Below are 72089 nucleotides of genomic sequence, written 5' to 3' on the forward strand. Positions count from 1 at the left end.
ACCTCTAGGAATATGAATGGGAAAATGTTGAGACGATGTTTCATGAAAGCAATAAAAATAATACATGTAGATAAAAATTAATGAAGTCTGTCTTGTACCATATAGATGAATCAGGATAATTTCAATGTTTATATATCTTTAAAGGTGAATATTAAAAAGGAGATAATTATATCTAACGCTCATTCTCAATAAAACACAGCATTTGATGTTCCACTGGGTAGCTCTTATAGGAAGGTTTTTCTTGAGGTCAAAATGTCGTTAGAAAGGTGGCTGCCACTTTGTCTAATAGGGACTCTCTCAGTTTTACATTTTTATCTGGTATTTTTCTTTTACAAGTACCATTAATGCCCTGAAATGTAACATACCTTACTGTCGCCACCCAGAATTTTTAACTTTGAAATTGTGTTTCAGAAAAATAAGTTCCAGAATACACGAAACATGTACAATTAGTCATTGCTGTGTGTATATGCACTTTGGTTATTAGTAAAAATTATATTTGACTGTTAAAACTTCATTGATATATTGGATGATCAAATGTTATACGCTGTCCTTAAAAAAGATGCAATTAAACATATAGCATATTAAAATATGTGAGTTTAATGGTTCAGAAAGGAACACATGAAGTTGGGGGAATGTAAGAGTAGAGAGCCAAGTTGGCCTGCACTCACTTTCTGTTCAAACATAACGTTTATAACATAGATAAAGAAAATGAGCCATATCTTGCATTTCATGTAAATTCTATATAACAATTACGACGGGCATATTTTAATTAGTGGCAGCGCGTTTTTATAAATAAGTCATACATGTGAAAAATCATGGAATAATTTGATCCTGGCACCCCGTACTTGAGTTCTTGGTAGTGTAGTGATTAACTACAGCAGTGAGAACATGGCCATGGTAAAATGAGCCCCGTCATGACAAAACCAACATAATGGGTTTGCGACCAGCATGGATCCAGATCCAAGCAGTCTGATCAGGATCCATGCTGTTTGCTATCAGTTTCTCTACTTGTTATAGGGTTTGTAAGCGAACAGCAAGGATCCTGATCAGACTGCGCGGATGCGCAGACTGGTCTGGATCCATGCTGGTTGCAAACGTATTATGTTGGTTTTGTCGTGACACGGCTCAAATGTTCGGACAGAGACACCAACTAACCCTCTCAGGCACTGTCAGAAAATAGAGCGTACACAACTCTTTTGACACTCATGCCACGTCCAGCAACAACTGCCCGTTCGCTGCTTTTCAGCTACTCCGATTTTTTTATTGAGTTTATTGTCGGGCTCAGTGCTGATGTCTTTTTCAGAGGTAGTGAAAATTTGACTACATGATTTCTGACTCAGCGGTGAGAGACAAATGACCATTACTAGACTTAAAGTCTGAAATGATCAAATGAGCCGCGTTATCACAAAACCAAAACCCTACTACAAGTAGAGAAACTGATAGCGAACAGCATCGATCCTGATACAAGTAGAGAAACTGATAGCGAACAGCATGGATCCTGATCTGCGCAGACTGGTCTGGATCCATGCTGGTCGCAAACCCGCTATGTTGGTTTTGTCGTGACGCGGCTCAAATCAATTGTCACAGAGAAAGTTTGACTTGCCTGAAGATCGCACCAGCAACCCATGGGCTACTAATCTTAACTTGTCCCTATAGACATGATAGAGCTAAGCCGGCAGATGTTTCATTTAAGGAGGCAATTCTAAAAGTAAAAACTCAAAAATATGATTTGCATACATTTTATTATAATAATCTCTAGAAATGAAAGAGTCTTTGGAAACATTTTATATAACATATACACGAATAATGTACAAACAAACTTCACATAAATCTTGCAATGTAAACACGTGAAAAACGCAGAACTGACCGGAAATGACTATGCAAAAATATGATGTAATAATATCAGAAGAACAACAACAGACATCAAATTGCAACAAGCAACAAGTAGTGTTAATGTATAACATGATAAATATGAAAATTCTATGATTAAACAACAGTATATACATATAATTACATAGATAATTAACAAACAGCACATGTGTTTAATTAAGAATGACGGTTCTGCAATGATACAAGACTGCCAAATAAGCCAGAAAAAAAATAAAGACATAACTCTATATCATTTTCTTTCCTTTTTGTAAAATATGCTGAAATAAGCTTGCCAAATATGACAGAAAAAAAATAAAGACATAACTCTATATCATTTTCTTTTCCCATTTTTTTAAATATGCTGAAATACATGCCTATTGCAATAATCCTATCTTACATAAGATTTATTGATTAACAATAAGTTTAGTTATACTTTTTTAATATGCTAATTTTCTTTCTTTTTTTTACATTTTGCAGGAGTACAATAAATAAGAAGATATATAAAGTATTTGCACAACTCTTGATTCTGGGTTCAAAATATTGAACCAAAATCTATTAAAATAAACAAAACAAGGCTGGTCCAAACTTAAAAACTTTAAACATTTATGCAATCTGGATTGTTATTTTGTTCTTTCAGTTGTTCACATGTGATACCACTTTGTTCAACTCTTATCAGGTCTTATACATCTTCTATAGCACAGACCTTAAATAGACCTCTTCCGTTTAGAACATAACTTAGCAAAAATGTCTTTATAAATTGTAAAAATTTCTTCAATATTTAGTTAGCAAAGGCATCAACCCAGTCCTCTCAAATCACAACAGAAGGCAATTGGTCCTGTTTTTATATCAATGAACAAAAGAACACTTACAGTTAGAAGATAAATTTTTAGTTATGTAATCATTTTGTGACGTTTAAAGTTGATCTAACAATGGCAACTTAAGACTAAGAGCACAATTCAGGCTCTGCCACTTGTTGCAACACTTATTATAACTGGCAGTGCTGTTTGTACTTTTTTTCTTTAAAAAAAGAAACGAACAAAAAAAAAACTCCAACAACATTGCATAGGCCAAATATAACAAACAAAACATTTATGAATCTAGGCACTTAAAACTATGGCTATTAGTCATATCATGATCTAATCTTTTAAATGAGTTAAGCTTTTTAAATCATACTTTATCAAAATCACGAAATAGCAACTGTCATATACATGTATATCAATAATTGTAGAATTAATTATTATAATTATATATCAACATACATTCAATGAAATTTGGGGGAATTATTCTGGTACTTTCTAAGAGATTTGGGAAAAAAATCACACCAATACTTGTATGAGATTTGGGTAAACCCTACCGAACCTTTATGAAATTTGGGAAATGCATGTGATACCTGTATGAAATTTGGGAAAATCATGTGATACCTGTATGATATTTGGGAAAATCATGTGATACCTGTATGATATTTGGGAAAATCACACTGATACCTGTACAAGATTTGGGATTATCACATGGATACATGTATATTAAGCAGATCAAAATATTACACAAATATTCCCTTCCACATGTTTGTGTCTGTGAACTTATTTTGTGTCTTTCTGTAACATTGTAAAGTAAATCAATCAGTGGCAGGTACATGTATATGGCAAAGTTGTAAAATTTCAAATTCGCAAAAGTGGAATTTCAGAAATCCAAAAAAAAAAATGAATATCAATACATGTATAATACCCATGCAAGCAAAGATTTGAACTTAATGTTTAAGTATTATTATCCTAATGGACCATTTAAAGATGAACTAAAATCATAGTACCCAATGTGCTTTAACTACTTTAAAGACCATAATAAGGAACTATTTCAAACAATACAGTAGTGTATAAACTTTAAGGAAGGTCATTCTAAAGAACTTAGAACTTTAAACAAGTAGGCAAGTTTTTGGCAAATAAGTACAGTAAGAAAAGAAACATTTTATTCAAAACATTCTGACACAAAACTAACACAGACATTACATGACATGTCCAATGTGAATAATTTGGAACCAGTTAAAGAAAACAAAGAGCACACAATCTTTAAATGTGTGTTTTGTTGCCTGTAATACTATGATTTCCATGTTTTTTTTTATTGTTTTAATAGTCAATATCCATATTTAGGTCATGTTGTGACTTATAAAGAGAAGCTTATGTAATTAATAACATATATCAAAGAATGAGAATTTTGATAAAGTTAATAAATGATTAATAATTAATTTGAAATTTTTTTACCTAGAAAAGTGTGTTTTGTAGCTTACTATTCCACCTGATTAACTTGCAGACTAAATACATTTACTTTTACTATGTTCATCATTTTATTTACTCATTATAGTTAAGATAGGACTGACAATATAAACTTTTATCAAAAATTGTTTCTGAACAGATTTAACAAATTTTATACCTTAAAGGAACTTCAACTAAAGTGCAAAAGCCTTAAAACATAAAATTTAAATTCTTACATAGATCAACTATGGCACTTAATTTAGAAAGATATGCAAACATATTTAAGAAATGTACCAAGACAGAAATTGAAAATTGTATTTTTGTGCTTATTCTTTGCCCAATTAGAATAAAAAACATTGAATCGCTTTTCAATTTTGGGTCTTATTTTAGTCAATTAGAATAATTATTCTGGAAGAACGGAGTGAGCAAATGATCTGAAAATTAACAAAGAAATTATTGGTCTAGACGTACATCAAATGGTAAACAAACCTTGATAAATTATTTCCAGTCCTGTATTGTCTAAAAAAAACTACAGTGGAGTCCCTTTAACATTTTTATCAAGCAATAAGCCTATGACTTTCTTCAATACTGTACAATACATACAACTACATGTATAACTTTGCCTGTAATCAGTTGACATTAGGACATGATGAATGTTATAAGAGAACACACTAAAATGAAGACATTAATTTGTAATCTATTTATAGCACCAAGAATAAGACTAGTTTATAAATTAGTGGAAAATATTAGAACACAATTGCAGCAACAAAGGGAGGTAAATAGTGAGAAAAGACATTGCTAACTGCATAAATGAATTCCTATATCAATCAACACTGGAATCAGATATAATGAAATCTTGCAGTATAATGAAGTATGACAATTAAGAATTGTGAAAAAAAAGTTTCTGGATTTATCTTTGTTTTCACTTTGTGTCAAGAAAAACTGTAAACTGTTGACAAAATCTACAATATATTACCAATGTAAAATTCTACAAAGTTAGAACTTTCAATTTTATGATGAATGACAAAAACTATAAAATAATAATCATACTTGAGAAAGGAATTTTATACAGAAGATTTAACTATTTCATGAAAAGTGAAGGCATAAATTAAAATGGAAAACTTTGAACAAAAATGGCAGAGACTGACCTATGTTTAATATTTTGTATTTTGCAAAAATAATGAGAAATTATCTGCGTAGCTTGAGTAAAAGGATTTGCAGTACATAAATTGTGTATGTACTATACATAAATTGTGTATGTACTATAAAAAAATTAATTTTCTGGCATTTATATATTTTTTATTGCATTCAAATAATAATAAATAATATGGCTTGAAAAATTGCATTTACAATATATCCTTAATGAAACTTGCACGTATTCCGATTTCAAACTAGAATGAAAAATCTATCTTAAAAAATTTATGTCAAATGAATATTGCAAATGTGTATCTCCATCAATTTTCTGCTAGACTGACCTAGATGAAAAAGGCTATCAGCAAATAAATCAAATAGTAGCATGGCTTCAGATTTGAATTAATTTTTATAAAAATGTCAAACAGTGTTGTAATGAGTAAAATGACGTCAAGTGTGCAAACTAAGCAATTTAACAAAGCCTAAGAAACACCTAGCCTAAGAGGGCAATTACTATCCACAGAAACTACATTTAACCAGTCAAAATATGTAGACATTTCTCACATTTCGTTAGCAATAGGGTATAATTAAGGTGATAAAATACTAGATTCTGTAATACTTTGTATAATACATTCAAAGTGTCACCTGAATATTGTGAATATTTGTACATTACTGAAACCATCAATATATTTTCTTAAGTTTTGATTTTTTTTTTTTGAAGACTTGTTCAGATGAGCAAAAATATTTCGATAAATCAAACCCGAGAAAAAATGTACCAATATTTTAGGAAAGGTATAAAGATTAAAAATTCTAGTAAAATTTACATGTTTATAAGATTTATGACAGAGTTTTCAGTATTTATAACTATATTTCTACTGCGTTACTAACGCAGTAAGGGCTATTTTGCATATTTTGACCTTTTTATAGTAATTCACATAGGTTGTAAGTGCCATTGATAATGTGTAAATTGCATTCTTTTGGTAACTTTACAATATTATACTGTTAACTACATTTTCAAATTTCATGAAAATTGGCATGAACTTGGATTCATCCTAATTTTCATGAAAATTTTGAAAATGTTATGAAAAGTAAAATATTGTTAAGTGAACATAAATGTAATTTTAACATTGCAAACGACACTTACAATCAACATAAATTACCAAATAAGAGGTAAAAAAAAATATTATGATAAGTACTGCAAAATCAGTCAATAATAGCACTATAAGATATAAATTATTATTTGAATCTTTTTACTTTTCTCACAATCAAAGTATGTTTTTCCCAAAGTTTTACTGTCGTGAAATATTTTGGCTCATCTGAAGGCATGCAGCTTTAATATTCTGGAGGACTGTCCCCCTGAAGTTCATACAGTCAATAATTATGTTGATAAGTCCAATCATATTCTTACTAGATATGTACAAACATACCTTTAGTCAAAAAATATTTCTAAGATGTGTCAAGTATTTTGTGACATTTACTTACAGCAAGTTTATCATACATTTTTTCTCATGAACCATACAAACTTATATAATTACAAGTCTTATATAATTTATTTTTGATTTAAACATGACATACAAAAACACTTTTCAAAATAATTCTTGCCATCAATAAAAATGTTAATCAACAAACTCTTTCAGTATCATTTAACAAAATCATAAGAGTACCGATTGTACTATATTTACTCCCTTTATAACATTATGCCTTTTTCCTTGAAGTTAGGAGTTTCAACTACTTGCCTATTCTTCAAGAAAGTGCCATTTTAATAACTATTTTAACAACTAAAATACAAAATTTTGACCCTTGTCTTATACACCATCCGTCATATGGACAAGTATATACAGTACAAGTCAATAATTATCAGAGACTTAGATATAGCCAATTTTTTACTGAACATTCAACATTCACATATATTCCATAACTTAAATCTTTGAAAATCATTTTCATGTACATCTATGGACACTTAAAAATTTTGGTGGTCTCATCTTTTCTCATTTCCCTGTTTCGCTGTCCAAAATTAATTCAGTAGCATGAAAACTTGATGCACTATAAAGAATGTCTCATTGCAGAAAGTCAAACTCTATAAACAGATGCTTTCTGTAATCACTAGACTTAAATCTATAAATAACCACCTTCTGTAGACACTGAATGCAAAAAAACTATAAATAGTCTCCTTCCAAAGCCAGTGATCTATATATAGCTGCATTCTTATGCAATATAAAGAAACTTTCAAAATATAGCTACATCCTGGAGACCCCAAGATGAAAAATCTATAAATAGCCACTTATTGTGCTTTGTCATCATAAAGAGTTCTATTTATAGAAGCTTCTCTCACAGCTAATGCATTCTGGGTAAAATGTTCTAGAAATCATACAGGTGACCTTGGAACTCTATTTGTGCATTTGTATCCCCTGGAAACCATGTTTTGATAGCTGTGCCTCCTCCAAAGCTTTTCTCCCTTCTTCACCTGTAGACAAAATGGAAAATGTAAATAAGTAAGATTCTGTATAATTTTGTACCTAAGATTGTAATAAACATAATTGTTGTTTTTGAATGGATGTAAATTTTTTCTGTAGATTTTGGAAAATAACAACCTTCTATGAAAAATATATCATCAATGAACTGATAAGAAAATAAAAGTATTTTATAAAATTTCATTGCACAAATTTTTATTTGATCAAACAAAATTTATAAGAAAATCTATCAAAACTATATGATACAAGTTATTTACAAAACACTATCTCAGATTTCTTGTTTTACCTCAGTAACAAAAAGGTTAGATGGGCAAAACCATCTAAGATGGTGTTCATTTTTAAATGGATCGTTTGTAATTTTATTTTACCTAATTTTAGGAGGGCTTCTTTTGCACATTTCTGAACCATAGTTGAGGAATCTGACTGCCATAAATATACAAGCTGATCTATACTCTCTGATGCCTGAAAAATAAAATTAGAACATTGTGAAACATACATTTGTAATAATCTTTTCCCCCAATACCCTTATTTCAACTGCGATGATATTCGCATGAAAATATTTGATGTTGTAAACAATTACTAATTTGGACCTCGGGTGATCCTCTGTGCATTACTTCAGGCATGAATAGGCATTTGAGTACAACCACCAATGTTCTGTAAGCTAGCTTCATAGGTTCCTCACATGTCAGAATCCAAAGTTCCTGTTGGAATTTAACAGCAGTGAGGGGCATGTGATTTAAAGTCAATAACCTAAACCACTTGGCCACAGAGACCCCATGATCAATTCATTATAGCAGTAACTTTCAGTTCTTTCACAATTCTTTACCTCTAGTATGGCAAGGGCAGCACAGGCTCCAGCACGTATCTCTGGTGTTCGATCCTCGAGACCTTCCACAAAAGTGAGAAGAGCATTATGTCTGTCCTCCTCCTTCTTCTGTATCAAGTTCAAATATGACACTGAAAATACACAAAATTTCTCTCAAAATATCCAAAAATTATAGTACATCTTCATGAAAGTTACATACCATGTTTTTATACCTCAAAAATTAGTTTACTGATCATTATTTACTTCAAGGTACCTCCATGTTAATCTATAAATAGAATAGCTTTCACATTACTTTTATTTGAAACTTTTTTTATTGCAGTCACCTATATAGACAACTTAGTATTTTTTTTTTCATGATCAGATTTTCTCGTATAATATTATCATCAAAGTTGACCATAAACATTAAATTACTTTGTTATAAGATGTCAAGTAAAAAACTTACATGTACATTGTTCCACCTCTTTATCCATAGTAACAAGTAACATGGCAATGACCTTGAGACAAGGTGAGGAAGGTAACGTGTCTCGTAAAGTAAGTATGGCTTTTATCACAATGTCAGGATTACCAGTGGTCAATTTTTCAACCAACTTCACTGAAATAAACAGTAACAAATTATGTTAATAATAAATGAAAGTTTCTTTGCCAAAATACGCGTTGTCAGTCAAGAAATGAAGTTGTTATTAAAAACAATAAGAAAATTTCAAGGGCAAACCAGTACTGTATGCTTCTGAGAAGCTTTTTGTTTGCATTATAAGCAATATTATTTTATGTAATATACAAAATTACTTGCAATATAATCTTATAAGTGCCATAATTATTCATATACTATTGAACAAGTATGCTACATATTAACTTCAATCATTAAGCCTATCAATTAAGCTTAGAGGGTAGATGCTTACATAAAATCAATTAATTTCATATTATGTTTGTTTTAAGATAGAAGAAAACTTACTCTCTGACGCAACATCCTCGATGTGTTTCAGTCCTTTCTCCTCGTTAAAGTACAACATAAACTGATGTAAGGTCAGAACAAACCAACTTCGACCTCGTTCTGCCTCGTAGTCTGGTATATCCAATACACGTGTAATCACATGCTGACATACTGAAAAAGTGTGTACAGAATACTTAGTGTGATAAATACTTTAGTCATAATAATTTTTTAAACAAAATTAGTGTCAATATAAAACAGTTAAGTTTTTCACTTTTCTGATTGGCAAACAGTGTTTCAGACATATACTGGCAAAATGATGCCTAAGTTCCTTGATTGTGTACAAGTACTAACAAATTCTGTAACCAGTAACCGTCAACTTCATCACAACTATCAAAACTTATATAATTCAAAATAAAGAAATATCTTAGACCAAATAATAATGCACACTATCAGTCTTGTATTGAAGAAATATCTAAGACTAAAAAATAATGCAAACTACCAAACTTATATTAAAAGAAGTATCTAAGACCAAATGCATAATGCACACCTTCAAACTTGTATTTAAAAAAATATATCTTAAACCAAATAATAATGAACACTATCAAACTTTTATTAAAAGAAATATCTAAGACCATCAGTACTGCACACTATCAAACTTTTATTAAAAGAAATATCTAAGACCATCAGTACTGCACACTATCAAACTTTTATTAAAAGAAATATCTAAGACCATCAGTACTGCACACTATCAAACTTGTATTAAAAGAAGAGACCATCAGTACTGCACACTACTCACCTTATATTGAAGAATGATCTCAGAACAAATAAAAATGCTCTCTTTTTAACTTATATCAAAAGAAATATATAAGACCAGCTAAAAGAGCGCACTATCAAACCTACATTTAAAGAAATGTCCTTGACCTAATAATAACATGTGCTAAAGAAATATTTAAGACAAAATACACAACATTAATACCAACCTTTCACAGGGTCAATCATATGCTTATCAGCTATCACAGTAGAATATTTTTGTTCCAACATATTGAGAAGTCTATCTGGGTGAATATATAGGGTGTTTTGGTCTGTACATTTTACCCAGAATTCTTTCAATGACTTGTCCTCACAGATTCCAGACATAACTGAAATAAAATATTTCAAAACATAAATAAGCCGTGCCATGACAAAACCCACATATTGCAATTTCAACCAGCATGGATCCAGACTAGCCTGCCCATCCACACAGTCTGACCAGGATCCATGCTGTTTGCTTACAAAACCTATAACAAGTAGGGAAACTGATAGCGAACAGCATGGATCCTGATCAGACTGCGCTGATACGCAGGCTGGTCTGGATCCATGCTGATCGTAAATGCACTCGTTTGTTTTGTTATGGCGCTGCTCAAATAAATTTGGTGTATCATGTGCTTCACCTTAAACAGTTTTAAAGTAGTAAAAGTGACAGTTCTTCTTTGAAGTAATCAACAAAGTTCCCACCTATATAGTGGTTTTTATTATTATGAACTATTAATGTCATAGACATATTGGCATAGTCTGCCTAATAACAAAGGCCTGACAGATAGTATGGAAGAAGAGAGATTTATACATTAAGATTTGTATTGAAAACTATTACAATGTACTTTAATAATCATATCATTTTAATAATCATATCATTTTAATAATCATATCATTTTAATAAGCATATCATGTTAACAAGCGTATCATAATGTTGTAAAGACATAATCTGGAGCAGAATAATCAAAACTGCATACCATTTGAAAGGAAAGTAAAAAATAAACATTGTCAATTATAACTTACCATGATGTAAATCTACATTGGGTCCCGCCTTGGCGAGCTTTAACAAACTTTCTATAATTGTACATTGTTTCTGTAGTTTGTCAAGAGCATATATCTCCCGGCATTTTAATGGTCCAAATGCACCAAGATTCTACAAGAAACATTAATCAATTAACAATCAATTATGTAACCATAGCTTGAATACTTATTATTGTCATCCATGAAAACAAACCAATCAATGAATAAAGGATTAATTAAGAATATACTATGCTCAAATTTGATATTTTAAAATATTGATAATTGCAACATGTTTTAATTCCTACACACTATAAATGGACACACTATCAGTATATAGTGTCATTAAAAAACTGCCAGTTTATTTAAAGAAGAGTAGCTTTACATGACCCATAATAACAAATTCTGCCAGCTAACCATGTGTGGACAAAGAGTGTTTGTTCTATAGGTATAATACAAGACTTGAATTCATAATACCAGTAATGTTCTTGTAAGAATTCTATACATTTTGTATTTAACTGTAATGGTAAGTTTGACAAAACTTAAGTAATACATATTTAATTTAGATGATGAAATAAACTCACCTCAAGCAGGCGTTCACAATATGTCAGGTGGTACATGAGGCATTGGTCAACTTCCTCATTACCTGTGGATGGAGGAACGGGGCTCGAACCTAGACTCGATCCTAACTGTGTGTCTTCACTCAGCCTCTGGGCAAGACTCTCGATGCCTGAATCCCCTGTCTTGGCCGTCGACTCTGGGCTGCATAACATATCGTCAAAACTAGCCTTCACGTTGCTGCAGGGGATATATTTGGGTATGTTGTCATGGTTATATAAGGGGGGTACATATACAATATAGTTCAGGTTGAAAGGAGTGCAGGAAATATAAGCTTACTGTCAAATCATTATACTTCTGAGCCAACAATTGGAGGTTTTATTTCCATTTATTTTTATTTATTTATTTATTATTATTATTATTTTGTCACACAAAGTGTTACTGCAAATGCAATATTTAGACTTTACAGCTTATATGGTGGTCAGAGATCTAAGGTGCCCCCTATGTACACTGCTTTAGGCACCATAATTATAATAATCATCCTCTATAAGCTAGCTGCATAGGATTCTATATTTAGCAGTGGGAAAACAAAACATACAAAATCTCAGAGCAAAAAAAATTTGACAGTATTAAATGTGTAGAAGAAAAGATTGCCAATTTCAAGAACTTTCTAGAGTTTTCACATAGATCATGTAGCATTAAAATGTTATAAGTTGCATCTGAAATGTTCTTTACAAATTATATAATAAAAGAAAGGTATTCTTATAATTAGCAATCTTTGTCGAGTATGTATATAAATGTAGAGATACTGTTACATATATAGGTAAGCATTAAAAGGCATTTATATTTATATATAAAAATTTAACAATCATCTCAAGGCTAAAGATGACACTTGAAATATTCAAATAGTTAAAAATTCAATTCTTTTCTTCTTTTGTTCAGTTTGGTTTCAGGTCATACTGACGCAGTAATAAATCTTTCTATAAACCATCTTCCTCCTAAAGAAGAATCCAAAAACCCTAGCAGGCCTTGAACCCACAACTGTAGGGAAGGTGATAAGAAGTCTGTGACTTTAACCTTTAGCCATCAAATATTTAGTTAAGCTTCTTTCCAATTTCTTTTCCTCTAAATAGCAATTTTTTCAAAAACTGTATTCTTTTTTTCTAGCCTTCAATATAATTAAAACAGTAACTTAAAACCATGTTTCTAAGCATAACTTTACAAATATCTATACAACTTGCATCAATCTAATTTCATAATATATCCAGTTGGCTTCATACATGTCAGTGAAATTACACTGGTAAATTTTAACCATTTCAGGAAAATATAGCATGGTAAAGGTGGTAAAATATACTAACTCAGTTGGTGATTTTGGCTCTTCGAAAGTCTCTTCTGTGTCGAGGAAATCAAAAGCTTCAAGAGCACTCTCAATAGACACACTGATGCTGGAAGACCGTGAACTACTGCGAAACTGTTTCTGTAACAAAGAATATAGCAGTGAAAATGAAGACGAAAACCATTCTTTCTGATATGGTCATGATTATGCAGGATCAAATATTTTCATTTTAAATTCACTTTTCTTGTATGAATAATAGGAAAAGTTGAAGATCAACATGGGACAAGATGAAGATCTGTTGGTTTCCGTTTAGAATTTCTTAAATGTATAAATTCCACTATAGAAACATTAAAACTTGTTTAATTTAATCAAAACATCCATGCAGAGCTAAGAAAATATTATTGCCAATAGACAATGGTTAGTCTTAAGGATTCTTAAAATTTTACAAATCCTCTAGCCATTTCAACTACTTTGGACAATGGGGACATATTTCAATCTAAACTTCATCTTTAACTGTTAATTCTTATTAAAATGCTTTTAATCACTTATGAATAGTAACATCATCTTATTACAAAGCAATATAATAACTGGTAGGTAGTTAAACCATGAAATCATTTTTCGATAAAACGTCCAATATCTATACATACCCTGATTAACTTTTGTGCAAATTTGATTAAATCCTCAAGTCTCTGTAATTCCGTATACTGGCCATGATAATCTTCTAAAGATGAGGACATAGTGTGTAACACATCCTCGATATTCAACACAGAATGTTCCTCTTCATCTTTCCCGCTAGAAATTGCATGTGGCGAAACACTCGGGAAATGTAAATGTCCCAACACTGAGGGTAAAGTGTTTGAGAATGCACTATTTTGAGTAGGTGGGTGGGGTAATTGTTTATCAGAGTCACTTTCTCCGAACGATGGTAAAGCCGGACTAGAATGAAAACCAGCCTGCACATGGTGGCTTGTTTGTGAATAAAGGGGACCAGTCTGTCTGTATGCGTCAGGCAGATGGTCACTGAGCCGCGCACTAACGTGTGGACTGTCGAGTCCATGATATGATGTGACGTTATTCCCTAGATGAGATGACGGGGGATTTGTACGTAAAATGAAATTATCGTCCTTAGTCTGTTGAATAGATACAGGATTGGAGTGCCGTCTGTCTGAGCCAGGCTCTTCATTCTACAAGATAAAAAAACATGATCATAATGATATTGCATGAATAATCTGTATTAAATTCTCCTGTTCATTTTTCATATTGACTTTTCTCTACACCAAAGTTATACAAGATATAAACAATCTGATGGCAATTGCTTGTTGCATGAAAACATCATATTTTGATTTTCAGTAGATTTTATGGAGAAAGAACCCTTAGGTTCACCCTAGGTACTAGTAAAGAACATTATTAGATCAACCTATCTTCTGCTAAATAGCAAAATGGTTTTCCCACAGGAAACAATTTCAAATCTCTTTGCAATAGACCATGTCTTAAAAGAAACTTTGTAAGTATCAAGAACAACATATTTGTCAAAGGGGAAAAAAATCAACAACAAAACAACCCCAAAACAAAAACCCAAAAGCTTCAAAATGCGCCAAAAGAAAGGGAAAAAAACCCTCTATAGACTTAACTCTTTCATGTTCAAGAAAACTCTACATAAATATATATAAAAGAATGAGAAACACTATGTTTACTTACGTATTGTCCATTTAGGGCTATCACAGATACAGGGCGTCTGCGAGGTGTACCTTGCGGTTTTTGTGGACCTTCCATAAAAGCAAAACTATCATCTACACCATCTAATGGACTGAAAACAAAATAAAATGTTCCATATTAATCACAAAACCACCTCCCAACTTTTCGTTTTTGATTTCATATATTGAACTTTTATTTTTAAACATATACCCAAAATATGTTTCTTATTTGAAATTAATATACTTTTACGAATAAAATCAATTTAAACAATTCTTATAGGTTAGGAATAGCCTTAAAATCATGTGTTCACTAAATAGGCTATATCATTATGTAAACCTTTGGCATAAACCTTGATATGATAATATACTTCACAGAAAATTGTCTGTTTTTTTGTAAGAAAAAAGTCTGTTTTTCCAAGAAAAAAGTCTGTTTTTCCAAGAAAACCAGTCTAATTTTCTAAGAAAACTTCAGCTTGTGACAATGACTTCCTTAAGTAAGATTGTAACAATTGATGACGCATATACAGAAGACAAAACTTTGATATATACTTCCTTGAATGCTTCTTTATTATTTGTTCTTAAATGAAGATTTAATGACAGGAAGATCTACAACACTCAAATCTCGATTGCTTTTACTTATCAAAGTATAGGCGTATTCTTTAAGATAAATACTTGTTTTTTGTTGTTTTTTTTTTATAAATGACAACAAAGTTTTCATTTACATGTTGACATACAGATGCCATTGGTAGCCCATTCAGGGCACTATCACAGGTTGATTAAAAGTCACTAGTGAAATATATTTTGTTATTTCATTTAAAGAAAATCTATATTTAATTTTAATCTATGGTTAAATCTTTGAATACTAGAGGCAGTAATGAATTGCCTATGCCAACAGTTTTTTGTCAGGACAGTCTGCCTAGCTGTGAAGCCTTACCAAAAAGATTACACCACAGCCGCCAAGTTTTAGCTCTTCTGATATTGAAAACCAGCTATCATTACAATGTATAGTTTCAAAACTTAGATGAAGAAAATTTTACGATCTTAAATACCATAAATGCTACATGTATTTAACAGGATCTCGATTATAAAGTAGATAATCTTCAATTCAAGAGGCTAGGGATAATATTCCTGCAAACTTACTTCCATGTAATAACTATACTAAGTTTGAGCGACCCGTTCACGTTGATACTGACTGTCATCAACTGAGGGTTGGCCGAGAACAGGTCCTTAGTTTCACAACTTTTCTGACCCAGTAACACAGACTTGAAGGCTCGAACTTCCAATCCCTAGAGAAAACAAAGCAAAAGACATTCATTTCTTTTACGTTAAGATGCAAAATCTGGTAACATACTTTGTGATGTTGATTTTACTAAAAATATGCTCGACAAAAACATCATTTTAATACATTTCATACTAAAAAAGCAATATAAAATTGTGAGTTTGTTGCTTTTTTGTGAGATAATTGTACAATGAAATACAAGATAAAATCATACCTTTATATTAAATATATCTCCAACAACAGCCTTGAAGTTAAATTCTGGAATATCCCATTTCTGGTTCCCAGTCTTTTCTATTCTACCTTTGGTTTTCCATTTCTGGGTACCATGTCGGACTGTGACCTCAAAAACATCACCAGGACACAGTCTAGCAAATCCTGCCATACCTGAAAAATAAATGGTCAATTTGTTTTCAATTTTTAAGGTGTTTAAATCATCAATACATTGGAAAAATATGGTGAACTAAGTTTACTTAATATGCAGTGTACCCTAGTTGGACAACAATGGGTTCTAAGTATTGTTATTTCTTTTACTTCATATCGCATTATGGTTATTTAAACATTGATAAAACACGGATAAAAGCAAATTTGCAGAATCTGTACCAATTTGTGACATATAAATAACCTTAAATGGAATTTGAAACAAGATTATGTCACATTTTCTACCTAAATCTACTTAAATCATCACAATTAAATTAGTATCTACAGAAATAATACATTACGATAAGGGTTATCAAGTGAAATTTTCATCATTAAGAATTAAATACAAATGTAGGAACAGAAGAGTAGCGCTGAGACAAATTTTTTTTAAAAATAAAAACAGGTTGAATTTGATATCAAACTCGGAGATTATCCAATATAACTGATGTGTTACCACGCCAAGAAATCTATTCCAAATTAACTTTCATTATGTATTACATTTAAATTTAAAGTTTTTGGAAAATAAGACTTTTTACGTGAATTTTACCTTTTAATTTACAGTTAAATGTTCCCATCATGGCCTCTAACTGGGCCTCAATATTACACATGTTCTGCGTACATTCCTTGTATCCGTACTTCACATTAGACAATGAATGACTCTGGTTGCCAGGCGACGTGACATATGCTCGATGCATGGTCCTCACACCTAGAAACATCAAAAATATTTGAATGTAAATACAAATGTATATCATATCACATTAAACATAAAAGGTATTAGACTTCGGCTCAGCCTCTAACCACGTTATAAAATGTCTGCTTGAAACTTCTCACAATATAATTTTGTTTTCATATTACAATTTAACTGTTTCAGCTTTTCTTATCGTAATGAATCAGAAAATATCTGCTTATTTTCTGTAAAATCAAAATAAACTCAGCTGTTCCTGCGTTCTTTTTCACAGTTTTCATATTTTTAGTATACTTTTGGCACACAAAAGTGTGTATTCCACTGTCATGTCATTCTCTGAGGAAAAACCAATATTGTGGCTCACTTACATGCTTAAATCTTATCCTCAAATTTATGCAGCCGAAATAATTGTTCATAACGCAAAAGATCAAGTAAATCATCTATGAAATGATCATTCCAAATGATCAAATATTCATTTTTTTGTTCATTTTTCTTCCTTCAAAATTTTAAAGTATGATTGTATCAGTCACAATATAAAACTGATCAAATAAAGGAGCTATAAACTATGCAAGTTCTAATTTTAACACAAGTTTATTCCTTTACTTTTTTAAAGAGCATGATGGGAAAATTAAAGAGCACATTTACCTTCTCGTAGTTGTTGTTGTAACAAATAAAACTCATGCAGCTCATCCAGCTGAAAATATTACAATATTGAATGAATTGTCAATTTCATTTCTTCCTTTTATACATAAATTTAAATCATCATGGTTATAATTCAGTATACAAGATGTCCAGGTAAGAGAATCAAACTGGAGTTATGGGGTCACATCTTTCCTATATGACTTTTAATGTTCAATGACAGAAAAAAACCTTTGGCATGCAAGCTGAATTGCATAAGTGTGAATTGGATTGGGGGGGGGGGGGGGGGGGGGGGGGGGGGGGGGGAAAAGATGATTGGAATATGACTGAGACGTATTGTTTTCAACCAACTCACACTTAAGAATCTAAGTCTATAGAGATTTCCCCCTACCTTAAATGAGCTATTCAGAGCCATATAATTTTTCTTCAATGTGTACTCAAGATGAAAATTTGTAGTAGGCCAGCCAACAGTGTAGAGCCTGGTCAGACAGTAAGAGTACACAAATTAGCAAGCTGGCCCAACTTTATATACACTTATGGCAAACACTAATTACTTTTGTTTACAGCAGATTAGCTGTCAAACAATTGGAATATACATATATTCAGATCACAATGAAGAAAAAAAACAAATCGATAATTTTACCTTTGCTAGGTGAAACTCTAGTCTTTTCAAGTACCTCTCCGCAGACTTTATTTGCTATAGAAAAAAAAAACAACATAATTATTAGATATAAATATAATTATGCATATTTTTTTATTTTATTATTATATTATTTTGATGCAGTATTATATTGAATATTGAAAAGTACATGTATCAATTTTGGCACAACCATTTTAGCTGAAGAGTACATTTATATGAAGGAATATTATCCTCCCATCAAATTAACTATAATTACAAAACATCTACAGTTTATAAATAGAAATCTTAGATTTTGGAGTTACTTCCCTTACATACAAAAATAAGCATAGGAGGGAAACATTAAAAATTAATGAATTTATCAAACTTTTGAGGAAAATAAAGCTCAAAATGTTACCAAGAAACAAAACTAAAATCAATTTCAACTAGAGGATGCTTTTGTAAAAAAGCGCATGTCTCCCCCACTGCACTGTGACCTTGACCTTTGACCTACTGACCCCAAAAACAATAGGGATCATCTGCTCTATAAGACCAATCATCCTATGAAGTTTGAGGGCTGTAGGTCAAAAGGAACTCTAGTTATCATCCGGAAACGAGAAATTGACCAACGGTCACTGTGACCTTGACCTTTGACCTACAAAACAATATGTCTCCCCCCGAGGTGGGGGAGACATCAATAATCTAAATATATTGGCAAGATTACAAAATACCCTCTTGTAACTTGTTGAGACCAAGCCTTTTTATCTCTTCATATCTATCCTGCCTATTTATTGCATTCTATCTATACTCATCAATATCTATCAAGACACTTCAACTTTCATGTCAAGACAATTCAAGAAGATAAGTTCTCTTCATATTGCAAAAAAAAAAAAAATGTCCACAAAACCTGTAATATCTTTAATCTGTCAGTATCTCATAATGAATTTGGCAAGTAGGGAAAAAAAATCAAATAATTTTATGATGACACAGCAAATTTCAAAATTCAATTTCACAAAGAGCGTATTAACAGATTACTATCATTGTCACTGTGAAGTAATTTGGATTGTTGAATGGGTAATTCAGACCATTTAACATGGGGAATTAAGTCAATATATAATAGTATATATTTTTTTATACATATCTAATTTGTTTAAAGTCATTATGTGGGCATATAAATAAAGTAAATGTCATTTGTATTCAAAAGGAATGCAAGGGATTAATCTATTTGGGATTAATAGGGCCACCATGAAGAATTTGTAGGTTTTATAAGACAACCTGACATAAGTATAGAAATGTAAGGTGTAGTGCTCATGGAAGGTAACAGTGTGAAAATTACAGGTACACTGTCAGGATTCCTACTAGTACCTTAGTAGACCACCAAAATTACAGGTACACTGCTTCAGGATTAAGAACAGTACCTTAGTGGACAACTAAAATTATAGGGAATACTGTGTCAGGATGCAAATAGCACCTGAGTGGACCACTAAAATCACAGGTACACTGCCATCGGGATCCAAGAGCACCTGACAGGACCACCAAAATTACAGGTACACTGCTTCAGGATTCCTAAATAGTACCTTAGTAGACCACCAAAATTACAGTACACTGCTTGGGATCCAAAGCTTCAGGACACCAAAATTACATTACACTGCCATTGGGATCCAAGAGACCTGACAGACCACCAAAATTACAGGTACACTGCTTCAGGATTCCAAGAGTACCTGACAGGACCACCAAAATTACAGGTACACTGCCATTGGAATCCAAGAGCACCTGACAGGACCACCAAAATTACAGGTACACTGCCATTGGGATCCAAGAGCACCTGACAGGACCACCAAAATTACATTACACTGCCATTGGGATCCAAGAGCACCTGACAGGACCACCAAAATTACATTACACTGCCATTGGGATCCAAGAGCACCTGACAGGACCACCAAAATTACAGGTACACTGCCATTGGGATCCAAGAGCACCTGACAGGACCACCAAAATTACAGGTACACTGCATCAGGATGCAAAAGCACCTGAGTGGACCACCATAATTACAGATACACTAGCTGTGTCAGGGCCTTAAGGTCAAGCACCTTGTATTTCTTAATTTACAGAATGCTATATTCCAGTAATAGTAAGACAAACATGAAAGCCTGAATTAAAAGTAGACAATTTGGTAACTATAAACACAGACAAACCCATGAAACCCAAGAAATCTATAAGAAAATACATGAACCCCAAACACCCCCTCCCCTGCCCCCAACACAAAAAAATACATGTTAACCTATGTATGTGATTTTTAAATTATTATCCCTTAGTTAAAATTTTATTATTTACATTGAAAGTTTCAATACCTAAGTTAAGACCAAAATAAAAAATAATTTCTCCATGTAAGATTAGTGGGTTTGTTTTATGTTATCATTATTATGCAATATACCAGACTATACAAAAGAGATACAGGAAATTTAGATGTCTGCATAGGATAATTACTTTGCATCTTTTAACAAAATTACATAATTTTCACTTTCACCAAACAAAATACTTCAATAATATGACACAAAGATTAGCAATTCTTAAATCACAATTTTCATTTCAACTTTAGTAATTTTGCAAATTTGCAACAAAAAATTCATATAATTTTCATTTTTACTTGTTTTAAAAAACAGAATACCAACTGAACAACACCCAAAAAAAATTTTTTTTTTACTTTGTTTCTTTGCATGACAAAGCTGTATATAGGGGCATTAGGAACTATGCACTGCATCGTCAAAACAAATAATTGGTTTTAAATCTGGCAATTTATACAAGATTTATGATGGCTGATGTTTAGTGGTGTCTTAGGGTAATACCATCTCCTTGATGGGTATCGATTTTAAACAAAAATTCAACATTCCAGACTGATATATCTATAATGTTCAGCTCTTTGCCGGCAATTTCCATTTGAAGCTAATGGAGGCAAAATAGCAATTGGCAATTTATGATGTTATATAACAATATAGCATGCTATCTTTGCATTTTTATGGTTTTCATAAAATCAAGATGGACATAGCAAACGTTAAGTAAAACAGTAAAGGCATGAGGAATATAACAAAAGGAATAGAACAATTTTGTATAAAGTCCTTATGCGAACTGTCAGTATCAGGTTATAGCATTAATGTTTTCCCCCTACAAAACAAAATTTTCTCTTGCTTCAATCTATAATTGAACAGTCAAAAATTAAATGGTTAAAGTTAGCTATTAACTAAGCATCCAGCAGAGATGCAGTGTAGAGCTGTACCAGGCTGCACACAAGCACAGAAATGGCTTGGCTGTTATTATACAAAAGGCACATGCCCACCATTATAATTGCATAGAATTTGAAGAGTTATTAAGTTCAATTCTCCCAAATCTAAATAACTACTACCGTCACCTAATCATAACCTAACTACATTATATAATTTATATCCCACTATAGGTAACATGGGTAATTCCCGCATTTATAAAGTTTGTTTCGGGACAGGAAGGAAGAGTTGGATACTTATATGAACATGTTGGATCTAATTTTCTATCTTATATACGGAATAAGGAAATGAAATGAATTACAAAATGAACTTTAAAATGAAGTAAAAAATGAACTCTGAAATAAATGATTTTTTTATTTTGACATCCCACGCCATATCTTTTTTTCCACTTCTCTTAAGACATTTCAGTGTTCCCATAAAACAAAAACAAAATGTAATCATGCAGGTTAATCTAAACAAATAATGAGAAATAAATCTCTACAGAAACACATTGACTGAGAAACAACGTATGATCCCACATGAAATAATGATAACAAATAAAGTGTGAAATGAATAATCCTATTAATATATGTGCTAGTTTCAAAGAAATAAAAACCCTGAAATCGCCAACAACAAACTTTCTTTTAACTACCCCCAAAATAATAAACATTATTTTCTACTGCAAAGGTCCAAAGTTACAAATAGATACTGGGGACCAGTCTGTTAAGAAAAAAACTCAATTTCTATTGGCTGATTTTAAATCTAAGTAAAAAAATCAAAACCAATCAGAAACAAGTATATAAGACTGGTACCCAATTTCAGATTCTATGACCCTTTGGCTAAAATCTAGTGATATTCATGCCCAACAAAATCTGTGTTACATAAAGGTGAACTAAAAATAAACTGAACCACATTTAATTTACCTTGTCAGCTTCATGAAGTTTACCCTGTAAACACAACATAACTTAATGAGTGTGTGTTTTTTAAGTTTTCTGAACTTAACATGACCTTAACAGTGACAGTCTTGTAAATCAGTAACAGACTGTGTCATGAGACTAAACTAATTTAAGTACAAATAATCATCATCAATCAAGATACATCCATTAGTATAGGAGGAAATGAAAATGCTCAATCAACCTTTTTTTCCAATTTTTCTATTTCATGACATGTTTTTCATCATGAAGATCATTTCCTCTATCAATAAATTTCTATCAACAACCAAAAGATTGCAATGTTTTGTCAAAATTTAAAGATTATAAGTGATTATGCTTGAAGGTCAAGGTGAATAATTTTTTAAAGAAAGGTCAAAGTTCAAGGTCACTAACCTGTGCTGTAGATGTGTTGTCTGTCTCTCTATGCTGTAACTGATTAATGTCCTCTTTTGTTGCCTCAATAAATTCTCTGTAAATATGAAATCATTCACTTCAATGTTGACTTTAAAATCAAAAGGTCAGTATTTCAAGAGGTCAGTATTCTAAACACTTCACTTTGTACAAGAGGGATGTAGAATCATAATGTAAACATACAGGTGGTTCAATATCAAATTTTATGACAGAGTATTAAAACAAAGATTATCCAACAAAGTAATGGTAAGTAATTAAAGCACAAAAAATCTTCTTTTTTTCTGAACTTCAAATAGTAAACATTTTTTGTTATCATATTTTGTAAAAGACAAACAAATATTTTTTTCTCTATTAGGATGACTGCATACATGTATATACTTTACTGTTTATGGCTGGGTTTTTTAAGTGACACTGTTACTGTGTATGTAACAGTCACAAAGTGACTATACAACTTTTAAAGATAGATGCAAGCTTCAAAAACCCTCTCCTTGCATTACTTCAAGCACAAGCTGGAATCATAATCTGTCTTACTTAATTAAGATGGATAGCTTGTTTAAATCAAAGATGGACAAGTCTGTCTAATTAAAATAATTGATAACAATACCTTATTCCTCTTTTAACACTTTGGAACATCAAAAGAGCTCTGTTGGGTCGAGGAACCTTTGGCACCTTTGGGGATTTCTTGAAACTGAAACCTACTGCACCCCTGCTACCTGGAACAGCCCTCGGTGGTTGTACAGCAGGGGCTCTGTGGTGCCGGAATGACTCGCCCAGCACCACTCCCTGTGGGCTCTCTCGTCTCCCACCCATCACAATTTGTTGGTTCGCCATGCCGTTAAAGGACTGGCTACGCGTTACGATTATGGCCGACTTAGGGCGCCCCCTATTAATGTCATGAACAGAACGTTTGAGTACGTAGTCTCGACTACCATTTTGTGGAGACTCTTTTCTTGTCATTGAAGGAAAATCTGCAAATAGAAAAGAAATACAAAATATGATTAAAGTTTAAATTCAAAATATAAAATGTCGAACAAAATCTAATCAGTACCAGAGTTGATCTCTAAAATGAAATAATTCATATTTGGTTTCCATCAAAAGTCAACAACATGCCTCTCCACTTTGTTCCTAACCACAGCATTTCCAGTAGATTGAAGTATGTTATGATGACCTCAACTTAATTTACCTCCATGAAAATCATGGAATTAAGGTCTTAATGGGAGAGTTATCAAACCCTTCTTGACCTGTTTTGAGGCAAACTTTAAAATATACAAGTTTTTTGTATGAATTCTTGATTTTATATTACTGTTAAAATGTTCAAAACCTCAACTATTGATATATATACCTCAAATTATCCATACTGGCTAAAATCTCAAAATGGTATTCCTAAAGTTCACAAAAAACAACACAAAAACAAAAAACTAGCCGATTTCTAAAATAATTTAATGTCCGAAATGAATGCTTCACATGAAATTGTAACTAAACTATCCCTTACCCAGATAGGGAGGAATAACAATTTGTGTCAAAGTTTAAACTTTCCTTCCCTGGTATCTTATTTGATTGAGGTTTATATCACAATACATGCAAATTTCAACCAGCAATGTTTGTCAAATAATGATAAACTTTTCATGTAACTGAATATTTTATCTGTTGTATTTACAAAAACTTGACAAATATTTGGAAGATGAGTGTTCAATATGCGGATGATTAAAAACTTGAGTGTTTTGAAATTTTAATTGTTTGAACATGATATTCATGCGTTTACTTCTTTACAAAATCGATGAATAAGCGTGTAAACGGGTCAAAAGTCAGAAGTAATGTTGATATAGATATTTAAGGAAGATACACTACCATAATGCACTACTTTAAACTTTGTACGCCTTTAATTCGTTAACATTAATATTTACGATGATTCAGTAAAGGAACGACAACAAAATGTTTCGGAATTTCATAATTATCAATAAAGAGGTTTTAATTGCTTGAATGTATCATGTCAGTAAAATTTTAAACTATCGTTTTATATTGCATGCACACATACAAACTTAATAAATTGATCGTACTCCTTAAAAGGGTATAAATTTCCTATAATAACAGATACAGATTTTAAATACAACATAAATTATAATATCTTGTCAAATTTACTGGTTAACATGATTCATCATTCATAAATGTTCTAAACCATTATAATTATAATTAATTTAATGCTACAGAAATGACTGAAAAAACAAATATAATTTATTTAATCAAGAAGTAAAGATTTATAAATATTGATATTTCTTGCTATCTATTAATCTTGCACTTATTTTATTTACGCACTTTCTATCACATTTATTTTACATCTCATTTCCATAAAATTATCCAATACAATAGGCATAAATTATTGGAAGACGCCACCTTGTTTAGTTATTCTTTGGTATGGCTAGACCAATATGGCAACTTCCCAGACTGGGCTCATAGGGGATGACTCCACTTGCAATTTTTGGATATATCAGGCACATGCAGGTACCTGGCTAGAACCATTGACCAAAAATGTTAACACTTCTTGCCTGCTGATAGCTTTTAGCAACAATTAGCATTTAATCATTATTGGAACCCATTTTAGTACACATAACATACACAATACATTTAATACTGGTATACAGTACAATTAGCTTGGGTTTCTGACTCTTTAATAATAAAATGTTAAGAAAATCGCAAATTGATTAAAGTATTTTAAAGCAATCCAGATTCATCCTAATTTTAAATTTTGAAAATGTTTTTAAAAGTAAAATATTGTAAAGTGAACAAAGAAAGTAATTAACAAATTGCAATCGGCACTTATAATCCACGTAAATTACCAAAAAGAGGTCAAAATATGCAAAAATAGCCGCTACTGTGTTAGTAACCAGTAGAGATATGGTGATTAATACTGCAAAAATAAGTCATTAATTGCATACTGTATACAAGATATAAATTATCACTTGAATCTTTAATATTTTCCTTTTCTTAATCTCTTAGTACATTTTTCCAAAGTTTATTTTTTTTGAAATATTTTTGCTCATCTCGAGGCATGCAGCTTTAAGGACGTTCTTTTTTATTTAATTCAAGAGTTATCCTAGGATGAATAATTTAGACATTCTTTCTCAATAATTGAGAGCAAATAAATAACAGGTTAGAATGAATTTGAAAAATTGTAGAATTTTTTTTAATGTTACTTTTTTTGAACATTTTATGAACATCAAATTATAATTCTTTCCTGAAATACGAACTTCAATAATTATATATTATTACACATGAGCAAACAATGAAAATACATAAACAAAAATATTCTTACATTTAAAATCCTCACTATATGGGATCTGCTTACTACGATATATATGCAGATATTTTCCTTTACCTCCTGGTAAATATAGAAATCGAGGTCCTGTAGTAATTGTCTTCATTTTTTATTTTTATTTCAAAATATCCTAATTCACTCAGTAAATCCTTTTTATTAATTAAGACAATCTTTTTTCACACCACATTTCAAACTTCCTATGAGGAAAATTCTATATCACACCAATAAACATGTCAATCAGAAGCTTGTTCTGTAATGTCTAATATGTCACCATCAGTTTTTATTGTATATTGGAACAGCAAATTGTCACTTTTATTATATCACAAGTGCAATCAATATATTCAAAACAAAACAGGCTGTATAAAAAATAAGATAAAGAAGTTAATATATACAAAACAATAAATGTTTGACTGACAGGTTTAATTTATCAATATCTGATTATCATTCAGACATTTTCCTTAAACCCTTGAGGTCAATGAATATTCCTTATCAAGTTAACAATTATTTAATAAACTGTGCAAAAAATAAATAAAAATAACTAAATAAATTATCTTTTTTTTTTATTAAGCATTATAAAGCATTAAAACTGTTAAAGCAATGAATCAAGAAGAAAAATATCAATGTCTAATATGAAACAGCCTCTCCCGGCAAAATATCCCCAGATTTCAGAGCCATAGAGCCATAAAAAATTCATTCTAGTAAATGTTGCAAAAATATCAAACATAACCTATCCATATCTAGAATTTTTTTGTAACAATATATTAAAGCATTGAATCAAGAAACCAAATGTTAACATTTAGCTCAAATCAGAAGGTCCAAAAAAAAATTCCCCAAAGTTCACAGGCACAATAAAATTAAATGCTTTCAAAATATCAAATGTTAAGATTTATATTAAATATCACTTGATTTTGTTACAATTATCAACATATATCACAAATTGAAGCCAACCAAATATCTGCACATCAAATCTTCTCAAAGCAGTGTTATGATACTGGATTAGACAGTACTTGAAATAAAATAACTTTGCAACATAGAAACCATAGGAGCACCCTACCATTGTTGTGATAGAGAATCTGAATTTTATCAACTTTTCAGTAAAACTAATGTCTAAAATTAACCCTTACGACCAACAACACAAGTTTGTAAATCTCTTTAAACCTTATAAATTACTAAACTGATATACAAATGAAAGCTGTTTGTCTTATTTTAATCTTCACACCATACAAGGTAAATACCATCCTTTACATAAAATTGTAATCTATGTAATGGTATTCCACATGAATCCGAATTCCATTCATTCTTGCATGTAACTCCACAGCAGGTGTTAAAATCAACTTTAAATGTAATGAAGTCCTTTCCAAACATTAGCTAAAATATTCTTTATACCCAATCACTCTAATAATATGACCAATGAGTATAGTTGAATTTTACAAAACATTAAAAAGTTTAAACTATCCTAACATATTTTTTCACAACATATTTTTTTTTTCATATTGTGTTTTGTAATCTAAATACCATATCGCATTTAACCTACAGGCAAACTATAACATCCTAATGAGAATATCATAAATGTCCACTGATAATTTATGTAGATTACATCAATTATTTAATGTATTGAACAATAGAGAAAACAGCACTTTATCAAATTATCACCTATGTAACAGCCACAAAAGACAAATAAACCCCTTTGAAGTATTTGACAAGAAAACAGATGGTAAAGTTACTCCCAAATACCTTAGAACACCTACTATTTAGTATGGCTTTCAAAGGAGAAAACAACAAAGCTCAGCTCAACAACTACCTTGCAACAAGATTTTTTTACCAAATCGATGTTATCCCTTAACATTCTGACAAATCAGTTTCTTATCCTGTCAAAATCAATAATTTCACTTAGCACAACTTAGTATCCTCGGAAATAAAATCCTCTTACAATGTAAAGACTTTGACTGTATTAATTTCTACATTTAGGATTGTTCTGCGTAAATAAAAAACAACTCACTAGTATGTTAAATCAGGCGTAAAGAAAAAAATCATTTGACTTCAGAAAAAAATAATAATGAATAATGAGGACAAAATATCTCTTGATTGAATCTTGTATTTTCTTTTCACTAGCTCTCAGGCATGAAATTTTTAAACAGTGTAATATTACTTTCATCATAACAAAGTTTTTTTTTTCATTTAACTCCCTCAAAATTAAATAGTAACTTATTTGTATAGAAAAACTCAAATTGGTAATGATTAGGCAATAGCAAAACATACAAAAATAACCAACAGGGTTGTTGACCTTGATTGAAGCCACATCAAAAAATGTTGTTTTTTTTTCATTGACTCCCTCAAAATTGATTTAATTAGTAAACTTATTGTACAGGAAAAATCAAATTCCTAATGATTACATAGGAATATATAGGCTTTAATAGCAAAACAGGTAACCAACAGGGTTGTTGACCTTGATTGCAGCCATATGATATATCTTCAAATCTTCAAACAGAAAAGTACATTCCTTAATTGCATAACATAGCACTTTATATTGTTGATATATTTATTTCAACCAGGAGTCCCTTTACAATTTACTATTTGGAAAAAGTCTAGACTGGATGTCGTTAATACATCAATTCAGTAATTTTACACAAAACATAATATTTGTATAGCCAATACAATAGAAATACCCAAAGGAGAGAGAAATTGTGTTGCTATCCATAAAGTTGTGAAGTAGCTTTTCTGATCATATTGATTCAGCCATAAAAAAATTGACAGGTGTGTTAGCAATTAATTGGATGAATATCATTGGCACTTTAATAAAGTCACAACACAGAAAGAATCCTGGTAATGTTACTATTAATACATACATATATAAACTTATAGAGCTTGATCCTCTCCTAACTCATAAATAAAATTTAATGAGTGCAACTTAGCCAACTGCAGGTCTGGGAAATGTTGAAGTGCAAATTTTCATTGAAATACATATCTATATATTCTCCAAGGATAAAAAATGGAGTCAGAAAAACAGAGGTATTGAGAATTTACTAATAACTGCCTGAATATAGACAATAATTTCGGAAGAAGGACAAACCCCGTGGGTTTATGTCCACTATATAAAATTGAAGGTGTGGGGTTTTGTCCACTCTATAAAATTCAGATGTGGGGTTTTGTCCACTCTATAAAATTCAGATGTGGGGTTTTGTCCACTCTATAAAATTTTGAGGTGTGGGGTTTTGATGTGTGGGGTTTCGTTCTACATTCAATAATCTCAATTGATATGTCAATGTCCACATGACACAATAGTCAGGTAAAGAAAAACATTATCTTTTTACAAACTATAGTAATGATACAAAAAATACATCTTTTACACACTTAACTTTACAAATTAATATTACTGCTCATAGCCTTGACCTTTTAAAACCCTGACCTTCTTAAAGGTCAAATCCCATCTATATGTTGCAAGATATATATTTACAAAGAATGGTGGAGGGGTGTACAAAAATTCAATTAATGCATCAAAGAATTAGGGTGTTGAAGAAATGTTGTTTTATAGTTCACAACAAGGAAACATCAAAGCAATGTCTCAAGCACAGCTCTCATGGTGGCATGCACAAACAAATTTCTCTATGTCACAACATGAACTTTTAACTGTTCTCATAATCTACAAGAAAACATACACCCTTGAGCATATCTTCACTAGAACAAGAATGTTATTCTTAAAATATTCATGTACCAAACATGCTTTAAAACATGATGTTATAATGAAAAACAGCCAATGAAATTTGCCATCATAAAATTGAAGGGAATATTACACGCATGTTCTTGACTTCAAAGAAAAAGAAGGACACAAACAATAAACATTAAACATTTTCCTGAGATGTCCTTAGATGTTAGCAATATTTCACACCATCAAGTGCAATTATAAGTAAACCACCAGCCTTACACACTGTTACATATTAAGTAAGTTGGTTTGCTTTCCTCTCATGAAAGGATCCGAAGTCTTTGGTCAGATTCTAACCCACAGCAATGAGGCAAGACATTTTAAGCCTGTCTCTGACCCCCCAAGTTCAATCTAACCCTGTAGAAAATGCACACACCAAATTTATAATACTGGGTGCATTGAGCTTGTTTACAAATATTATATCCTATCTGCAACAGATGTTCGGATTTTTGATTTTAATCCACTTTAATTATATTCTTGCATGAATAAATTATATAAATGTGACTACGGTATTATAACAATGACATAAACCAAAACCAAATATCCTCTTTTCCTCACAAAATCAAACATTTAGTAGATATGGTGACTTTCATGATGCATATAAAATAAAATCCAACTAAAACAATCTACTAATTACTACACCAGTATTCCAATATTCTTATAATCCACTTACTCAAAAACATACTTACAGTACATGAGTCAGAATCTAAATTGGTCATGCAAAAAAAGCAAGAATCTCATGCTTCTTGTGACCACACCCTTAAAACAATATTTCTAAACCAAACAAACCTGATAAGTATTAATCAATACTGTGTCTGTAACTTGAGAAAGTCAGGTGTGTAAAATAGTCCTCATAAACTTGAAATTTTCTATATTGGTATTCATAATGTTTTATCTTAAAACATCACTAAATGAAAATATTGGACTTGTCCTGCTTTTGAATTTGGAAATGTCCATTGCAATTTGAAGGGGTTTCTAAAGCTAATGAGCTCTAGAAAGGAAAGCATGCTCGACTAATAGTAAAACAATAGGTCGGTTATTGTAAAAAAATTTAAGTTCAAAAAGGGTTATAATTCTGTCAAAATCCATATAAGAGTTATCGCCCCTGGAAAGTGACCTACTATCATGCTTTCACGTTTCAACCCATTTCCTTTCTGTAATTTTGGAGATACCAATTTGAATGCAAAAAAAAACAAACAAAGTGTAATGCTGATGCAGAAATCAACAACCTGGTAAGTACTGAATAGCTCTCCTCAAACAGATACAGAAATTACTCCATTCATAGAGAAATTATGTGCAAGCGGTCAAGTACCATTACACAGAACCTTGGTTTTAGTCTGAAAGACTTGATAGTAATTAAAATTAGAGAAGCTGGGGATCATACTTGTGACGCTTGGATTTGTAGTGAGTGTGACCAATTTACCACTGCTTTTGATGTGCATGCTAGCCTGACAGTCGCAAAGCTGAGTGTACAGTAAAACTCTGATGAACACCACAATCTTGAAACTTATTTTTCATTTTGTTATTTTTTGGCTTGATTTTTTTTGTCCAATGGTCATAAGCACCTTGAGAATTTAAATAGGAAAGGGACATAATTATAAGGTAGCATACATGGCAAGAGTAAGCTCCCTTGAAAATAAAGTGTATTTCTAAGTATATCATAAGTATCCACCGCAAACAGGTTTTGCTGTATTTATTACTTTTTAAGGTAATTCTATACTCCTTAAAACATTGGATAAGAGGTTAAGTAAATTCTTAAGGACATTTTTGCAGGCAGATTGACAAATTCATGCACTTTATTACTTGTTACATGGCAATTAAAAAAGCCATTAAAGCTTTGATATAAATCATTTTGTTTTTGCAGCAACCACAAAAATTTACCAACATGTGTGAACAATATCCTGTAATAGGCAATTTAAGGAAGAAGTTTTTTTCTTTTATCAAATGTTTTCAATTTCTGCAATATTTCATAATATCCTTTAACAAAACAAAGCAAAAGATACAAAATTTCTTCTGTTAGAGATACAGATTTGTATGTTCAATATAAAAACAATATTATGTGGCTTTTTTTGTAAGAGGAAATTTAATGTGAATTTCCGTTAATATACATTTCTTTTGAACAAAAATTTGAAAATATCAAATATATTTCAGAGATACACTTTAACACTTATAAAATATATCAAACAAACATCAAAAACATTTTTTGCTTATTTCTGTTGCTAACATCTACAACACCCATGAACAGTTACTTGATATTTCACAGCAAGTGTATTGACACAACCTTGACCCACTTCCACAGTTGACACTAGTTCACACATTAAAAGCCCAGTGAAGAACAGACCTCGGTTTTTTAAGTCATTTGCTTTATTATTATTAAGGTGAAGCAGGGGTTGAAACCTGCTACCTCTAGATTACTAGTCCAGATCCACCTCCAATCCCTAACATTTGTGGTCCCCTTGTGTCTTACATTACTTTGAACTTCGATACACATTCTCTGAACTAACGGTAAAGTCAGGTCAATGTCACAGCATGTCACAAACACTTCAAATACCAAATTAGACATGATAGCCAACAGCCATGTTACATACATATTCCTAATCTAAAATCACATCAAGTTTGTGTGAAAAAAAAACACTGGGGGGTTGACAAGATCTCATTTCTATGTTAATATATGATCAATACAATAAATGCAGTGACAGTCCGTACTGTAAATGTTTAAGATGCATATTATAAATGTTGGATTTCATCCACTTTGTATATATTTAGATTCAGATTGTTCTGTCAACAGCTTCTTTATTTTTGTATTTTATTTTTTCTATTATTTCTGGTTTGGTTTTGCTACTTCAGTATCACATTGAAATCATATACAAGAGCGATCAGTAATCACATGTGTCGCCTCATGATGGCCAATTTCATGTTGGGACAAATTTTGTGACAGACGGACAGACAGACGGACAGTGCACAACTAGACTTGGTACTGATCATTCCTGTAAAGTTTGGATAAAATTGCACCAGTAGTTTATGAGGAGTAGTCCGGACAAGCTTTTGCGTATCTGGCAACACACAGAAAAAAACACCTTTATATCAAAGGGCCATAACTCGACCAAAAATCATTCAACCAGAAAACCCGTGCAATATGCACAAGGACTTGCGCTACAGATCAATCCTGTAAAGTTTCATTGAAATTGCATTAGTGGTATAAGAGAAGTAGTCGGGACAAACTTTAAAAATAAAAATTATTAAAGGGCCATAACTCTGACAAAAATCATTGAACCTGAAAATGCTGACAATATGCACAACTAGACTTGATACTGATCATTCCTGTAAAGTTTGGATGAAATTGCACCAGTAGTTTATGAGGAGTAGTCCGGACAAACTTTTGTGTATCTGGCAACACACAGAAAAAAACACCTTTTTATCAAAGGGCCATAACTCGGCCAAAAATCATTCAACCGGAAAACCCGTGCAATATGCGCAAGGACTTGAGCTACAGATCAATCCTGTAAAGTTTCATTGAAATTGCATTAGTGGTATAAGAGAAGTAGTCCGGACAAACTTTAAAATTAAAAATTATTAAAGGGCCATAACTCTGACAAAAATTATTGAACCGGAAAATGCTGACAATATGCACAACTAGACTTGGTACTGATCATTCCTGTAAAGTTTGGATGAAATTGCACCAGTAGTTTATGCGGAGTAGTCCGGACAAGTTTTGTGACGGACGAACGGACAGACAGACAGACAGACGACGGAGAAGTGATCCCTATATGTCGCCACTACTCCGTAGAGGTGACACAAAAAAATGGTTACATTCTATAACCCTCCACTTCATAACCTGGGTATGCAACCAGTGCAGACTTAAATCAGCCAGTACACCCATGCCATCTTGTTATGAACTGCAGTGTTCGCATTTCGGTCAATCACCTAATTTTGAATTTTCCCTTAAGATGGTGAACACTGTTACCTCTAAACTGACACGTCAAGTCCATATATAGATTTGGACTGAAGTTGGATAGCTACCTTTAAAGATTCAAACAGTGAGGATGAGTCATTGAAATAAGTTAATCAGTCCTGTCAGATAAGTATTTTAGGTACTTTTTGTTTGAGATTGAGCCGTGTCACGACAAAACCAACATATTGCATTTGCGATCAGGATCCATGCTGTTCGCTTACCAACTCTATTACAAATAGAGAAACTGATAGCGAACAGCATGGATCCTGATCAGACTGCGCGGATGCGCAGGCTGGTCTGGATCTATGCTGGTCGCAAACCCATTATGTTGGTTTTGTCGTGACGCGGCTCATTTATTACTTGAAAGTAGGGGGGTACGTTTTCTCACAATGTTTAAGTCTTATATAGAATGTCTTCATGAATAAGTGTAAAGCTATGAAACAAAAAAATTCCTTCTCATACAACAATATTTCTTCTGAAAAACGAAGAGAGATTTACATACAATAATATTTCTTCTATTTAACAAAGAGACATTTGCCAACAGTTGTATTGAAAATATTTTCATTTAAAATAGTCAAGTCAAGACAAGAATGTATTTCAACCTTTAAATAAAGAATCTGGTTTATATCCTCCGAATGTAATTCATCATTTCATTCTCCAGTGAACATTAATGATACAATAATAAAATATATTTTTGGCAGTTCACTTCCATCATAATCACTATAAACTTTTCACCTCTGAACCTTATGATAACGTATCAATTTCAAATTTAATTATCGCTCTTCATCTATCGTTGATGCCCCATTTAAAGGGTACTCGTATTCGGACTTCACTAAACCCGGTAATCTATAATTACATCAGGTGAAAAATGGGCTTGTTCAAAATTAGCTGGTCTGAGCCTACAAACATTACATGCATTGTCGATAAAAGTTCGTAACGCCCAACCGGATACCTCCATATATCAAATCAGCCGTAGTTTTTAGCAGAATAAGTGGCGATAATGTAATCTGAGAGGTGTACTGTACATTTTTGCCACCAATTATGGACAATAAGCCCCTTCCCTACAAGAAAATCATAGACACAGAAGGTATAATTTCACCAAAAAGAGACGCAAGATAATGCCGCACTTATGACAAAATCAATGTACAATGTATAATATTATTGTACCACAAGAAAATTACCTCATTTTTTGAGACACACAAAAAAGATTCAACATTAGAAACGCTTGCGCTTAAAATGCGACTACATTAATCTATTACCGATCACAATCGGATGCTTTCAGTCATGAACGAAAAAGCACTGAACAAGAGTCAAGGTGAAGATATTAATACCACCAAAAATAGTTGTTTTATTTTTTCTTTGTTCGTCAGGAGTTTCAGTTTCGGTATTTTACAGTCATATCAGAAATCGGCAGATCTTTTAAATATGTGGCAGGAAATAGTTAGAGGCATGCTTCCTTAAACAAGTCCTAAATAATAAGGAGACAAGGTGAACATATTTAAAAAGCCTGATCATTTAACCAATTTTTGTTTCCTAAGAAGTTTCAGAAAATCACCGGACTTACATAAAGGCAACAATTAAATAGTTTTTTGATAATTTTGAAGAAATATTGCAAAATTAAAGATAAGACACTGATTTTGCTAATAGTTTTGCATATTGCATTGTCAGAACTGATTTTAGAGTAAAGGACAACAAGGATACAATTATAATATATAATACACATTATATTCACAATTTACTTTAATATGAGGAGGGTTTTTTTTTACCTAATTTATCATAGGAAGAACATTATATCGGCAAAAAATCAAGTTATTACATAAACGATTTACAACCTCAATGGGGAAAATTATCAATGAATATTAAATTTATCATTTGCAGGTGTAAATAAAACTTGCACTTAAAATGATATAAAACGGAAAACATTATGATATATTTTGTATATTTTGGGAATAAATTGATAGCATCTGCAATTGAGATGCAAAGAAATCTGCAAAAAATACTAGTTATGAGTAATTGACAAAGATGAGCCAATCAAAAGATATGAAATTTTCATCCACCGTGACGTACAAATGATATTAGATACACTTATAATACAATTAAATGTTTTCCAGGTACTACGTAAGTCAGCATTCCCGACTATCAACACAAGATCTAGTACCAATTGGTAATGAAAATTACCCCCTTTTATAGTTTATTGCTAAATAAAAACCTTAAATAACAGTAAATTGGTGACAGTTAATTTGACAATAATTTCATGAAGATATTTTTTTAATGCTCATCATTTAGATATCATAGTATCATAAAAACATAAATAAATATCCGATGATTCATACTGTGTATCTTATGAAAATATCAAAACATTAAAAACAGCACACTCCTCAAATAAATGTTGTGCATAACATTTGTCATTATTAATACTTTAAACAAGTTTTAACTGATATAAATGCTGCTTAAGGTTTGATGTCCCTTTAAATGACAACAGAGTATCGAAGTTAAAACCAATAGCCACTATTTACTATCTAATTTCCATTCTCAGCTGTTCAGGTTTGAAAAAGTAGCCTTAACTATATCACTATGATTGCTGCTAGTTCTAAATAGTTACATGCCGAATTAGAACATAATGGATTTATCCTGCCTGTCCATAAAATATTAATGCAAGAAATGATGATCAGAATGATAACAAATTTTCAGTCAAAAATAAAGAGCCTTGTGCTTGAAAGACAGCTACACACATAATTGTTACGCCATAATGTGTGTTACAAATTCTTACCGGCACTATTTGACGTCAATGTCAATTCCAACTTATATGTTGTGCGTTTTTGTTTAAGGTTAACACAGAGAGAGTCAATTAAACACAGTTGCAGGAATCCAACAGAAGCTCAAAGAAACTTCAAAGAACCAATAGAATTTAAGTCAAAAGAAACTAAAAACAACTAGGAAACAGACATTTTTTATGATACAATTACCATTTCACCACGAAAACTGTACATTTCATATCATAATAATATTAAAAGATATACCCCAAACTTTGAAATGTATAGAAATTATTGATACAAATGTATAATCTTACAAAATACAGTAAAAAATATGCAAATTGCTGATTTTGCAATTTGCTACATGAACGAAATAAAATTAATATATATCCAATCACTTTATTCCAAATTTTTTTATTATTAAAATCCATTCCCTCACTTTACACTATTTATTTACATTTACGCAAGTTTTTCTCTCTCTGGACAATGTCAAGTTTACTGGTAGTAAATTTAAAACAGAAGTTGATTCTTGTCAAAATTTATAATGAAGTGTCAGCACAGTTAGTGGTCACACCTAAGCAAATGACTGTCAGGTAGATGACCAACAGCTCGCGACCCTCAGGCACAACTAAAATGAACAGCTGCTTTCACAATGTAAACGAAACCGTAATTACTTTTTGACGAACTTTTAACAACAATGTTTGTAAAATCGGAGGTCCATTTCAATAATAGGTTATAATAATGATGGATGGTGGTCGCTCGGGTGGGTGACACCTTGGGTACAAGACGGAGATGATAATTGGGAATGCAGAAAATGTCGTAAAGTAAACAAAATTTCTGATATTTGATCGGAGACATTTAACTTCAATATTTCACAAGTCAAGTGCTAATGTACTGTTGAAATATTCATGATTTATGGGGGGAAAAAAGGTTAATTTGTAAAATGTCAAAAGATGTTGCAATATTATGGTTTGTTTAAATGTAATAATGTTAATTATCTGCAAAATTAAAAGTTTTTATGATTCAGAAATGAATTAATTTCTTGTTTTTCTGTTCAATTGTTTCTCCTAATACACAAAAAATATAAATGATTTAAAAACACTTTTGTAATATATATATATATATATATATATATATATATATTTATTTTTTAGAAATGCTTTTTTGCAATTCCTCATGAAAATAAATATTACACTATCTCATAGTAAATGTCAAACTGAACGTTTTTTATGACGGAAATCGTAATTATAAGGAATTGCATATTCTTATCTCCCATAATTTAATACAGATAAGATAAATTTCATCCATTTTTCCTCTCAGAATAATTAAATAATTGGCATGGATATTTATCATTATCAGACAGACAGAAAAATCACCAGATAATGAAAACAAGAATATTAAACCATCTGGACATGTCAAACAATTCTCCTTATCATGTCAATCTTATGATCAAATTAAAAAATAAAACAATCATAAAATGTGTTAGTATAGATATATATGTCAATCATAAGGTATGCCCATTTACTAAATGAGGTAAATAGAAATTTAATTGTAATTAATTACATTTTTTTTTCAAGTAATTAAAAGTAATGTGTAATTGAATACATTTTCAAATTGTTGTTATGGTATTTGAATTAATTACATGGCATTTAGCATCTTCATATCAATAATAATATCAATATAGCTTGTTTGGTTTTACTCCCACCAATACATAGACTGTTACTTACTCCAGTAATTTGAATTATTTAGCTGCCACTTACGATCATGCAGGGATAAACGGTGGCTGCAATTCTGATGCCTCAACCCTTAAAGGCAACCCCTCAGCCACAAGGCGAGACCATATAGCATAATAATAGTATACTCTAATAAAATCCAATATGAAATAATTCTAATATGACAACCTTTTCTTTTCATATTCAGCACTTCAAAGTTTCCCTTTTCCTTTATTTCATATCATGTCAATTTATTCATTTTTTGTTCAGGCTAAAACTTGCTCGACAAGTTTCCCCCCCCCCCCCCCACCGCCTTAAAAATTGAGAGAGAACACAGTGATGCTCAGTCACTAAGCTTTTTAAAAAAAAACATAAAATGAATGCTTCTGACAACTATATTGTTTTCAATTTTAAGACAAAGAAAGATATTCTAGGTTCTGGATAAAAACATGAAAAATTCATGAGAATTGAAAAATAAAAATTGAGCCACTTCACGACAAAACCAACGTAATGCGTTTGCGACCAGCATGGATCCAGACCAGCCTGCGCATCTGCGCAGTCTGATCAGGATCCATGCTGTTCGCTTACCAACCCTATAATAAGTAGAGAAACCGATAGCGAACAGCATGGATCCTGATCAGACTGCGCGAATGCGCAGGTTGGTCTGGATCCATGCTGGTTGCAAACGCACTATATTGGTTTTGTCGTGACACGGCTCAAATGATTGCACGGTGAAAGAGGACTTGAGCACTGACATTTTTCCCCCTTTGACTATGTGTAAAGAAAGTATGTAAACACTTGTAAAACAAGGAAAAAAACATGTTAAACGTTATGTTTTTCTTGCCAACAATGTGACTAACGGGTCAGAACATCATGTAAAGAAATAAATCCACAGTTCAGTAGAAGGCCAGATTTACGAACTTTAAGGTGGAAAAATTCAAATTTCACTGTAGGAAAGAATTTTGAAAATTTCCCTACAAATGATGAATGGTTTTGTCCAGACTGAAAGATGGACAAGTCAATTTAAGCTATTTAGCCAGATAGGGGTTAATACTGAACTAATGTCCTGATTTTAATATGAAAATGTCAATATCACAACGCTCTTTAGAGCCTTGTCATACATGAATGAGCTGACTAAAATGGCAGCCACTTTACTGGTGGCACAGGCATGTCATTTAAAAAAACAAGCAAGTAGTTTATGATTTACTGTAACATAGACAACAATATGGACACAATTTTGACCATAAAGCGAAGGCAATTCATAAAAGTAATTAAGAAATTAAGTGTTCTCTCCCTTTTACAACACTAACAAAGTTCTATGCTCCTGCGTTTATGAATAAATTATGCAAATGAGCCAAGTTGAGCCGCCATGTTGGAGTTTCGGTAAGCGTGTTGGAAATTGCTACCTGTTCGATTTGAAAGCTCGTCCTTACTTACAATTTCCTTGAATGTAGGAAAACTTGGTTTTGTTTGATTGCATATTGAATGATAGGTATTACAAAATAAATATAATGAAAATCGATCAATAAATAATTGTATACGAGCGTTATAAAGTCAATTTAATTCGTCAGAATAATAAGGTTCTGTTGCAGGGTATCGGTAAAAGACTGCTTTTTTCCCGTTTTTTGAAATTTATTTGAACACGGAGACAATTTTTCTCAAACAGGTTTATGAATATACTTTACGTTGCAACAGAGTTTACCGTGTGTCCATTTCTTATTTAAATTGTCTGAGAAGTTAAATCCGTTTGTTCACATGTAAATGTGTACCGTCATTTTGACCGACTGGAATAAAAACTACCATGACGATGATAATACCAGATATGTATGAAAATTACGCCGTATAGTGCAAAGTTTTGGACATAGCAATTAAAATTAACACTTACGTTGACTCAAACTGTTCCTTGTCAGCAAAATTGAAACCGAAAGTAGAGGCTGTTCTAGAATTTAATCGAATAAAATGGGTGGGATTTAACCACCGCGCATGCCCTGTGCGAACGTTTTGTTTACATCCGGTCGTAGCATAGGGCAAGAGTGCAAACTTTGTTAGTGTACAATGTATATTAAATTATAAAATTTTAATTCAAACCCAATTTTATCTGTCTTCATTGATGTACTGTCTAGTGTCACTGAATCACTGGGTATCTTAAACTTCTCAATTCTTCTATGTGTGATTAGACTGTAAAAACTATGAAAGAAAGTGTTGTGTTCTCTGAACACCGGCACATAATAATGTTAGACAAAGGCTTCAAAAACTGAAACAGGCTATTTGGCTTAAGTTTGACAAACCAATATTGAAGTACTTAATTACTTACTCAGCAGTATATATATTTCATTACAATAAAAGTAAAGGCATTAAAGTTAAATGACAATACAAAGAACAGAAATTACCAACCTCCCCCACCTCCCCCTAAAAAACGACAACAAAAAACACAGCCCAGATGAAACAACTCCAAAACATATACATGTAAGTAATTACTTAGAAATGACACAGGCACTATTGGCTGGTTGGGGACTTTTTCCTATTTGATCTGTCAATTTGAATGCATCCCCTAAGACCACTTTCCTGCAGTGTTTCTCCCCAAAAATCATGTGATCAAATATATAGATAAAGTATGTAGTCACTTTGATGTGTACATTATATATGGCTGGCCATGAGACACATTGCTTTGACATGATTTCTGTTTTTTCTCATCTTACAAAACTTTTTTCTTTTAAATAAAAGACTTTTCTAGTGGATTTTGAGGAAGATCTCTGCATACTTATCAAAATCATCTCAAAGATTAAGGGGCGGTAACCCATCATACAAAGTGGACCACATTAAATTTACATACAATGTACATTATGTACTACTATCATAAACATCTTAAAAGTTTGTTTTATTTATAAACCATGATTCACCAACAGTTGTGCAGGCCACACACTATCAAAGCTTGAATCTTTTAATTTACATAGATATGTCTCAAGGGCCCGAGGGCATTCAGCGACTGTCATTTCAAACTGTTTTCCGTACAACTTTATAGGTCAAGTCAAACGAAAAATACTACACATTCCAAACTTTATAGTAATTGACATTATACAAATTAGATTTTAATTATTGTTTATACACATCAAACATTAGCAGAAGCTTGTGGTGAAGTGCACAAGTCAAGGCTAAACATTATCACATAATATCAAAAGACAACAACAACTTGCGTCAGTTTTTGGTCGATCAAAATCCAAAGATAAAATACAGTAAACTTCACTTATAGCGAACACGGTTATAGCGAACTTCCGGTTATAAGGAACAATTTATTTTGGCCCAAATTTTGCCCTTCTTTATTTAATATAAAAATATACGGTTATAGCGAACACGGTTATAAGGAATTATCGCTTATAAGGAACTCATTTCTTAGTCCCAATTTAGTTAAAAGTGCATAAAATTATACTTTTATAACGAACTCCAAATATCGGCTATCCGCAAATATATCCCGCATTTCAACTTTCGTTGAATGTACCGTTTATTGTTGTATGTAATTCAATATATGAAAATGAATTTGTGTAGAAGTATGTGATAGTTTTCTATTTTGGATATTTTTAGCTTGAGTTCTTGTCACAAAGATAAAACGGTAATTCCTTTTATTCTATAATTTCTTTTCTTTAATAGTTTTGCTCAGGTAAGATAATTATCGGTTTTCAACATAATCACACATGCTTGCAAACATAATCCATAGAAAACTACAAAGTATGCTTGATTGAAATGAAAAGAAATCTATATATTTCATAAGTTCAAGTCACCCTTAAAATATAATAGAAGATATTCAATATAAAAGGAAGAAAAATGGAAAATCTGGTTTATTCTCATTCATTGAAAGAAAACGAAAAGCACTGAGTTAAGAAAGAAAATATGATTTTTTATGAAAATTTGAGAAAGGGAGTAAAACTAAAACTGAAATAGCAAATGATTTTCAAATTCCAAAATGTACACTCTCGTGTATTGTGTCTAAAAAAGAAATAAATGACTTATTATTCTAAATCAAATGTTCTTAAAAATGGCAGACGATGTTTAACAATCAGTTCGTTATATGTAAATCTGTTCGCTATAAAAACTCCTGATACAAGGAACTAATTCGCTATATGCTTACAAGGAACTCCGGATATAAGGAACAGATTTTGAATGTCCCAATGAGTTCGTTATAAGCGGAGTTTACTGTATATACTTTTTAGAAAAATTTTTTTTGATAATCAGAAAAGATGAAACTGTACTTTATTTCTGACCCTTGCCTGCAATAACTTTGGGCAGCTTTATATATATATATATATATATATATATATATATATAATATATATATATATATATATATATATGTGCTCAACTTCATAATGTTACATGTATTGCCTCCCTTTATTAGATCATCAAGATTACTTGAAATTCAATTATATCATTGTGCGTGCTAAATACCAAACAATTAGGTTTTTTGTTAGAAAGTGCAGTACAATTTACTTTTAAAGTTTACTATTAAGTTTTAACACAATTTCCAAGACAGCAAATCCAATTAGAGTTGCTGGGATTATACACTGAAGTATCAATTTAAGTCACACAATAATTAAGAAAATGATGCCTTCTATCACTGGAAATTTTGTGAAAGGTACATTAGATTAATAATTTTTAGCTGGATAAGCTGAGGGAAAGAAATTTTTATTCTGACTCTTCGGAAAAAGAATCCATTACCATATTAAAATCTCGAAATTTATTTTGCTTAGTAGTTAGTACTAATAAGTCAAACCTGTCTATATGGATCAGTTTTGAGATTCTGAGATTTGCTCTTTGACAACAAATGCGTTTTAAAAAGTGTATTCTTGTACAATTATTTATCAAATGAGAAAAGTATCATGATGATGGCCTTTAGAGATAGGTTAACTGTATAAAGCTTTATTTTAAGGTGGTCTTCCACACAGGTTTAGCTGTATATAAAATGCTTTTTATATGGTGTTAAAAATATTACCTGGCTGTCTAAGGTCACCATGGCTACCATTGGCAAGTGTCCCTGACCTTCGTAGTACCTTTAATTCTCCTCCTGAAAAACATAAAAACATCATAAATCATCATAAACTATCATTAACTATCATAAATTATCATAGATCTTCATTAACTGCTTCCATTATGTACCTATTACAAATGTCTTAGTTATTTTCCCCCAAAATGACAGTATTTTTATATGTGACTGTGCACAGACGTTCAGCACATTTGCCATGCCAAAAGGGTCAAATTATCACATGATCATCAAGAACAAAATTACTATCCAGCACCAGTGTTTCCTACATAAAAGTGTATTATATATTTTATATAGTAAACGGGTGCTGGATAGTAATTTTGTTCTTGATGATCAAGGGGTATTTTTCCTGATAATTTGACCATTATTGGCATGGCAAATGTGTCGAACGCCTGTGCCGGTAACAATATACATATTTTACTCTTGATGCAACTTACTTTTATCCAAATTTATCTAAATTCACTGCACAAAAAATTCCAAACGGTACAGACCGGACCCTTTCCACAAAGAGTTTAGCAAAAATCCAGTAAATAAACCTATTATTGTTTCAAAGTTTAAGAATAGATCATTACATGATTTTATTCAGCAATTGTGTGTTAAAACATAAGCACTTCCTCATCATTAAGCATACCATGTATTATACAGCATACATTGTAATTAATCATATAAAATAGTTCATACAGGTCATTTATAATCTTAAAATGATTCATTACATAATAAGGCAAATGCTAGCTAATTAAGCTATCAACAATATGTAAAATTTCAGGACCTCCATAATTGCCAATTTAAAGATTAGTTAGACCTTTGTGTAAAATCTGAAAATGCCAAGATGTAGCAGGTGAAGATTGGTTGCTGTTATAAATTGTATAAAATTTCATTATGTCAATATAAAGCAGACTAATGTTGAATACCAAAATGCAGCATCTATGTTTTAGATTCCAATACAATGTATTAGTACACCTTCAATCCTTATCACACGTAATATCTTAAATGGACTTATCCATCTTACGATTTGGACAAAACCCGTTTTTTTTTTCCAAAACCCGTCATCATTTTAAGGGAAAAGTGTTGACAGAATAGCAAACAGGGCAGACCATGATCAGATGGTTTATTAACATGCCAGTTGATCTTGGTCTGCACTGGTTGCATGGGTAGAATCAGCTGCCAACAGCAGGCTAAGTGTCTTAAAGAAGCATCCCTCCAGATCCATGTCAATAGTAAATTTAAATTTTGGACAAAAGCATGCTTAATTTCTATTTGTCGTTTGCATAGTGAATTCGTTAACAGTTCCTTTAACAATCATTCATATATTTTTTCCTTCTGGAAATCAATTTCTTTCAAATTTGTTCACTCATTTGGAGGCATGCAACTTGAAGATACATCTTGCACATTCTCATCAAGTCAACTTACAGGTATGGCAATAATCCATCAAAGTCCTGAAACATACATACACTATCCTATAAACAGTATATACAGGTACTCCAAATTTCGCACAGAAATATCGCTTAAATCTTCACTTTCACTTACTTATCATCAATGAACCATTACTCAAACACTTCAAAAAACAACCCCAAACTAATTTGAACATTTAATTTCAACACTGCCTACATTGTATTTATACAGATAATGATCAATTTTGTCCGTCTGTCTGTCTGTATTATAATCAATTGAGTGTACTTCCCACAGGGCTGCGTAAATATAACACCAGACCTAACAAATGCACATCATCGCAAATGTTTCACTCAAATCTAAATGTTCCTCAATATCTTTATTATAGATTTTCCCTCCATATAATATTAACTGAGCATTCTTATCAAACTTGAAAACCTACACAGCAGCCAAGTATAAAATAAATTCAATTTTTTTTTTTTAATATAAGACATTTCCCGAGGTACAATCTCCCTTTTTATCCTTCTAGACCGTTGCTATCGCAGATAGCTTGCTAGCAGATAGCGGAAACAACTTGTTATCAAACTTCCCCCTTAAAATCTCTTCCAATTTTCCATAATTCTATTTTTCAATTACAATATGAACAAGTGCATTTTCATGTAATAATCGCAAGCTGGTAACACAATTACAAGAAACTCTTTCAATTCTCTAGAAAATTCATTTTCAATCAACGTTTAAACATAAAATATCAACGTTTAAACACTTCATTTCCGAGTACAAAGTTTCACTAGAAATATCTGAACAAAACTCTAATAATATCTGAACAAAACAAGTTTTTCCCCCATTTTACACATGAAAATTCCATTCTTCTTAAATGATTAAAATTTTTAAAATCTTATTAAAAGTTAAAATTAAAGTTGAATGAGAAAAAAAGAGTTAACATTACTTCCAGAAAATAAGTTGTTTTTTTCACCCCATTATTTCAAAGTAAATCAACCACATTATAACAGTGGTCCTTCTGACACAAAAGCAGTTACTGTCTTAAGAAATAACTTTTAATGTCAGTTGTGTTGCTCATATTTAGCAACACTCGCAGCTAGAATAGGGCAGAAATAACAAACTAATTGCCTTTTTACAGTGTTTCAGAACAGGTTTACTATATATGGCTGCCAATCATTCTCCTTTGTTGATGATATCTTATATTCTATTTTTGTATTCAGTTTCTTGTAAAATCACTTTTTTATGTACAATTCAGCACATCCTAATAATAACAATACACTTCACAGCTGAATATATCAACCCTTTAGACAAATTGCTCTGAATCTGAGGCTGCTTAGTGCTACTAGCTCTTAACCCTTAAACATAACTATTTATTTAAGCTCAATTGTGAAACAAGTTCTTGCAAAATATATTAATCATGTTTGAGTCCACTTCCCAGAATCAACCAGTATAGGTGTCATATGAAGAAACATGGTCATGACCTGAATCACCTGATTAGGGCTCGAACCCATGATCCCTGAGTTAAGAGGCAGACACCTAAAACCATTGGAACTGAAAGTGATTAGCGTTTGCCATCAGTATTGAGCCAGGCCAGCTTGCATGTCTGTATGCAGTCTGACTTGGCTCTATACTGTGGGCAGCTCAAATTTGTATTTTAAACTGTTATTAATTCACAGCAATGAAAATCAATTATAAAATTTGGCAGATTAATTGCTGAAAGAGATTTTATAACCAAGACACTTTCATTTGTTACTGTCAATAGAATCATAGAAAACAATGATCATATGGGCCATACCATAAGCTGTATTGGCTATATTATATTCGTTGCACTTTTTATATTAATTAAAACATTCAAAGTACTAATATCAGGATAAAAACCAAGTTTCTTACACTGAGTGGCAAATATATCCATCATAGTACAATTAAAGTTATCTCCCTTTATCTTGTACATATACGCACTGAAATTAAATCCAGAACCATCACCATAATTCTCACTTTCCTTACAAAGTATCTCCACAATAAAAATCCTGAAAATGAAACACTTACGGAGTCGTACCATATAAGGAAATACTGACAATTAATTAACCACTCAAGTACTTTGCTTTACTAAGAGAATCAATTAGCGAACCTACTTCATTTATTGACCATAAAATGAGGCACAGACAGACTGGAAGCTGCCTGCTAAAATTGTGTGGCAGAAGATTCTGGTAAGATGACATTTATATGCAATAAATCATCAAAAAAGATAAACAAACTGTTGATGAATTTCTCCTGTTACTTTTACTGCACTGCATTTTGTAAATAATAGACAAATCTTGCCTAAATTTTGGGACTGTTTCATTGTAAGTTTAAGATATTAAAATAAACGAGTCGATACTTGATTAGACTATGCAGATGTGTATGTAGATTGGCTTAGGTCCATACTTGAAAGCCCAGAATATGATCTTAAATTAAAGTAATTACTTAGCCTTCTCAAAGGTCCAGTATTTTGTTTCCTTTTTTGGCCATATATAGAGCAAAAATATTTTTATGAGACACTCTGCCAAGAAAAGATATTTTTTTGGGGAAATTTTCTATTTTGCTATTTCCTGACTTTAAAACTCTGTATTTTTCCCACTACCCAACACCTTTTTCCTCTTGAATCATTTCCCCTTTCCATTACAATTACCCTAAACCTGTCCTTTTTTTACATTTCCCTTATTTTTGTCTTTTTTTTATCATTTCCCAAGACCTAAAGTTACATTATATCTATAGTGTCTCATATTTTTACAGCTTCTTTTTCATGGAAATAAAGAATAGAAAAGTCTAAAGACTTAATCAAAACCGAAACACCGCTACAAATCTACACAAATCTAGGAAAAATTTGTGAGAAGCTTACAAAATTGATTGGCCAGTTTATTTTTGCAAATTTAATCAAGCCAGAGTATCAAGAATCAATCAATGAAAACAGCCATTATTATGAAAAGTAATAAATTCTTTCACAAAATGTTTATTATCATCATTAAACTAATTTCTCTATTTCCTATTGATCTGTTGCAGTTTATGCCATCCAAGTTTTACATCAATTTCTAATTTACAATATTGAAATATTGAAGTTCATCAAGTGATTAATTTTCTATTAGTAGTTAATTATAATAAGGGTCTTTATAGCTGCAAAAAACACAACAACCCAATGAAAATAGATATATCATATGATGAGGTATTTATAAAAAGATTGCAAATTAGGTACTACGTATCTTTAATAATTATCTTTATTTACATAGGAGCTTTAAATTGCACCAAATAAATTAACTACAATAAGTAAAATTAAAAACTAAGTTTGCAATATTCAAGATGCAAAAATCACATTTTCAGTTGAAACTTTTGCAACAATAAATATTGTTAACTAAAATAAAAATTTATCACATCATACACAATTGATAGTTGCAACACTGTATTATTGCCAAAGCTGCATTTTTTCCAGCTAAGTCAAATAAAAAAATTTGGCAATAATCAAGCTTTAAAACTAATAGAATTAAATTAAATAAATTAGTCAGTAGGAAAACAATACAAGTATATTATCTGACAAGATCAATTAAGTCAAAGTCAACACAATCAATCAATGAACATACCTGACAATGCAAACATATCATGTACAGATCAATCAGGAATTCTTACTGACACAGTAAACTATGGTAACTCATTTATATTTTAAAACATAATTCATTAATAAGATAGATTTGTAAGAAGAAAATCAAGGTTTATAAATTATACGAAAATCTAGGTATAAATTTCAAGAAAATCAAGGTATAAGTTCTAAACACTTTCAACAAAGTCAGAATCTGTGGAGTAAAAGCTATTTCAGTGGTGCACAAGAAAACAATTTAAAACTCCATCTGAGCCTGAGATATGGTAACAATGTCTACCCTGCCTGCCATGTACTATTCCCAATGCAGTCCATACATAATATGAAATTTATCCTAAAAATGATAAATGGTGGCTTGTCCAGATTAAAGCCATTATTGGTTATTTGGATTTAGGTTACAAAATAAAATTTAACATATAACAAAATTAATGGATTGGCTCCCTGCTGCTAATTCGTAACAGACCATTAAAAGTCAATTGATTTTCATTTTTAAAATAATCAAAACTAAGCCGCCATTATTTTAGTGCCAGGTCACACAAATTGATCAATTTAACTTCAATTCATTAAAAACGTATGCATGGGATTAATAATATTTAATTTGTATCATTGAAATCATCAGGGGATTGAAATAAGCCGTGTCATGACAAAACCAACATAATGGGTTTGCGATCAGCATGGATCCAGACCAGCCTGCGCTTCCGCGCAGTCTGATCAGGATCCATGCTGTTCGCTTATGAACCATATAACAAGACGAGAAACTGAAAGCGAACAGCATGGATCCTGATCAGACTGCGCGGAAGCGCAGGCTGGTCTGGATCCATGCTGATCGCAAACCCATTATGTTGGTTTTGTCATGACACGGCTCAAATTATTTAGATCACCTTTTTAACTGCATATAAGTGGCAAGAATCAATTCCTTTTGAAACAAGTTTCTACTCAATTCTTTTTATTTTTCATTTAAAATATCAAAATAGGAAAATTTGATATTGATGTTTGGGATGATAAGATACTATACTGATATAGCACTGCAGAGCTAGCTGTTCAATCCATCAGGACCAATTATTTTCCCTGACTTGTGATGTGAGACTTTTCAGACAAATTCCCATCTAAGACAAACAGTCAGAATTACCATGATCTACTGGTAATCAATAACACTTCATCATCTTTCTATATATTACCACTTGTTGCTTCAAGATATACATTCAGGTTACCAAAATACTTAGTCATGTCATATATACATAATCTAATATGCTTAATTGCAGCCTTCCCTAATGAATTTGTATATTTCCGTAATGTCAACTTATATAATTATATAAGTGGACTTGCCCATGCTTTGAATTTGAAACTATGTTACACTGGATTTTATATTGCTACAGAAGTTATAAAATTGAGAGGGCAACAGTACAGATGGCTGGGGCTGCCAGGTTGTCATGGTTCTTGTTGTATACAATATGTACTTATAATTTCTATATTTATTCATTTTTGATAATCAAACAATTTCCATTTATTTTCTGATAGCCTTGAAATTTGGTCAATCACAAATCATCTGCCATTACTAATATATTTCTTTCATTTGTATTGAATCTTTCCTTATATTATCTACATATTTTCTTTGAATTTGTTTTATTTTTATATGTTTACTCATATCTTTTCCTTATTCTAGCATTCCATATTACATGTGAAAAACCACACTCTTCCTTATTCATATTATTTTTCATATGATCTTTTTTTGTTTACTTAATTCTTTAAGGAAGTCTCTTTGTTTGATCATTTGCCCAAATACAAATTTGGCATCAACTGCCATATTTTTGTAATGGACAGTATGACTGGCATTCTAGTGATAACAGTACTGGCTTTCTAGTGGTGACAGTACTGGCTCTCTAGTGGTGACAGTACTGGCTTTCTAGTGGTGACAGTACTGGCTCTCTAGTGGTGACAGTACTTACTCTCTAGTGGTGACAGTACTGGCTCTCTATTGGTGACAGTACTGGCTCTCTAGTGGTGACAGTACTTACTCTCTAGTGGTGACAGTACTGGCTCTCTAGTGGTGACAGTACTTGCTTTCTAGTGGTGACTTTTACAGTACTGGTTTCTAGTTGAACAGTACTGGCTTCTTTCTAGTGGTGGTAGTACTGGCTTTCTAATGGTGACAGTACCAGCTCTACAGAGGTTGCAGTACTGGCTTTCTAGTGATAACAGTACTGGCTTTCTAGTGGTGACAGTACTGGCTTTCTAATGGTGACAGTACTAACTCTACAGAGGTTGCATTACTGGCTTTCTAGTGATAACAGTACTGGCTTTCTAGTGGTGACAGTACTGGCTATCTAGAGGTGGCAGTACTGGCTCTATAGTGGTGACAGTACTGTCTCTCTAGTGGTGGCAGTACTGGCTTTCTAGTGGTGACAGTACTGGCTCTCTAGTCGTGACAGTACTGACTCTCTAGTGGTGACAGTACTGTCTGTCTAGTGGTGACCATACTGGCTATCTAGAGGTGGCAGTACTGGCTTTCTAGTGATAACAGTACTGGCTTTCTATTGGTGACAGTTACTGTCTCTCTAATGGTGACAGTACTGTCTCTCTAGTGGTGGCAGTACTGGCTTTCTAGTGGTGACAGTACTGGCTCTCTAGTGGTGACAGTACTAACTCTCTAGTGGTGACAGTACTAGGCTTTCTAGTGGTGGCAGTACTGGCTCTCTAGTGGTGACAGTACTGGCTCTCTAGTGGTGACAGTACTGGCTCTCTAGTGGTGACAGTACTGGCTCTCTAGTGGTGACAGTACTGGCATTATAGAGGTTGCAGGCCTGGCTCTCTTATGGTGGTATAGGCAAGTGACTACCAGCTTCTTCAGTTCAGTTTCTTTAAACACAGATAGAGCATTGATATTTATATATACATGTATGTATTATTCCTTGTTGGGGTTTGAACCACACCAACAGTGTTAAGGTCTTGGGGCAACTGTAGAGGAAGACTGGAATAGGTGTGAGAGCTTATAACAGTTATTAAGAAACAAATCAAACAGAATAACATATAAGATAGTGAAAAACTATCCAATAAAACCTACCAATATTCACACTAATAATCCATAAAAAAAGAAATCTAAATAATCCGATTTGTTAACCTTACACAGTTCACAGGTTCATATAAGCAAGAGAATTAGTACAAATACAAACAGCCTCCTGATTCGAAATTACACCATTTAATCATAAAAACAACAACTTCCCATAAAAAAACCTGTCTTATTTACTGAACTGTAAGAAAACTGGCAATAAAAAAAATCCCACAGCCTGAAAGTATATACATTTCATACATATGATCTGAAACCAGAGTTCATACTGTATACAATGAAATATCTTATTGTTTAAGAGAGGATAGAGCATAAAGAAGGAAGTGGTTTTTATGTATTCAATATTTCTATCTTCTCACTCTTTTCCTAAACAACATCATTTCCTCCCAGTCAATATGACAGGCTATATCCAGCCTCAGTTAAATGAGTCACTCACTACTTTTGTAATAAGATGATCAAATTTCAAACATCGACATGTACACAACTCAATTAATGTTTAACTTTGTTTACTTTCTACACAGATTAACCCAATACTAACTGTTACAATTTATTTCTGATTGACAATTAAGCTAAGAGGAATGGGTTTTTTCTGACTGCAATAAATTTCTACTGCTGTTATTTTGAAAAACATGATAATTTCCCGTAATATGCAGGATAATTATTAAATGAGTTAATTTTTGAATGCATGATAATTTCAAACATGCATGTTTAATTCTGACTCATTAATGTTTGACTCATGATTTTAATTTCAAACTGATGATGATTTCTGACTGCATGTTAATTTCTGACTGCATGATAATTTCTGACTGCATGATAATTTCTGACTGCACGTTAATGTCTGACTGCACGTTGATATATTATAGTACTTTGATTATAATTGTACTGAACTGTATTGTATTTATAAATGATTAAATAAATTTAATTATATTTTCATCTCCGGCATGTACTTAGGCTGATTTTTGTTCCAGGATAATTGAAATTCACTATCGCTTTTATTTAATCAGTCTCTTGTTGCTTCAATCGTTCCCTCACTCATTTGTTAATACTAATACTAAATATCTCACTTATTAACTCAATATGTGTCTCCCTCCCTTACTCCCTGCTAACTTCTCTAGCCCCATATCACATTTAGCTCACTTACTCTCTCAGTCTGTCACTCGCTCGTATTTGAGTAAGTCATCACTTGTACAAACTGACAAGTGCTCACTATTTTTATCAATATCGACTTCCCTGCTTCACTTATTATTTTATTTTTGTTTACATTCACTTATTCCCTTTCTTATTTACTCACTCAACTCAAGTTGATTCACTCAGTTCACTCAGTTACTCACCAGTTCATTCACTCATTAATGAATGAACAAACAAACAAACAAAAGAATAAACAAACAAATGCACCCATTCACTCACTTACTAAACTTTATTCACTTATTCAATAACGCACTTAATGTCCATCCAACCTGAGTCTCTCCCTCACTCAGTCACTCATGTTTATTCTTGCAGTCCTACTTTATTCTATCAGTTACTTATATCCATCAAATAACTCAGTCAATCACTCATTATTGTGTCTCTTTTGTTACTTATCAACTTCAAACATCTCAACCCCTGCTAATAGTCAACCCTCACAGTAATTCTCTCATCATCTAAATATACTTTTAAATTTGGTCAGTTATTCACATACCCTATTCAGGTAAAACACTGAAATAGCCTTTTCATATATTGACAAAATTATTCCTTCCCAACATCTGACAAAAACATTACCTTAGTTTTGTCGAATAAAATCACTACCTGCCAATGAGCCATTTTTCATTTAATAAATAATGGACAGAAATATAAAAACTAGATTATAACAAAACACAAACTCACTTACAATGTAAGTTACGGTCACTACATAGAAGAATAAAATACTTTCCCCGAATCTTTACATTATTCCGAACACTAAATAATAAAACCAAACACTTGATTTAATGAATTACATTCAATCATCCAAAGCTCAGTATCCGATTGGAAAATATCATAAAAACAAATGAATGGGGAAGCACACATATAAAATCGCAAGGTCGGCTATTGATCAATACAACACAAGTTTTCATAACATCATGAATAATATCCCTGCAGCACACTGATTGATTTACCTCCCCTCTTTACACTGGCACAATAGGTTTTTAAGTGGTTTTAAATACGCTAGAACACATAAACCTACTCATTATCATAATTGATACACGAATATTCTTTCTTTTCTTTTTGATGTTACAGAGGAAAGATAATCCTTTTTATTTTAACAATAAAAAAGCTTCAAAAAAAAAAGTTGAAAAAAAAAAAAAAATGAGAAAAAAAAGTTCTTGAAAAGAAAATATTTCTTTATCAATTATCTTAAATTATCTTATAAAAAGTGCAATGTTTTGGAAACAAGAATTTTGGTAAGACATCAAAAAGAATTTATCTTAGAACAGGAAACTGTAATATAAAAGCAAATATTTAAAGAATATTATTCTTGTAAGACCACTATACCAGAAAGAAAATTTTGTTCCTGGAAAATATTATATCAAGGTTATAGAAAAGTTTTATATCTCCTATGGAATATTAATCAACGTTACTTCGGTGTAATATGCTAAAAAGTGAACTTAAATTTTTCCCGTTTTTCAATCTTTTTTTATCTATGGAAAAACCAAGAAAACATTTATTCATTATTTTACAGGGCAATTTTTAAATTTCAAATGCACTGACCAAAGGCAGCCATGCCATCTGATCTTGGCCTGCACCAGCCACATTGGAAGATTCAGCTGATATGGCAGTCTAAAGGTTAATACCTCAATGAAAGCATAATTATAATTTTCTTTTGTTTTATTTGTATTCTTGCATAGAAATCAAGGAAACTTATTTTTCTTTAATTCTTATTCAGCTAAATTCATGAAACAAACTTGTCCAAATTTGAACTTGTACCAAACTTAAGGCCTAATACCATTTTTAAATGAGTGTTTTACATGGCACCAATGTACCAGCAGATCTTGGTAAATGTATGATGCCAACAGCAGGCTGTAGGTTTGTTCAAAAGAGTACAGTTTCATTGCATAATAACCCTGTCATTAGTATTGTTAACAGTTAAAAAATTTCTAAATAAAAACAAAATTAGAATGGTTATTACTTTTTTAAACCCCATTAATCAATCGCAATATTCTATTACCTGTATATCTCCTTAAAGCTCATTAAAATATGGAGAAAAAAAAAACAAAGTCTAATTTACCTTATTTGACAAAAGTCCATGCATTAATTTAATGAAAGCTTTTACAAATACATAAAATGTAGTTTTATGATTTAACATAAATAATTGCTTAAGGCAAGGAAATATTGACTTATGGTCTTATAAACCATAAACTTAATTTACATAAATTTCTACTAATTGATGCAACTTTTTTAAATGCTGTTCTGTTTTTAATGTTTTTTTTTATGTTGACATGTTTTAAACTTATTTCTACTCTTTAACTCCTATTGACCTCTGAAAGTGGTTAGAGCCTTTGCCAGGTTCTATACTACAACTGGTAGTTAAATTTTGTGTTCTGATATTAAAGTCCCTTAAAGTTTGAATGGATCAAACCAAATTCAAAGCTGGGACAATCCATTTCACAGATTTAGCAGGTTTACCCATGAGGCATCAATCTAGGCACATCTTTTAAAGTATTTTTTCTGCTTTAAAGACCTTTCCTGTTTTAAGGACGTTAACAACAGTTTTCATATAGAAATATACTGTAGGCAGAACAAAAACTGTTTCAAAGAATTTCATAAACTTCGTATGATCTTAAAATATGATAAAAAAGACATTTCAAATTCTTAGAAGAAATGGTATCATACTTCATGAATATTCTTAGTTTTGGCTTTAAGTCAAACTGTTCTATGAAAATGCTGCATTTCCATAATTCATATTTATTTCCTTGTATGACATTACCCTCATAAATTTAGAAGATAGATACACCAACCAATGTTTGTATGCACATCAGACTAATGTATCAAGTCTTTAAGTTAGACAATTTTGGCATTTTACATTATCTTACAGAGACTTATCACCTAGCTCTAAATGTTTCCTTCAATCTTAAGGCCTGTAAAAAAGAATTCTGCTAAATTGAAGCACTAAAAGATCAATTGTACGACTTTGATAAACTAAGTCAGGACAAAATTTTACAAAACAAGGAATTAAATCAAAAGGTCAGACTTATTTAATTTAAAGGAAAAGATATGACAGGATTTCAAGGAAAAGACATACACTACACTTACTTTTGAGAATTCCCACATTTATGGTAGAAAAGTGGTCAAACTTTAACTTCCTTCATATACTATGACTACAAAATTAATATACCCAAGAAAAGCACTATTTGTCAAATTATGATTCCTCATTACTGCTTTCCTTAATAATCTTCCACTGAATAAAAATCTTTAAGTTCTTACCAACAAGAAACATGACCATCATATCTTTATCCTTATTCTCTTCCTTGCTAACTTCCCTATTAATAGCTTCAAATACATCACCCACTTCATTGCTATCTGGTGAAGTTCCTACCCTGCCACTGTTGAACAATACCTCTTCAAATGATAATCTTTGGAACTCTAGTAAGTCACCACTCTTATCTGCTTCTTCAGTTTGTGTTTCTGTATAATCATTTTCCAGATCCATGCCATCATGACCAATTTTATCATAATCAAGTATAGGTTCATCGATAAATTCTCCTTCTTCATAGCTTTGAGGGAAACTTTCAGGATGTTTTCCATCTATTTTGTTGACAAACTTTTCTGATACAATTGACTCTCCTGTATGATTATCATTTGCATGTTCAAAACTTTTTGTATGTTGCTTATCATTTTGTATAAGTGTTTGCCTACCTTCATCTTTTGCATCATCAAGTCTTACTTGATCTGCTCCAATGGCATTCACATCAGATTCTGTTTTCATTTCATCATCAGATCTTTTAACCGAATGGTCATTTTCTTCTGATCTTTTGGCAATGCCAGTCTCACCATGCAAAACAGAATCAAAATAATTCAGAACTTCATCAATTTCAGGTTCAGTATTTTTCTCATCACATTTTGCAGAATTGTTACAAAAAGTTTCATCTGCAGTGGCTGTTTTCTCTTCAATCTCTTTACTTTTCTCAACTCTGTTTATGTTCAAATTACGTACCTTTACTTCAATGCTCTGATCAATTATCTCTTCTGATGATTTGTTTTCTACAGTTCCTATTGTTTCAGTCTTGTCATCTCCTGAAGCCATGTGTTCAAATGAATTTTCATCTTCCACTTCAGACTGCTCTAAACACAAAGAGTCTACATCAGTACCTAAATCCTCTGACACAAATTTGCCATTCTTATGTTTGTCATCCATTCCTGGGTCTTTTACATCTGGTTGATGACTTTCAATGGTAACATTTATTACAACAGAGTCATCTGTTTCTAAAGGCAAAGTATCTTCCTCCTTAATCTCTTCAGAAAAAATTGAATCAGCAACATCAGTTTTTTCTCCTATATATAGCTGTGTATCTAATATTTCTTGGTTAGCTACATCATTTATGTTTTCTAATGAATCTCCCTTTTGTGCTGAATCAAAAGTACCTGAAGACTGTTTTTTAATTTCGTTTTGATCAAACTCACTTTCTACTTTGTCATTTATTGTGGGTTTCTCCACCATTGGAATGCATGAAGCTTCTTTAAGTTCAATATTTTCAGTTTCTGTTTCATTTGGGTTATTACCTTCCTTACAGTCACTTACAATTACTCTTTCAAGATCATTTACCGAACATTCCTTCTCAATTGAGGTCACTACCAGACCAATGCTTTCTGTGTCTATTTCATCTACATTTTTCTCTTCATTACTTTCCCCTTTTCCACATTCACTGTCATTATCTTTGAGAATAGAATAATCCATATCATGCAAAGATATAGTTGACTCTTCTTCAGGGCCATCTTGAACAGCATTTTTGTTTAATCCACATTCTAAAACATGCTCTGAATGAACTATTTTCTTCTTCGTACCTGGAGTATTGTGTTCAATACTGCTTGAACCAGACACAGAGCACGCACTTAGAGAGCTTGTATCATTGAAGCTTGACTGCTGTCTTTCTTCAGAAGAGCTTTCTTTCGGATCATGAGTTGATTCACTTTCTTCCGAACTCTCGATGTCTGAAAATGCAAACTGACAAGTTGGACTCTTAGACATATACCTTTCTCTTGACAGAAAATTCCTGGTTCTGCTTGAGGAATCCATGGACCTGGTTCTTTTGACATTGGCTTTACCTGGAAAGTCGGTTCCACCACTTTTAGGTCTTGGACTTCTGCTTATGCTTCTTGATCTTTTAATATCTGCACAAGCACTGTTTGACCTTCTTATTTCCTTTATTTTATGTGCTCTTGGTATATCTATTGTCCTTTTACCATCAATGTCTTTGCTTAAAGAATGCATTTCTTGCGTCTCAGTTGTACCATCAGATTCTTTAGGAGATGCTCTATGGTTCATGGCACTTAGAAACTTGTCCTGCCAGCATGTGTATTGATTCATTCTATTTGATCTTGTTAACTGTTCTGACAATCTTCTCTTAGCTAATAAAGCCCTTATTTCTGGTGATCCAAAACTGCTATGATGTTCTGTCTCAACATCTAAAGAGTACCTTCTGGATTCATGCAGACCAAACAATGGTGATTCTGTTGGTAAACGTAAATCCCAGTAGGATGTACTCATACTTGTATCTGTTTCCATGGCAATACTACCACTGTCACTTCTTTCCCGGTTACAGTAAGAGCAACTGCTCAAAGAACAGCAGACACTGGTATCTGAGTAACAGGCTGAGCTACCAAAGCTTGATAACCTTGACCTATCAGATGTTTCATCAAAGTTTCCCCAACTACTTTCAACTGCTTCAATGTTATCTGTTTCAAATCTGTCTTTGGTAGACTGTTCTTCTGCATTTTGGATACAGCTTTCCCTCTTTGATGGGCTCCTTACTGTTAACGTTTCCTCTGAAGCATGCACTAGATCTTTGAAAGAATGTAAAATATCAAATGCATGGGAACAAGTCTTACTTCTTGGTATTTTCTTTTTAACTTTTGCCGGTGAGTTTAATTTTAGTAAGTCCTTTGACAAGGTTTCCATAGGTGATTTAGAAAATGAATTTCTAACGCTCCAAACCCTTGCCTTGCTTGGTCTCCTTATGGGAAGAGCATTGAGATTGACCCCACTTGCATCATTAATTGTTTCAAACAACTTCTTTCCTTTATTCACACTGCCTTGCTTCATATTATAAGAACGTTTTCTGTGAAAGAAATACTGTAAACTTCTCGATAAACTGTTTTTTCTTGTACACAATGCTGGTGGTTTTGTAGATCTAGGAGTTCTTGCAGACATGTTTTTAAAATGACCTCTTTCCTTTAACTTTGAACTTTCATTCAAATCATCAAAATCTTCTCTTTGGTCTCTACTCATCTTGGAATTTCAAAATGAAATTTTACACAGTTTGTATGTTTTTGTGTAAATTAATCTATTACTTTTGTAACTTCAAATGAAACTTTTGCATTAATTATAATGATTTTTCTTTATTTGACACATCATATGTCCAATCCTCAAAGTTGCATATCAAATATTATAAACAGTAAGTCCATATAAAACTGAATCTACACAATATTAAAATGTGACCATAAAAAGCCCAAAAAACGAAAAATGCCTAAACCCTCACTATAGTAAATACGTATGGAGCCTGGCCGATTTATATAACTATGTTATTTATGTGTTACTTAGTTATATATAAATATCTCAAATGTCTAAAGAATTCATTATCAAAACAACTACTCTTAATATAGTCCCTCACTGTCAGTTGATGTGGGAGCTGACATAATTAACATTATAATTACGACTGTAGACAGTCATTTGCTTCAGCCAAGCAAAATCTGATGCGTTTGACCAGATGTGACCTTCAGCTGCTGTCAAATAGCAGTATACATACTGTATACATGCAAAATGCCGTTTTCGTGCTGATGTCATAAATCAAAGCAAAACTGTGACATTTTATTTCATACCATTATTAAGAAACTGAAAAACAACCTAAACAGCATAATATATATTTCACTTTGTCCAATAGGGAAAGCCCAGGGACCACTGGTTCAATCATCGGGGCAATGAGAAATTTATCTGTTACAATTGATCTGGCACATTGAGTCAAATGGTATAATTTGTCTCTTAACGCTGATTCATTAACTGTGTGGGATCAGTAGTTGGTCACTTGCAGAGAATCTGGTAATTACTGGTTAGAGTTCCAGTCAGAGGGATTGCCACAAAGTGGGATTGCCTCGATCTAGTACTACATCTATGCATATCACCACCAGAATTGTAAGAAACCCCTATGTAAAACAACTAATAAGTAGTTTTCACATTCAAAAGAAGCAAGTCTGATAAAAAAATTAAACGGGATAAACGTTTACAGTATTACTTTTTTTTAATTTTACAATGGATATTAATTATATTGTGTCTTTATCATGGCTGCAAAAAAGTAACTTCATTTGTTTTGACATGACACTATTTTATTTATGAAAAGTTCGTCCAAAACTATGGCTTCTGTCTTATTTTTTTCCCCTATTTTTTTTTTTTTTTTTTTGTTGCTTTTTTGTTTTTAGCTTATTTAACAGTATACTCGTACAACCATGCAAGACAAAAGTACTTTATTTTGACATGACAAATTGTACATGTTCCTAAATGGATCTGTTTAATTTCTTTATGTCAAGAAAAAGTGAATCTGTCACTTTAGATTTGAGAGGAGAATAAACAGTCTTTTTTTTTCATTTTTCTGTCATACTTTACTTGCTTACCACAGCATATACTTTTCTTGCTTACCACAGAAGCTTCTTTTCCTGTTATGAATAAGAAATATGTTTTCGGAAAAAAAAATGTTCATGTATTATTTTGTCCTATTTTGACACAAATGTCAAATTGCTTTGTTTCTTGCAATATTTGGTATAAAATATGAGTAAAAGGAGCTTTTCTAATTCCCCCAAGGTCATTTCATATTACACAAAAAGAACTAAACCCCATTCGCCTTTGAATACCATGTCACAGCCTCATTGATGAGGCTACTTCTACATGCAAAAAGTTCTACAAAAAATATCTTTATTAACTTTTAAATGCTTAATATTAAAAGTGGTTCAATTTGGACAAAACCATTCATCATTTTGAGGGGTAATCCCAACTAAATAGCAAACAGTGCAGATGGTTACATTTCATGTTTCAGAAAGCAGGCTTATGATTGCCACAAAAAATGGTTAAAATAAAGAATAGCTGATAAAATAGGCATTACCATAAAGCTCAAATTTATCTAACCAAAGTTCTTTACTTGCATTGTAACTTTGAAATATAGGCCTGACAAAATGAAAAATTATTAGTAGCAAACCATTTTTTTCTGTTTATATTATAAACTTCATTTTTGGCTTTAATATCAACTCATCAGAATCTAGTTCAAATTAATAGAAACCAAGGCATTTGGATATATATATATATGGGCCTAAGAATCATTTTTAAAGTAATAATTTCAAATAGCAATGACACTGCAAAAATTACCTTAAACAAAAAACCAAACATAAATTGAGCAAATGGGCGGGAACTTTCCCCTGCTAGTAGACAATAAAATATTCATAATTTTGACTTTTGTTGACATTTGATAACAAAGTTGACTTTTACCTTTTCGACAAAAATATTTTGTTTACATATTTACATCACTGACTATGGATAAATCTTTAGTGGACCATCTAGAAAGCATCTTTTTTTTATTTTTGGACATCTATTTTTGGCGAGTTCAATTTGACAATGAACATAATCTAGCTACAAAAATAATACATTTTGTATAGCTAATTATAAAAAGGTCAACCACCACTATATTACAAGGTTAAAGATTAAGAACTGACTTGTAAACAAATCATATTTGACAGTGAGAGAAAAAGACAACATAAACATTACCACTAAAGAGTAATCCGTCATTTACTGTGCCATCAAATAAAAATTCAAATCCAGTATTTCCGGCTAAAATTCCAAAATTTTCAAACTCTGATAAATTTTCCGCACTTATGCCACAACAGAAACTGCATCCACTTAGTAATACATCAGTAAATAACAAATCGTTGTCGTGTTTTAAAGTGAAATCTCGATCTAATTTAACTAACACTACATCCTCTGAATTGTCGGAACTGTCATCAGTTTCTTCTTCATCATATATGGTTTCCATGGTAACCAGGTAACTGTATCACAAGGGTTTTAAATGACAATAAAAAAACCTATAATCTACATTTGAAAATATATGATTTTCTCAGGGCTGTTTCATGACTGCAAAGAAGTGTTTCAAGTCACTAATGATTGGAATGAATAATCGAAAAGTATTTCACCTGTCAATTCATTAATTAAATGTACCAACTTTATGTCAAAATGTGCACTTACTGATTTCAATTCATCACTGTACAAGCATTAAGAAAAGATAGTCATACATAAGAATGAACTGTGTCTTTCAGTGTTTTTACCCTTTATTTATGAAGATAAAGGAGGGGTGGAGGGGGTGGGGGAGTCTGCAGTGGTCTCTGAGTATTTAGTAAATAACATACTGTGCATCTTCTTCATATTATCAAAAATAAATTATGATATATCTTATTTTTGGTGTGGGGTATAGGGACAATGGGGTTCCCTTTATTTTTGTAAAATTTAATTTTTGATATTTTCCCTTTGTTTTTTTAGACAGTGTATGGTAATTATGAAAATCCAGGCTGATTCACCATCTCACAAAACTTCAATGTTAATTGGTAATCAATAATTAATTTACTTGTATGTAATATTTGATATTCTATTAATAACCAATAACTGGTCATCAATGTGACAGGTAATGAGCCTACTGACCACCTTACTGTCAAATCACTCTGACCAGTTACTAGTGATAGGTGCAAATGGTGTAAAGGATTTCGACACTTTTATCACTTTACATTGACAAGATCAAAAGTGAATTCATATAACTTTTCCCACTATTTTTTCATAATATGCAGTACTTTTTTATATTAATTGATAATGCAGATATCCTTTCAACGTCCACCACTTTTACAAGCATAGAGATCCGCAGCCTCTTCCAAAAAATGATTTGTTTATAAAAAAGTTTTTGGCTGACATGATTATGTCACCACTATATGTTTATTACGATAAATCTTGTTTCTATTTGAGACCATACATAGAACTTTGCAGAAAATGCTACAACCAAGGAAATGATGGCTGCTTCCCTAGAAGTAGCACATGGAGGTATATATAGGTAGAATGTGTAAATGAGGGAATAACCAGATAATAGATCCATTCAGAAAGCAAACCAGACAATCCATATTGTGGCTTTTAAGAGTGGTGTCCCAGACAAAAAATGATGACAACTGAAAGTGCGTAACTGCAAAAATATCATAGAACCAGACCGTTTTCAGCGAAAATTAGGCCCTATTTCCCTCCGCAAAAAGTATGTATATTTCTGAAAAAAATTTTTATTACTATGAGTGGGATAGAAAGGGGCATTGTTGTTTGAAAAGATATTAGTGTTGTATTATAATTTAAACATAGAGTGTACAGTTTAAATGTCCCTCCCCGATGCAATCAAAGTTGCCCCTCTCATTATGATCCCTGCCACCATTCCCCTAAAAGTGAAAAAAGCACAAGTAGTGAAAAATCCTATAAAGTTTTGATAAATTCCTGTCAGTGGCTGCTGAGAAGAATAGTATGCACCACAAAAAAATCTATAACTACACTAAATGTACCTTTTCAAACTTCAGAAAGAAAATTAAGGTATTAATCTTTTAGGGGACAAATGTGAAACATCATTGAAATGGAACATGCTTATAATTGCACACCGCTAGGTATGAAATTTCGTTCAATAATGGGCCGAAAAAATAGTATGGGAAAGACAGGGGACAGTCACAAAGTGGCAGATATATACATCCCTGTTTGACAGAAAAACATTTCCAGAGAAACAAATGATGAAAAGGAGTTGTTTCCAAAGCACATAGAATCAAGGCAACGAATTTGCTTCAATAAAAATATACTTTTTTTTTCAGAGAACTTTTTTGTAAGCAAGATAAAAGTTCTTATGCTGCAGACTAAAATGTAATGTATCAGAATGATATGGCATAAATTAACACCTTCACAGACAGTAGCTTTGTCCTTAAGGTGATATATATCTTACATACAACATTAAGAACTTTTGCACTTGATTAAAAATGTTACGCAATGGAGTAATTTATCAGTCTGATCAGATGCAGGAGTACATTGTGATCACTTTGTCTATTCCTGTCTGAGTTAATGTCTATTCCACACATTATGTCATTCTTCATTAGTCTACAGAGTTTCTTCTGTTGGTTCATGGTCTCCAGGGCTATTTATAGATGTGATATCCGTCTGCCGAGGACACTGTATCAACAATTTTTTGTCAACATTTTGGAATAATTCTCGCTCAAATGTGTCTGCTCAACATGCAGAAGTTTCGGAGCTCAAATAAAACAAAATCGTTATTACCATGAAACCGTAATTCCTATTGACTTTAATAAAACCACATTTACAATACACCAGCTGTTACCAAACATTTACTGTATAAGTTTTTTTTGTATGAAAATAACAACATTCTGTCAATTGTTACCATAGCAACCGATTATATATTGCGACTATATTAAAATTTCTTTGGCTTATCTTTATTTATCACAACATAATAATGCTTTAATTTCAATTTACCAGGTAATTACACCAAAAAAGCACATTAATAACTTCAGTGCAGACTTATGCTGCATCATAAAAATAGACATCCTTTCTGTTTTAGTTTAGGCTTTTTTTATTTTATTTACTAAAGTGATAAAATCAGAAATTTGCTCTGGTTTTATTCTGTCCTAAAACAGACATGTCTGATTTTGTGTTTGTTGTCTTCTCTGGTCCTGAATAAAGTTTTGTTTTACCATAAAAATAGACATATTATTTGATTTGTTTTTAATTCAAACTAAAAATAGCCACGCTTTTAATTCTCTGTCATAAAAATACACATTTTCTGTCTTGTTTTATATTCATTTTTATTCAGTAATAGAAATTGCCCTTACATCTGGTTTTCTGTCAAAAACATAGACATGATATGTCTTTCACATTGTTTTTTTTTTTATCTGATTCTAAAAGTAGCCATGTTTTCCTTTTTTGTATTGTTTGTAAGTTGGTCATCAGTCATGTCTTCTTCCTTTCTTATTTATTTGCTCAATCTTTTTTTTTTCATTTAGCAAAAAATAAAACAACAATAAAACATGTCTAAGACTTTTTGACTTTCAGAATGTTGAAATGCCTTTGAGCTAGTCTGGTCTCTTACGAGCATTAAATGATAATTTGCAATTGTCTTACTGATATGATGTATGAAGAGTGGAGGCCGATCAAATCTTTCTACAACATTTAGCATGGAAATAGCTAAGGCTTCGCTTTATATACATTTTACTATAGTCCTAAATCTTACACTAATTTTGAAACTAAAGACTATCAACATTCTGTTTGACTGACAGTATGGTTAATGGAATACCATCATAGTACAGTTATGCACATTACATAAAGAAGTTCAAGTCCAGTTACAAATAAACATAGACATGTATTTCAATGGTGCAAATTCTTCTTCTTTTTTTCTTTTTTCAATGCATCAATATCCTTTTCAAATTTTACATTATTTATAACATCAAGGTGCATTGACTTTTTACATAAATTAACCATTTTTTATTCTCCAATTAGATTTACAACAGAAAATAAGTTTGTCTTATTCACTGAACTGGCCAAATATCTGCATTACAATGCAACAAAATGAAAAAGATTCAAACTCACCTTTACTTCTTGGAGTGACAAGTGGAGACAGAGGCCGACCATAACTTGGAGCCGGACTAAACTGGCCCGACTTAGGCCGACTCTGACCAATGTTAAATGTAACAGACCTTCGTAATCCTTTAAAAAATTTCGGCTTCTGATACATGATTTTTTATTTTGTCTTTTATATAATAATCCCACTGCACATTACAGGACAAATATTTTCCTCACTGAATAAATAAAATATAAATTCACAATAAAATACACTATCAATGTTTGAGCACGTTGTCAACAGCAGGTTTTCTTATTACTATATTGATCACTTTTATCACAACATCTGCATCCAAAGCTCCTATTATCCGGTTTTTACAATTAAAAACACAGAAATGCATTAAATACCACCATATCAGTTAATTTCCTTAAGCCTTAACATCACCTTTGCATAACAGTTCAATCATGTCCAACTAGCAAAAAAATCCAAAAGCATAAAAATAAAATGAAAGGTTAAATGTTTCGATGTAACTTTTCTTTTTTTTGTTTGTTCAATTGTCATAACAAAAGTAATTTTTTTGTTCAACAAATTATATACCCACCCCCAAAAAACTGCAAATTAATGAAAAGTTTTGTCCGTTTAAATAATTGTTAATGGGTAAAACCTTGCTTTTCTACTAAAATATCAATCCATATCTGCAAAGATTTTCACTGACATAAAGATTTGGTTCAAAGGTCTATCTATCTAAAATCGTAAAAGTGAAGTTAACAGCTCTGGTAGTAAATTTTAATCCACTTTATATAGATATTATTATCTTAAGCCATAAAGTTTGATTTTATGTATCGCATAACCAATTTCTTCAGATATATTATGGTAGTGGTGAAACTGACCACATATAATCGTTAAAACATCGTACCCCTAGGTCTTAAAATTTCCATCACAATAAAAATATTGGAATAAAGGTAATACGACAAAGATCTCTGATAGTGTCAACGTGATTGGATGCGTAAACACGTAAATAATTCAGTAACACTCTGCCATCTCTAATACCCATTCACTGTCATCAGCAGCTTGTTTTTCCTGATCTTTATCATCAGTGTCACACTAACACCTACATTTGCGTGATACGAAGCCATTCCTTCAATGCGGAAAAAAATTTCATCGCACAATTTTATTTTTTGATTCATCAAACAATTTTTTCCTACTAAAAAGTCCATAAAATCTTGATTGAATTTTTTTTATACCCGATATCAAAACTTCACTCATAAATTCATTTTATTACCCCCACATAGGTAATAGTTTCTTGCACATCATTTAAGAATTTCCGAGTTTAATAAAGTTTTACACCCCTGTTGCTATGTCAATTTCAGTGAATCATAATATAAGAAACTATATAATGAAAAATCATCGTTACTAAATCTTTTGTTCGATAACAAATTTCACGGCACATGAACTTTTTAATCGTTATAACTTAATCAATCATCGTAAATAACTGTTAACATCTTTAAACTCTAAAGTAACTTGTTCCCAATAATATGATAATTTTTTTTATCTTTACATAAATCGAATATAAATTCATACTAAGAAAGTAACAAATTGATGTTTATTTTGATGAATTACCATGAAAAAACAATTTGTATACAATGGAGTATGTTTGTTCATTTTTAAACTGGAAGTGACATCCACACTTATTATTATTCGGTCATTTAGTTTTAGCTAGGGTAGAAAGATTTAGAGAAAACCTCATGTGTACCTTGGTGCTTTTTTTCCCAGACACTGAGCCAACTGGACTAGAGTTACCACACAATATCAAAACAAATAGAAGTGAATGATTTTCAAACATTTTAGCAAAAAACAAGTACATCTATCTTGTATCACCATTACATTACAACCTTGACCTGCTGAATTTATACATGCTTTTGAAAAGTTTTTGAAAATTCTTATTTTAATTCACCCAGCACCACTTCATTTCAGACTTTAAACCCACTGATAATATGGATTTGCCCTGATTTTGAATTTTTTTAGCAATATAATTATATTGAACCCCTAACACCATTAAATTTGTCATCCCTTTAACCCATTACTTCATGAGCATTTTGTGAAAAATGGCTGTTTTCATTGAAAAGTCTCCCGTTACAAGTTCAAATTGCTATAATACTATAAAAACTGCTTCAACACTAATCAAACTTGGCACAAATGTTGACTGGACCATTGCACTTGCAACAACATGCTCAGGCTTAAATTTTCTGTTACCATGGCAACGAGGGGACATCTCAAAATTGCCAAAAATCACTATTTTGCGTTGATTTTTTCCATCAAAATTGATTTCAAAGTGCTGCACTTTCTCAATGGATTGAGATAGAGTCAAATGCTTTTCAGCGTTGGTTACACGTTACCTTATGATCAATCTGGGGTCATTTACAGCCTCTCCCAAGTCCAAAATTTTTCTTGGCGATGAGGGGGACTCCGCCCCCCTTCAAACCCCCCAAACAGAAGGGGGCACATCCCCCTTCTGGCAACCCCCTGATGTATCTTTTGGTTGGGGGGCCGCGCCGAAAAAGAGGTCACTTTTTTTAACAACATTTCTCAAACAAAAACAAGTGTTTGGGGCCTAAATAAGGCATTTTTTCATCATTTGAGACAACAGAAAGGGGGGGGGGTGAAAAAGGCGTTAAAAGGCGTGTATATGAAGTAATGGGTTAAATACTATTGATTTGCACTGCTCTGAACAGGGAACTGAGCTACCGAATAGTTCCACCAGTAAGGAGTAGGCAGCATGGTCCTGACTCTGTATGGTTGTTTCTACTGCAAGACGGACCGATTTAACAAACTGACATACATAGATGTTGTTTCTGCTGCTTTAAAGGAAAAGGTCATTATAAAACCTATAATTATGTACAGTCAAACATAATTTCTATCTATATTTCTGTTTTATAACAAGATGAACAAAATATTTTTTTTTGAAGATCTATTTTGATAATCTATGTATCTGTATAATTATAAGTAAATTACTGTACACTGGCATATTTTGAACAAAACAAATTCAACACCTAACTTCACAAGTAGCCATTTAAATTTGACAAGTGACCGAGGATCCAATTTTAATCTCAACGAAATAATAGAGACAGTCAAATTTCTCTCCGTTGACATACTTAATGCAGACCTTTAACAATATTGACATATACGTGTGATTTTTGAAAATAACAAGTAATTTAACTACTTAATGAACTGGAAACTCAAGTAATTGACTGATTTTGATCTCATTTCGGGTATTATTAAATTATTGTCCATGTTTGTAAATATGTATGTAACATATTATGAAACATTCTTATAACCTTTGATGACAAATGCATTTACTGTATTTGTTAAAAAAAATCAACATGCCCTTGATAGTGTAATTTGTAAAATTACTTGAACTTTACAGTACATTACTTGAACTTTTAAATGAAATTGAAAATTGTAATACGAAAAAAAAATCATGACAGCTTATTTGATTAAGATCTGTGACAAGGGTTATTCAATGATGTTACATTTAAGTTACAATATAATCTAAAAGGTGATTTCGTTTACTTTTACTTTAAATAATGCTATGTCATGTAAAAGTGTCCAAGTATCGTAAGCGAAGAGTTAAACAAATTATTTTCCATTTTTACCATTGTATTTCTACTATTTTAATCCATTCAAGAATAAGACTGCACACTGTGAATAAGTTCAAATTTCATTCATATATAATTCCTTGAATAAAACAAAACTCATTTTTTCATCTTTCCCTTTTTTCTCCACTGACTCAGTTTTTCCTTCTGATTTTTTCCTGTTTATAATGAAATATGATAGTGGAACTATTTTGTTAAGCAGCAGATGAAAACTGTAGCAGCAGATGAAAACTGTACCTTATTTCAATGATATCAGAAAAGAAACAAAGACAGATTATCTGTAATTAAATGCCCCACTGGGCTGATAAGTACAGGTAAATTACAGAGCTGAGAGATGGAAAAAAGAACAAAGCAATAGGTGGTTACAGTTTATAATGGATTTGAGGGTTGGTCTGCAAATCTTCAAATAGTGAATTAATACACTGACAGGGAGAAAACTAACAAAAAAACAAAATATGTGAAAAAAGAAGTGCTGGATCTAGATTTAGAGTACATTGTATAATTTCAGTTAATAAGAGATTGCTAAATGGTTTAGGAGTGTAAGTCAATAATTTATCAATTATCCAGCAAGGTAAATGTCCTCTAATAGTTTGACAGATCTTTCCAACTTAAACAATACAGTCAAACCCGTGTTTAATACCATCTCCAAATAAAAATCACCTATACATAAAGGCCACTCTTCAACAAACCTTCATTGATAAAATAAAACAGGGTAACCTCCAAATAAAGACACACCATGTTTGGTCTCTCTTTTGGATGGCTTTGTTCACAAGTTAAATGTAAATTGTTTTTCGGGGACCCTTTTTTAAAATAAGATTGGGGATCCTTGTTATGTAGAAGGAGTGATAATGTTTAATTTGACATATTGCTTGGACTGGGATGGCATTGGTGCCAGCTGTAATCCCTGAATAACTCAAAATATTCCTCTATTTTTGCTTTTTAAAATTGATTTCATTTCATTTACTGCCATTGTAATCAATACACATAAAAACCATGAAACAACCTGCCAAGATAGGTTATAATTTTAGACAACCTATCAAAATAGAATTCTCTAAATCTTCAAATTTTTCACTTCAAGACAAATTTTATCCCCCACCCTTTTCTACTTGATTACATTCATATTCTACACAATCTATATTTAACATACAACATCATAATACTATCAAACTATACTTAATCAGTTTTGAAACTGAAACTCTGCACACACTTATAAGAATCATCTCCAGATTTTCTGTAAATATAATAATGCCTACCACATTACAATATCATTATCTCAAAAGAAAATTAAATAGGTAAAATAAAATCATAAAATAACTGAACAAAATATTTTTTAATAAATTATGCTCGGACATGAAATGTTTATATATTATATTGATAAGCAAAACCTTGACAATAAAATTATAAACAGACCATCATATTAGCCTGGCTTTCAGATTAGCCTGGATGTAAATATTACTGACCAGCCCTGGCTTATTTACTTAAATTTATGGAAATTTATCTGGCAGACCTTGTGACATAGTTATAAAACTTGAATGACTTACTGATTGTTTTACTGACTTTAATTACCCCGCTGTGTAAACATGATCTGATAAAAAGCACCAACAAAATTTCAATGTTTTCAGATTTCAGTTAACTTTGATATAAGTTGGGCAGTTTACACCTGTTGCCAGTCTTCAAAATCAGCATGGTTACTGACTTATTTCTGCGGAAATCTATGTCAAAATTTTGTTTGTCTACATTTCTACATTATCACAATTAATAACAGAGGAAGATAAATTACAGAGGTATTTTATTCTCTAGTAAACGTACAAATTCAACACAAAATTTAACACAGTTTCATGTGCATGTAGGAAATGCACATATCCAGACCACATCATAAATATTTGTCCATACAAAAATATAGTTATAGTTACTATAACCTACTGAAAAAATAAAAGAAAATGATCTGTGTATGCCTGAAGTACAAGGGACTCAAGATTCATTTTTTTTTAACCAAGGGAGACAACTACAGCACACTATTGTCCAAAATCATAAAAGTTCACCAAGAGTTCTCTTTCTTCATACCAATCATTGCAATTAACGCAATAATGCCAATAATAATAACAAACATGTGTAACAGATGGAGGCAGGATAAGACTTATATTGAAACCTACATGCTTTAGCTATGAGGCAGTCACTTACAAACATAACATTCGTGATTGAGGTAATGATCTTGTAACACAATTAGTAATCTGTACAATAACATATTGTTGCTCATAACTTTTGTACTCTCTTATTTGTTATTTGTTTGTGGGTTTTCTTGCTATCAGCTTCAGTATCTTGTAAGTACATAATCATTAATGAGACAATTAAATTAGTATTCCTGGATTTCTTTCACAGCATTACTAGGTATAAATATGTATCTCTGGGTATTACTAATAAGAACTATGTAAGAAAGAAAGAGTTAACTCTTCCAACACTTCCTCTAATAATGACTTGCCATAACTATGCTACTAATATTAATTTAAGGTCATCCTTTGCTCATCTATGCCATCTGATTAAATCTTATACATCTGATTGCTCAATTTTTGTGTTTTTTTTCAACTTAAAATCACTAAACATAGCAATGGACAGTTCCAAATATGAAGTATTTAAAGTATATAAGTATATGAAAATCTGGAAACAAAGTGATCCCTCGGAAGCATTAATCACAACAACATTACAAGAGAATTGCAGACTCGGTTTAATTGAGTCTGTACATGAGGGATAATGAATATGTGCAACATCTCTCACACCCCCTTGCACTGGCTTCAGCAGTACTCAATTCTAAACACTTAATAGTTCTGGCATAAATGATCCCGAAGGACCATAAAAATATAACAACACTGAAGTGAAGTACGAGGCAACTTTTTACAGCTGCCACACAGCACTTGAAACCCATTAGGGCCACCAGTATAGTCAGACCAGATTGCACA

At 31.9% G+C, this 72089-nt stretch overlaps 1 protein-coding gene across 1 annotated transcript; it reads right to left on the reverse strand.

Moving 5' to 3' along the window:
* Positions 1-1723: 1723 nt before the first annotated feature.
* LOC132742647 (uncharacterized) lies at positions 1724-59106 on the reverse strand. Its single transcript, XM_060731112.1, has 21 exons — positions 56085-59106; positions 43522-43593; positions 23712-24075; positions 23090-23165; positions 22688-22711; positions 18535-18588; positions 17898-17946; positions 17115-17273; positions 16365-16534; positions 16012-16157; positions 14876-14984; positions 13825-14361; positions 13200-13318; positions 11868-12081; positions 11290-11419; positions 10455-10613; positions 9496-9645; positions 8986-9135; positions 8544-8674; positions 8086-8179; positions 1724-7710 (listed from the first exon to the last, which is right to left on the reverse strand). Exons 1-21 carry the CDS (start codon positions 59104-59106, stop codon positions 7634-7636), a joined length of 6006 nt encoding a protein of 2001 aa, XP_060587095.1. The 3' UTR covers positions 1724-7633.
* Between the last annotated feature and the right edge of the window lie 12983 nt (positions 59107-72089).

Source organism: Ruditapes philippinarum, unplaced genomic scaffold (assembly GCF_026571515.1).
Source record: "Ruditapes philippinarum isolate M1 unplaced genomic scaffold, ASM2657151v2 ctg4264_1_1_1_1, whole genome shotgun sequence".
NCBI lineage: Eukaryota > Metazoa > Mollusca > Bivalvia > Venerida > Veneridae > Ruditapes > Ruditapes philippinarum.

What these genes read in the sequence shown, in the direction of transcription:
- LOC132742647 (XM_060731112.1), bottom strand. Translation starts at nt 59,106, where the DNA reads ATGAGTAGAGACCAAAGAGAAGATTTTGATGATTTGAATGAAAGTTCA. An exon ending in ATTTAACTGTAAATTAAAAG is followed by an intron (nt 16,535 to 17,114) that starts GTAAAATTCACG and finishes TTTATTTTTCAG; the next exon opens with GTATGGCAGGATTTGCTAGA. An exon ending in CTGCCCTTGCCATACTAGAG is followed by an intron (nt 8,180 to 8,543) that starts GTAAAGAATTGT and finishes TTTATTTTTCAG; the next exon opens with GCATCAGAGAGTATAGATCA.